The sequence below is a fragment of the Terrapene carolina genome, unplaced genomic scaffold (genome assembly GCF_002925995.2).
Source record: "Terrapene carolina triunguis isolate 2854851 unplaced genomic scaffold, T_m_triunguis-2.0 Scaffold374, whole genome shotgun sequence".
In the NCBI taxonomy this organism is placed as follows: Eukaryota; Metazoa; Chordata; order Testudines; family Emydidae; genus Terrapene; species Terrapene triunguis.
In genome coordinates, this window is record NW_020664725.1 from 17,645,014 (window position 1) to 17,708,692 (window position 63,679).

General features: G+C 50.7%; 5 protein-coding genes across 5 annotated transcripts in view; 1 reads left to right on the forward strand and 4 right to left on the reverse strand.

Annotated features, from left to right (window-relative positions):
* SCN2B (sodium voltage-gated channel beta subunit 2) overlaps positions 1-7,402 on the reverse strand; it is a 21,676-nt gene extending 14,274 nt beyond the window's left edge. Inside the window, exons 1-4 of the mRNA XM_029912906.1 lie at positions 7,184-7,402; positions 2,743-2,909; positions 1,202-1,412; positions 3-64 (exon numbers count right to left, since the gene is read on the reverse strand). Of these exons, the coding sequence (XP_029768766.1) occupies positions 3-64; positions 1,202-1,412; positions 2,743-2,909; positions 7,184-7,253 (510 nt within the window). The 5' untranslated portion in view covers positions 7,254-7,402. The remainder of the gene's footprint in view (positions 1-2; positions 65-1,201; positions 1,413-2,742; positions 2,910-7,183) is intronic.
* A 4,774-nt stretch (positions 7,403-12,176) lies between these two features.
* Positions 12,177-18,879, reverse strand: JAML (junction adhesion molecule like). The gene is made up of 7 exons (XM_024207280.1): positions 18,831-18,879; positions 16,779-16,942; positions 16,054-16,279; positions 15,352-15,490; positions 14,438-14,498; positions 12,792-12,887; positions 12,177-12,419 (listed from the first exon to the last, which is right to left on the reverse strand). The coding sequence occupies exons 1-7, from the start codon at positions 18,877-18,879 to the stop codon at positions 12,177-12,179; spliced, it is 978 nt and encodes a 325-aa protein (XP_024063048.1).
* A 7,496-nt stretch (positions 18,880-26,375) lies between these two features.
* Positions 26,376-35,688, reverse strand: MPZL3 (myelin protein zero like 3). Its single transcript, XM_024207296.2, has 6 exons — positions 35,537-35,688; positions 32,843-33,009; positions 30,930-31,140; positions 29,601-29,766; positions 28,795-28,858; positions 26,376-26,633 (listed from the first exon to the last, which is right to left on the reverse strand). Exons 1-6 carry the CDS (start codon positions 35,589-35,591, stop codon positions 26,607-26,609), a joined length of 690 nt encoding a protein of 229 aa, XP_024063064.1. The 5' UTR covers positions 35,592-35,688; the 3' UTR covers positions 26,376-26,606.
* A 6,362-nt stretch (positions 35,689-42,050) lies between these two features.
* On the reverse strand, positions 42,051-52,892 carry MPZL2 (myelin protein zero like 2). The gene is made up of 6 exons (XM_024207348.3): positions 52,616-52,892; positions 47,146-47,312; positions 45,927-46,137; positions 45,521-45,665; positions 43,598-43,690; positions 42,051-43,039 (listed from the first exon to the last, which is right to left on the reverse strand). The coding sequence occupies exons 1-5, from the start codon at positions 52,686-52,688 to the stop codon at positions 43,630-43,632; spliced, it is 657 nt and encodes a 218-aa protein (XP_024063116.1). The 5' UTR covers positions 52,689-52,892; the 3' UTR covers positions 42,051-43,039; positions 43,598-43,629.
* Positions 52,893-62,790: 9,898 nt separating this feature from the next.
* Positions 62,791-63,679, forward strand: part of CD3E (CD3e molecule) — a 7,113-nt gene continuing 6,224 nt past the window's right edge. The window contains exon 1 of the mRNA XM_029912907.1: positions 62,791-62,839. Coding sequence (XP_029768767.1) covers positions 62,791-62,839 — 49 coding nt within the window. The remainder of the gene's footprint in view (positions 62,840-63,679) is intronic.

A 63,679-nucleotide genomic window follows, 5' to 3' on the forward strand; every position in this document is an offset into this window, starting at 1 on the left:
GCCAGGAAGCCCCCCACTGAGGCCCCCACGATAACAGCCACCGTGGAGTCGCGCTCCGGGGGCACTGCAGAGACAGAGCAGGGCAGGTGAGGAGGGAGGCCGGGGGGACGAGGGAGTCTGAGCAGCAGGGAAACCAGGCAGCTCCGGCCAGCACCAATGGGACTATGTTGGCAAATCCAGGCCCTGCCCTACCTTACGTGGGGTCTGATGGGAGGAAACGCGTGCAAGGCCCCACACACAGACAGGCCATGGGTGGGAGTGGGATGTGCTGACAGGCACGGCCTGGAGATGGGAGGAGCAAGCCCCTACGTAGCCACGTAAATCACACGGGCCACGGCTGGCATTGCCCCTGGGCCTGTGGGGGGAGGGCGCACTGGGACCAGCCCCACAGCCAGCTGATGCTGGGAGGGGGGGTTGGGTAGTTTCCTTGATTGGAGACCCTGAAGTAACTGTCTGAGGAGGGACAGTGCTGCCCAAGCAGGCTGCAGATCCTCAGGCTCCACAGAGCCAGGCGATCCCCATCTTGCCCCTCGCTGCAGGAGTCCGTGTCAGAGCCCAGACCAGGACTTAGGAGCGCCCGGCTCCCAGCCCTTCGCCTGCCCCCATCCCCTGCGAATGCCAGTCGTCCAGCTGCTGCGGAGAGCTCCCTGGGGCTGGGAGGGAACTGGGGCACCGCGGACGCTGATCTGTGCTAACACAGACAGAGAAGGGGAACTACAGGAGGCCTCAGAGTCCCCCTCCTCCTGTCATCGCTCCTGGCCCGGTGAGGAGCCTGGCTCTGGGACCATGGCAGGGCCAATTCCCCAGGGGATGGAAACATGCCCTGACCTGTCGCACGCCCCAGAGACAGGCAGGGAGTGGCAGCTCAGCCCGTGGGCGGGGAAGGCCGGGGGTCACTTCCTGGCCCCCTTGGTGACAGTCACCAGCCAGACGAGCCCGAGTCCCCACTGAACCGTCCCTGCCCACATCGGCCCGGTGAGCTGGAGCGGCCGCGGGATGTGGGCTGGGACGGAGGGGTGGGGCAGCGTGGGTCAGAGCAGCTGCCTACACTGTACCAGCTCTGGCCTCTGCTGTCGCCACCATTGTTCAATATAAAACAGCAGCCCCCCATCCCCGTCTGCCCCCCACCCAGCGCCCCTCCCCCCCCATTTGCCCCCCGCCCAACTCCTGCCGAGCCGGGCCGAGCCTGCTGCGCACCCACCTTCGGTGATAACCTTCAGGAAGATGCGGGCGTGGCCCCGGTGCCTGTCAGGCGGGTTCATCACGTAGCAGTTGTAGGTGCCCTTGTCCTCCAACTGCACCTGGTGGAGGGTGAAGGACACGTCGTTCTTGCTGGGGTTTCCGGTGAACTCCACCCTGTTCCCGAAGCGATCCAGCCGCCAGTGCACGATCTTCATCCGGAACTGCAGGAACTGGGCAGAGACGGGGGGCGGGGCAGTGAGAACGCCGGGGGGGCTACACCCATGCTGGTGCCCACAGGCCAGTCAGAGACCACAGCACCTCGCCTCCTTTCCCTGGGGCACACGCCGCTCAGAGCTCAGCTCCCCTGGCCCCGCTGGGATCACCCTGCCCTCAGACAATCACACAGCTGCCCCGAGAGCTACAGGGCCCTGAGCCTGCCGGCGGGAACGGGAGGGAGCCCTTTGGTATCACGGGCTGAGAGTGGCCACCCTGGGTCAGGACACTGGGAGCTAGGCTGCCAGCCGGGGCCAGGGCATTGGTCACTCATGGCTGTCTCCTGCCTGGGCTTTGCCCCAGCCGTAGCAGGAAAGTTTAAGCAAACCCAAGGGTCCAGCCAGCCGCTCACCACCTGGAGAGAATCCTTCATCTCTGGCCTACAACCTACAACCCTCTTCTGCCTCGTTTCCAGTTAGTCTCACCCGCGGCTGGCCTGAGCAGTGGCCACATCCCAGGAAATGGGACATTCCCTCCGGACACAGAGGCCTTTAATACTCACATGGGAGTGGGATCTGGGTACCTGGATAGACCCAGTGTTGGGTCAGCGATCCCCGTCCTCCCATATCTTCCTCCACTCAGTGTGTCCTTCCTTCCCCTTCACCCCCAGGGAATGCTCTCAGGACCAAAGCCTGGGGCCTTGCTCTCTTTCTATTCAGTCCTTACACAGGCCTGGACTACGCTACGAACTGACATCAGCATAGCTACGTCTCTAAGCAGTGTGAAAATTCCTCCCCCTCCCCCCCGAGAGATGTAGCTACACCGACCTGACCCTGGTGTAGACAGCGCTAGGGCGACAGAAGAATTATTCCATCAACCTGGCTGCTGTCTCTCGGGGAGACCGCCTCCCGTCAGCGCAGACAGTGTCTACACTGCAGCTGGAGCTTCCCCTGAGCACACACTGAGACAACCTCAGAGCGAACCCCAGTCAGCAGCGGGACCCGCAAACAGGGTTGTGGGACTCGAATCTGTGTCGCCAACTCTTGACATTTTATAACAAGCCAAGTGACATTCGGGGTTTTCCTTAAAGCCCAGCTCCCGAGTCGCCGGGGCAGGAGAATCTCAGCTTTCTTTCCCTTTTTTTAAGGCAGGAAGTTCCCAGCCCGCCTGGAGCAGAGAAAAGTTTGAAAACGAGACCCTGCTGGCTCCGAAAGCAGACTAGAGCCCCAAGTTAGTACTTTGGTAAACCTGATGATTTTAAGCCAGTCTCATGATTTTGGGGGGGCCTGGCTCATGATGTTTGATGGTTCAGAGCTGGACCCACAACCCCCTGCAGGAGGTACTTACCAGTTCCTCGCTGCAGTTCTCACATTCCTGGTAGGTCCAGTTCAGGGAGAACAGTTTATTCTCCACTTTGTAGCAGGAGTTGAAGGTGCAGGGGAGGCGCACGGAAGAGCCATTCAAAGCACTGACGGTAGTTTGCGCCGTGATCTCCATGCCCAGCCCACAGGGCGCTGGTGAGAAGACAGGAATGAAACAGGAGGGAGGAGAAGAAAGGAAGAAGTGAACAAATACTGAAAATTGCAAGCGCTAATGTCTGCCCCACCCCTTGGGGGCTGTGGGCCTGGCCTGCTGGTGGAGCTGTCCATGGGGCGGAGAGACTGGCAGGTACACAAACACACACATCATGGCTGCTGTGGCACTCTGGACACGGTCATAGGAAAAGGGGCTTTTCCAAGGGACGCTAATCAGCCTACAGCAGTGCACTGACCTCTCAGCTCCCGCCTCGCCAGTGGCAGGGTGATAATGTACCCGCTGACTCGGACACAAAGGACAGACACAGCTTGATCCCAGATTGGCCCGTCTGCCCCTTAGGGAGAGCTGACCTGAAAGGACCTGCCTTAGTCCCTGGCTAGAGAGAGGGCTGTGTGTATGGGATAGTGGGATAACCCATCTACATGGGATTTGAACGCAAGCCTCTTGCCTGGTTTAAGAACCTGTCACAGCCCCATGCTCCATTGCCCTGCTGCCCGCCTCTCTCAGCCCTTCCCCACTCAGCACTGACTGCAGGTGAACGCTTTTCACGGCCGCTTAAATCAGGTTTGCTATGCAGAGGCCTGGATGAGCTGCAGTGGCCCGGATGCAGCATCAGCTGTGCAGGGCTCAGTGCCACATCCACTGGGGAAATTGATGGCTGCGCTCATCAGATTTCATTCCCGGCAGGACGCACTGGGGGAGTGACCGGCCCCTGCCAGCGCTGGGCTCTGGGGGCTGCAGGGAAAATGCAGATTCACTTTATTTTCCCCCTTAGCTGGTGTTTGAGCAACACTCTCTGGCTGGAAGTCAAGCGGCCAAGCTGCCAGATGCTCCTGCTGGCAGAGAGGGGGCAGAGCTGGTTTCTGCAGTGGAGCCCATGCTGCAGAGCAGAAATGGAGAGATTAACACACACAGCCCTGGGGCAGCATGGCATAACGCTCCCTCTGCCTCCCACTCCCCACACATCCCCCTCTCCCTGCACCCCCCACATCGCCTCGCCAAGCCCCACCCTGGCTCCCACCCACTCTGTTGGCCAAATCCAGAACTGGGGAGAGCAGAGACCACAGTGGCTCATGCTGCTCACAGCAGGGCCAGATCTGCGCGTCTCCCCTCTGCTCGCTCACTCCTCCTTTCTGACTCTCCCCTGCCCTAAGGCTCCCCCTGCCAGGCCTGTAAGGGCAGGATCCCCACTGAATTCCCCGGAGCGCCTGCAGGTCCCGGGTTGTGCTGGGAAACCCGAGGGCTGATGCCATCTGATGGCTCTGGGACCACGTGGGTCCCCCTCTCTCTGTTCTTGTCCCTGCTGTTCTCAGCTCTGGTTGGGGAGTGAGCCCGGCTGTGCTGTGGGGCAGAGCCCAGCTGGCAGCTTCCCCACCGGGACGAGCTACATGAACACTGAGAAGTTAAGCAGAGGGTAAGAGGCTGCAGGAAAGGGGCCAAGGAGCTAAAGTGGGGGGGCACGGGCCTTTCCCCACTGGGCAGCACACCCCAATGCAGTGCGCAATGGGAGGGGTTTGGTGTAATGAGCAGGTGGGTCGTTGTTCAGTATCTGGGTCACAGAAATGCACCCCCAACCCACTCAGCAGAGGCCCAGGGCTGAACCGGCCACCCCCCAAGTTCCCCTTCCCTGCTGCAGCCTGGAGCCTGGCCCGGCACAGCTGATGCTTCATCCAGCCCTGCTCTATGGAGAGTGACACGCATGCCAGTCTCGAGCACGGCCGAGCCAGCACCAGATTCATACACCCCCACCCCCAATTGCAATGCTTGAGGCAGCCAGATCAGCGCCCCATCACAGTCAGGGGGTTGGAGACCCTGTGCGAGAAGAAGTAGGGGCCCCTTCCCCCAGGACACAGCCCCAGCAGGAGGGTCTGACTCACTGCGTTTATGGCTGGTGCAGGACAGGAGCCGCTCAGCACCTGCAGCCGCAGGCTTTTGCCAGGCATTTCTGCCAACGCGCTTTGGCCCTCCTGGGCTGTGCTTGGCGGGGAACTGCACTGCTCAGCCCCACGGAAAGCTGGGTCTGTGCAGCCTCCCCCCCCACATCAGCACCCCTCCACGGGCTGCCATGGCACACAGGCCTGACCTCACACGGGGCCAGGGCAGTGTCGCTAGGAGTCGTCCTTGGAACCCAGAACCAGGCCAGGATTCATGGGAGCGGGCTGCATGTGGGTAGCAGACAGCTGGCTGGCCTAGGCTGAGCAGGGCCGGTCTGACAATGCGGGACCAGCTTGGCTTCCGCTGCTGTTCTAAACGCTGCTCTCGCTGACCTCTCACAATGAAACCGTGTAGCGGGAACCTGCTGAGCGAGACGCTGGTGTAGCTGAGCCAGCTAATTTGCTCCCTGCCCGTTAGTTTCTGGTGCTGGGGGGAGAGGCAGGCGCACAGCTGGGTTTGCAGCAGTGGCAGCTAGGAAACCTTTTGTCTTGTAATCTGAACACATTTGATCACTATGAGATACCCAATCAGCAGCCTTGTAACATCCTTCCAGGTTACTGCTCCGGGGAAGGCTGAGAAGCTCCTTCCAACAGACTTTGGAAAAGTGAGATCCAAACCTGAGCCCTGGCACCGCAATCCCACATGTGAAGAGCAGCCCTAGAGCTGACGGATTGCAGCGAAGGGGAGATCGGAAAGAGCTGAGCGCCATGGGCCGGGGAGTCTCCTGTGTGCCTATGCCTTTGGAAACTGTTCCTGCTGCTGCAGATGGCGCTTTTAAAAGATTTAAAGGTGCCGTACACAAAAAATGAAGCCATAGCAGTTCGGCAGCTAAATACCCTACAGCACACCCCATGTACAAACCCAGCCCGGGCCAGTCCAGGTCAGGGCTGCTGCGACAGGCCATGCTACCAGAGGGATGCTCAGAGAGCACCATGGTGAGTGCTGGGAAAGCCAGCCCGGGCAGGAGGTGTGCCCTGGGGAGTGATTCCTGTGGGCTGAATGCCAGGCTGTGGGAAGAGCCTCAGCCCGGCCTCTTGGAGAGAGGAAGGGAGGAAAGAATCCCTAGCACCAGGCCCGTGGGATCCATGTTGACTGGGAGGGGGAAGCTGGAGATGGCAAAGTACAGCGCCTGAGCACAGAGCATCCTGCACCACTCCAGCTCCTGCAGCAGCCACTACAGCAGTTTTCAGACAGGCTTCCACCCACTCGGCTCTAGGGGGGCGCGGTGAGCTGACCTGGCCAGCACCGGGGCTTGGGCAGTGTTTGCAACGTGGGCTTAGGCTCAATCAGAAAAAACCTTGCCAGGTGCATTCAGTGCTGCAGGCTCTGGCCAGGCCGTGGCTGCAGACTCAGCTCATGTGGGCCCAGCCCGACACTCTGACCAGCCTGTGAACATCGTCACTCAGCGAGGGAGGTGGAGAATCCTCAACTGAGACTGGCTGGTGCCTTTCCCTGTCCGATAACCCTGAGGGCGACCTGCCCTGCTGGGACACGGAGCCCTGCCCCACGCTTTGCTCCACAGGTCTGTGGGCACGTCCGGCCACGGGGTCCCCTTACGCCCCTTTCCCCCAGTCTTGGGGGGTAGCATTACCCGCAGCCTCTCCAAAGCGAACAACAGGCAGGGTTCCTAGTCATTGAAGATGGGGAGTTGCTGTCGTTTTTGTCCTCCATTTCCCAATCTGTCTGAAAGCAAAGCCCCCCCCAGAACACTACTTATGTTTTAGTCTGACAGTCTCCTGCTTGCAGGGAATCAATACAAACAAAAAGCTGCTGACACGCATTCCTGGTTCCATGGCAGGGCAGAAAAGCAAGGACCGGAGCCCAACAGGCCAACACGCCGCACACCCTGCTCCCCACCAGCAGCCAACGAAACGAGGGGCAGCCCCTCGATTGCATTAAAACACACACCACACACGTTCGACACTTTGCTTTTCAACCTGCCGGATCAAAGGAGCAGCACCCCCAGCCATTCCACCTGCGCCAGGCACTACCCCACCTACAGCAGGCACCCTTGGAGAGACTGCAGAGAGCTACGCAGGCTGGCATAGAGATGCAGACACAGCCACGGAGCCGACTTTAAAAAACGGTTACTTTCTCATCTGTAACCTCAATAAAAACTGCACCTTAGCCCCTCTCTGTCCCCAGTTCTCACGTCGGCAGCAGCCAGACCCGCCGTCCCTCACGCTCCCGCCGCATCCCTTCCCCGGGATTCTGTCTGGGGCTGATGAAGCTGCATTAATGAGGATGGTGCTCCCCAGCTGTGGGCTGCTGGGTCCCTGGCGGATGCCTGCATGCAAGATGTGCAATAGACACTTACCCAGAGAGACAAGCAGGCTGAGCCCAGTGAGGCACCAGGTGAGCCGGAGAAACCAAGGCTCCTTGCTCATTTTCAAGGACCTTTGTGTATGGCGAAGATTGTGGTGTTTGCTGTGGCTGCTGTTTGCTGCTGTTGTTTGGCTTTGTTTTTTTCAAGTGCACTGGGTTATTTCCAAGACACACATAATTTTAGAGCTGCTTTATTTCCCAACCTCCAATATGGCCGGCTGGAGGGTTGCTGCTATTAAAAAAAAAAAAAGCAGTAAATTTTATGGTTGGTGGATTCCATCAAAGGACATGGGAGGGCATCAAAATTTCCTCGGAAGCAAAGGAACATGCTCTCAGCGTCTCTCCTGCTCTGCACTCTGGGAGGTGGTTCTGGTGCCTGATCCGGTTTAAAATTGCCACCTTATCAAAGAGCAGAGTGGGTTTCCTCCTGAGCCAGTTAGTGCCTGTGATGAGGGCAGGAAGGGCTGTATTACTGCAAACCGTTAGTCTCTCTTCACCTTCTGGCCTAAGTAATCTGCAGGGTTTATTTCTCCTACAGAGGCTCCCGGCATGCTCTGGTGACTATCACGTTAGCTAAGCACATACCTGAGCGATGCAGCCTGTGTTCTGGCTCAGTTTAACCCCCAGCAGGCTTGCCCACCATGCCTTACATTGTGCGGGCTCTGTTACCTTGGGTGTTATCTCGCAGCTTCCCAAGCCCTGCCTGGCTTCCCTACAGCAGAGAGTTACTTCCCGCTAGACCTTGCGCAGGTGTGTTGAGTTGGAGGCAGGAGATGGGCAAGGGGCTGACTGCCCATCACGCTTTCCAGGGGAACGCCGGAGCTCTGGAATAACAGCTGCTTGGCAGTGGGGTGAGGAGAAGACTCCTGGTAGGGCAAACGCTGCCCTGGGCTCTGACGGGGTTTCCCTTGTTTAACCACAAAAGGAGAAGGAAACGGGCTCTTTGCTGAGCCAGCAGTTCCCCTTCCCCATTATGAGGCTGTGACATCCAGGCCCTAGGCTGCAAACCACCACCCACCCTCCTTAACATCTCCACACCCAGCTGCTAACAACCTGAGCATCGCTATCCCAGGAGCTAATAAACCACCAGACACAGGGCCCTAGCGGCCAGCCAAGGCAATGCAGCATCTCCAGCGCAGAGCTGTGGTATGGGCTCTTACTGGGTGGGCGGAGGCAGGGGCAGCTTTCCTGGAAGAAAGTTCTGGGGCGAATGCAGTTCCCTTTGCTAAGGGCGGGAGAGGAACATGAGCGCTGCGATCGCCACCCACTGGCATGAAGACATACCAGGAAAATCTCTCGCGGCCTAGTGGAGACTGAAACACACGTGGGAACTCAGCTCCCACCCAGCCAGGACCCAGCCTGGGACTCTGAGCCTTGTTCTGCAGAGCATTGGGGAAAACGCAGCCAGGCCAGAGAAACGACGCTGCCATCAGCATGCAAGCTCACCACACACTGCTCTGCCCATGCCACAGTACTGGCTAGCAGCCCCCTTGCTATTACAGCCCTGGGCCTCGCCTGTGTAGGGCTCCTGCTCTAACGGGTCAGTTAGGTGCATGCCACCTGCGTCACGTTTCCTGTGGCCCAAGCCCACATCTGAACTCCCTTCATCACCCATCCCGAGGAGCATCAGCCACACCTGTCTGGGGCTGCCCCACTGACAGGCCATGCAGCAATGAGTCCCTCTCCTAGGCTCTGGGGGCAGAATTCTCCTCCAGCCAGGTGGATGGAGCTTGCCCACCTCTGGCCTTTCTCTCCTGCAGAGCACAGCCCGCTCTGGCTCTCCGCGTGCAGCAGACGCCAGGCGGTGCCGAGACCAGGTTCAGCCCAGACAGAGGTAAATCACAGCTCCATGTGGCCTCTGAGAACAGCTTTGGCTGCAGCAAAGGGTGCGCGCTCACTTCCCCCATCCCAGACAGCATGACACTCACTGCTGTTCTTCCCAGTCGGTGCAGAGGGGGCAGGCAGTGAGGGCTCAGGAGCAGGGCGAGCATCCGACCCGAATGGCTACAAGGTGTTCCCAGCTACTCCCTGGTTCACGCCATGGGCGTGTCCCGGACTGACTCTGCACCTCAACCTCAAACAGGCTGATGGGCTCTCCAGGGCCTGGGTGCTCCACTGGGACATTCGCTCCCTCGGTAGGGAGCAGCATAGGGACATTCATGTAGCACCCGCCCCCACCATACCTGGGACTAGCCCACCCTGCCAGCCCCTCGGTTTTTCACCAGCACTGAATTCACTGATGGGCGGGATGAGGGAATGGGATCTAATCTAACACCCAGGGGTAAATGAGTACGGACGGGGAGGGAACTGATGCTGCAGGACCCACCAGTAACGCCCTGCACTTTGGCTCACCAGCCAGGGAGCGGAGGGAACACTCCCACGGAGCACATTCCCTAACATGCGGGCCCAGCTTGGTGAATCCCAGGCACCCAGTGGATGAGTGAGGCTTGCTGGGCAGCCCCCCGGCAGTGTAGCACTTGTGTATCCCCTGGCTCCTCCCCTCCTGGGCCTCTGAACTGACAGGGGCTCTAGCCTACAGCAGCACGGGAAAGGGCTTTAGTCGGCTGAAGCTGGGGAGAGTTCGTACATCATCCATGGAATGCATGTGCGGGGAGAAGCCAGGGCATGGGAATCTCTACAGACACCATGTCCCAGCTGTGACACGAAAACCAGCATGTGAGATGCAAGCACGTGGCCTTTGCTCCGAGGACAACATTAACCTGTTCCCCTTTCCCACACAGCATAGTTCACGTGGTGGCGTTGATCCGTGTGCAGTAGGGAGCACAAGGGTGCTGGTCCCCAGGATGTGGGAGGGTGAGTCCATATGTTCCCTACTACACAGAAATCAAAGCCGTCCCCTGAACCATGCTGTGTCGAAAGGGGAACAGGTTAAGGCCATCTGAGCAGAGGCCACCTTCACTGAGCAGGGGAGAGGTCAAATCACTTGCAGGGGCAGTCCTTTGCTCACAGGAGCTCAGGGAATAAAAAGGACAGGGAGCACCCGTGTCTGAGGAGCAGGCTCCTCGTCAGGCTAACGAGGTGCTCAGCTCCGTTCCCTCCTGCCAGGCAGGACTCGGCGGACAGCAGCACTCGTGCAGGATCCGACTCCCAGCTGTGCTCAGCACCTCCTTCCTTGCCCTTATGCTGGCAACAGTCCATTGCTCAGCTAGGCAGGCAGGGAAACTGCCATGAACTGACACGCTGGCAACGTCGGCCAGCCCGGGCAGTCAAAAATCACAAATCGGGCCCCCAGAATCATGAGATTGGCTTAAAAGTTGTGAGATTTGGGGTTGGGTTTTGTTTTCTTTGCCTTCAAGTGTCTAAGCCTTTAGGTTGAACTTGGGTCACATTTTCAAGCTTTTCTTTGCAACCATGAGGGCTAGAAGCTCTCGCTTGTTAAACAAACGCTGAGATTCTCATCCAGTGACAGGATCCCAGAGCCGGGCTTCAAGACAAACCCCAAAGAGCACGAGACTCGCCCTGGAGTCACAGTCACAGTCACACAGTCTCTCTCTCTCTCTCGGACTGAGCACTGCCTATAGTTTGTAAAGTGCCTCGTGACCCTGCCAGAGAGAAGGCACCTGAAGTATCAGATTATTCATTAAAGCACAGGATTATTATATACTAAATCACTAAGCAGATCTATTGATTGTGTAGCATGAAGTCTCCCAGCTACAATGAATAGCCCCAGGCATTCCTGTCTGGGGCACTGTTAGCTCTGACATAACAGGCCCTTAGTCATTACTTACAGCCTTATATTTGTTTCAACTTCAATAAAAATTTGTTGGCATATTTTTTAAGCCACTCACTCTGGTTCTTCTGCCTCACCAACAAAAAACGAGTGGGGTGGCAATGTGAAACAAACGACTGCAGCATATAGCAACTTTTGCTGCATTGGCCCATGTGCCAGCGCTCAGGCTAAGAGTAGAGAGTGGTCCCCCATCCTTTCCAGGAATGCAGCGAGCCCATCTCAGATCACTGCACGTGGAGGTGTCAAACATCTATATATAGAGCCTGGAGGGAGAACTGGCCCCAGCAGAGGCTGTGCTCTGGGAGAAGGGTTCTAACCCCGGCGCAAGGGAAGAGACCAGGGCAGGGCAGGGAGCCGACCCGCTCAGAAATAAGGGGCTGAACCAGTCCCGTTGTTTGCTAGCAACTTGGAACCTCAGATGCAGATTTTGTCCAGGTAGAACAGAGTAAAAGCCCCCGCCCCTGGCGTTACGGATCTGGAATATTCCTAGTTATTGCAAGTGTATAAATGGAGACACAAACACATGTAGGGGGTGGTGCTGCACGTCTATTTACACACACAGAGCACTGGCTTTGCTACAGTTCAACTGAACTATTTCCCCAGGACGTCGGGTTGCTTGTTTCCCATGTGGCTCTGGCAGAAGGTGCCAGGCTGGCAGCCTGGAGCCCGCTCGGTGCCCATGCAGCAGGCCAGCCCAGGCAGGTGCAGGGCACCCAACACCTGATCACCCCCTCCTCCCTGTCTGGAGGTGGGACTCTCCCTGGAGTTCTCTCTCGCTGGGTTTTGACGGCACCGGCCAATATCCCAGCCAGAGAGTGGAAGCTCTGCCACAGGGCACTGCCCGCCCGCAGAATGAGGGTGAAACCAGAGCAAAGTCCATTTACCTTCATCGCCCTCCTGTGCCCCACTCCTGGCCCGCCCCAGTTAACAAGGAGTGCCCTCCCACTGCCCTGTCGCAGGCCAGGCCATGCTGGGCTCATGGCGCAGACGCGAAAGCAGCAGCAGCCCCATCAGAGCGTGAAGTGACCCTTTCGAAAATGTCCTCGATGAGCAGCAAGTCTACACAGCGCTGGGCACAGTGAGGCCCGGTCCTGGCTGGGGCTGGCAAGTGCTGTCACAGCACAAATAGATTATAACCCGGACAGCGAGTGTGATACGGCCCATGCCCTGTACAGACTGAGAGGCAGCCCTGTGGCACGCTGACGGAGTGGGTAGAGTTTGTCCCTGGGGGAGGTCAATGTCCCTGGCTGTTGTGCCAGGCTGGGCTCAGAGGTGCTTTCCCCCCATCCAGGGCACAAGGGAATTCCTCCTCTGGGCAGTTGGACTTTTCACAGGTTTTCTTGCTTTCTTGGGCTCCTTCATTGCACAGTCTCCCCTCATCCAGCCATTCCACTGGGATCTTCTTCCTCTGCAGCTGGACGTACACGTTGTTCTCCAGCAGTGCAGTGCCCGCCCCATGGAAAGCAGCAGAGGGGCGCTGCAGGGAACAAAGTGCAAAGCCATTAGCGCTGTCAGAGCCAGAGGGCTGTGTTAGGCCTGAGCCATACTAAAAAGGTGGATCAACCCAACTACGTCGGTCAGGTCCCCCTTTGCGTTGCCTTGCAGAGAGAGCAGATCCTGCCTTACACAGAGAGTTTGCATCCAGAAGTCACCCTTGGTATTACATCCCCAATCACCTCCAAATAAATGGGCTAGAACCCCACAGCTGGCTTGGAGGCAAACTGCCCACACTGTGCCCTGCAGTTGATATCAGTGGGGTCATGCCAGTGCATGGCAGTCCCAGTGTTTTGAGGAGACCCTGGTCTCCTCTCCTGCCCCAGCTGTTTGGACCTCCTGACACAGAGCTCACCATGGTAATGTAGGTCGTGTCCGTTCTGCTCCCCAGCTCTGCCTTCTGCCCAGCCTGGAGCATCTCAGCACAGGGTATGAGGGAGTAAATGCCTTCCTGCCAGGAAGATCAGAAAGAGACTCAGGCCCTGCGTGGCCTGTGACATGCCCGTTCCAGATGGTATTTCCAGAGGCTCATTTCAGCTGGTGAGCTCTCCAGAGCAGAACCGGGCAGCCTCTGTTTTGAGAGTTCCCAGCATTTGGTGGGCAGGATGATAGACAAACGCTGAATAGCTCACCGGAGGGCCCAGCTCTGCTCCAAACTCCTCGGCCTGCTCCCCTCCCCACCCACTCAGACATGCTGGGCAAGGGGTGGGGGGGTCACTTGCCAACACAGCTGTATCAAAGCAGCCACCAGGGTAACCTGCATTACAGTAAATAAAGTGCATGCTGGCCAGCGGAGTCCCCAGCCTGGGCAGACTGATGCCCACTAACTTGTGACAACCACCAACACCAGATGCTGCAGAGGAAGCTGTGTAAAGCCCCCCAATACACATCCAATGGGGCAGTCCTCGCCTCTGGGGGGAACACCTTCCTGACCCCAGTGAGCAGCTCATGCTCTGAAGCATGAGGATTGAGCACATTGATCAGCTTATCCTAGCTAGTGTCACTGCAGAGGCGACTCTTGTGCTGGCTAGGATTCATACTCAACTCCTTGCCTTCATAGTACCTAGTGTCAAAAAAACCTTGCATCCTCTGATGAAAGCTGAACAAATAGATACAATGTTAGACAAAGTAAAGGGCCTGTTTATTCCTAATGGGACAACAGACCCCCACAAACCCTGGGAATGCAAAGCCCTCACCTCCCACTGAAGTCTATTCAGCTGTGGGTGTTCAGGGCCTCTGTACCTTTAAGGCCACAACAACACTTTACCCTTCTCTGGTGCTTGTCATCTGAGGACATCAAAGCACTTCACAGACATTCATTAATGAAGCCCCATGCATGTTAAGGCAGGATCATGATCCCCATTTTGAAGACAGGGAAACTGAGGCACAAAAGTGACATGACTTGCCAAGGTGGCTAAAGTGGAACTAGAATCCCAGAGTCCTGGTTCCCATTGCCCCGGCCTAACCACTAGCTTACACTCCCTGCACTGCCCTTCCATTAGTTATATCACACACAGTCGTCTGTTCTAGAACGTAGCAGCTCTTCTCCCACGATAAATCCTACACCAGTCCTGGGCTGCAACAGCAACAAAGTGGCTGGGACAGAACATTGTCACAGGCCCCACACCTTCTGCTTTGAAAATAAAGCTCTCCCCTCTGCCTGGGCATTTAGGGAGCAGCAGGAGCCCATTAGCTCACTTTGCTCCATGGACATTATCTCCTAATTAGGAGTCACGGCAGGATGGAATTATCTGGGGTTAATTCCAATCACCTCCTAACTAACGCCAATGATACAGCAAAACAAATGCCAGGCTTTCCTTACTGGCCATAGGCGTGTGTGAACAGGCGCATTCAGTGCCTGGGGCAGGCTGGATAGCAGCTCGGCTGTCCCGAATCCTCCTTTTATTCCAGGAACTACCCTCTGGATTCTGGCTTTTCCCTGTTACAGGGTCCGGCAACATTAGCCCCACTCAGCTTGGCAAGCAGAGACTGAGCTCTCACCTCTGCTTTATCCCGGCTGCCGTCATCCCGACTCCTCGACAGGGGCCCGCTCTCCGTAGGTCTGGAAGGAACGTCAATTGCATGCAGGTGAAGAGCTGTGCGGGCTCCCCCAGGAGCCGTCATCTCCACCCATCCCCTCCATACCTGAGGGTGTTAATTCCAGAGCTAATGCCTGGCTCTGTCTGCATTTCCCCTGACACTCTGGCCTTCCCGTTGGTCAGGAACCCTTGGTGACAGAAAGGAGCAAGGAAAGGCCAAGTCCACTGCTCAGCCATTCCATACCGGTGAGTCTGGGCCTCTGCCCATGCTCAGGTGTGGAGGGACTCTCACTCTGAGTGACTGGCCTTGCATCTACCCCAGACACCTTGGCCTCGCTGCAGCCTGTGGTGCACAGAAGTGCCCCAGTCCCATATGCAATTGCTACAGCCAGGGATGCAGCTCCCCCCCCATCCACCGGGGCCATGCAGGGGCACATGGGCCAGGCTATTTGGGACCCCAGCACTCTGCCTCCCGTCCCTACCAGACAGGAGATCTGTCTGTGGAACCAGGACAATGTGGGATCAGGCATGTCAAGAAGAGGACACCCCCTACCCTCCCTGCCAGTGCTCCTAGAATAGGCGGGTTCGGCAGGGACCGGGAAAGGAGCACGGTGTGGAACCCCGGGAGCAGCCCTGCACTGGTGAGAGAGGAGAGGGCAGGGCAAGCCCATCAGACACAACTGAGCCACCAGGGGGCAGCAGAGGATAGTGTGTGTGGTCACCCCAAGCTGTCACAGGCCAGGATTCCCCAGGTGCTGAAATTCACCCGCATCCCGCCAGCGTCCCCCTCTCCCATCCTGGCCAGTGGCAGGAGATAACCACCAGGCAGGATGATGCCACACCCGCCCTGCAGCTGTGGGAGCCAGGGCCTGTTACCTCTGCTTCTGGAGAAACTTCTTCAGCCCCAATCCCAACAAGAGGGCCAGGAAGGTGGTCGCACAGACGTAGCCCAGGATGGCCCCCCAGCCACTGCTACCGGTGCTCTCAGAGTACTGGGCCCCTGCAAATCCGGACCCTTGTGGGGGGTGAGAGACACATGCAGCAGGGTTAGCGATGTCTCTGCCCCAGCACACTAGCCATCAGGAGTCAGTCTCTGCCCAGACCATGCTGACGGATGCCCAATACTGGGGAGGGGCACATCACCCCCAAGGGCATCCAGGGGAGGTGGCTGTCTCCTCCCCTTTGTAACAGCTCGGTGAGTTCCCACAGGACTGGGGCAGAGATCCGTTCCCAGGGAGCATAGCACGGAGCCTGGGGGCTACACAAACCCGGGGATTTCTGCCCCAGTTCTCACACTTTGTGGCAAACCTGCCCTGGTGAGCCAGCACCACACTCCTGCTTGCACATCACTGTGACTGCATAGGGCTGCAGATGGCATGACCCACAGGGGCCCTCCCAGCAGAGACCCATCCTGGGCCAGGCCAGACAGGCGTAGCTGGCACTAGAGACGGAAGGGCAGGGAGGCACTTGGCTCGGGGAAGGGGAGGCTGCCCCAAGCGAAGGGGTGAACCGGTGAGGCTGCTGTGAAATTGACTGATAGCCAAGGGGAGGCATAAGCTAGCAATGGAGGGCGCACACCTCTCCGTCCAGCAGAGGCCACATGCAGCACAGTGTAGTTTTTGAAGACGCTGCTCCGCCCAAACACCCGGATCTCGCAGGTGTACGTCCCACTGTCATCCGCCTGTACATCCTGCAGCCTCACAGAGCCATTCTTGCGGGCCACATCCCCCAGCCACTGCACTCGGGGCTGGAAGCGTCCCACAGGAACGCTGCGGTTACTGTAGTAGTAGAAGACCATCTCCTCCTGCAAGAGGATATGGCTCGTCATGTGACCAAGATAAGGGTGACATGTGACTGTATGCCAAGACACTCCCAAGTGTGAACTTAGTTCCTCTGAATATCCTCCCCGTCTGCTGCTCTGCCTGGCACCCCCACCCATACGCCTCGTCCTGCCCTGGCGGGACGCTCTTCCGGGGTGAGCGGTATCATAGCCTAGGTCCCACTGGCTCTCTGTTGAAAGGCCCAACAAGGGGTCAGTCAGTCCCAGTTGATATGGTGGATTCTGTAACTTGAGCACCTAGGAACTGGGCTGAGGTGCATCAAAATCGCCTCACCCAGCGACCTCGGCACAGCTGTCAGCTGGGAACAGCCTCTCCCCGCCGGGCTGAGTTGGATTTCCAGCTCCCTTAGAAATTGCTGCTCTCTCTGAGCTGGATGTGCTGAACACTATCTCTGCCCCCAGGCGTCCCATTTGCCCTGGACCTGTGGTGCTACCCTGGGCCCTTCCCGGCGATTGGACTCACCGCCTGAGTACTGTTTTTCGGCATATGTATCCAGTCCACTTTGGTCACATTCCAGTCCCCTGGCACCAGGCTTTGGAAGAAACATTCCAGCAGGACAGAGTCCCCGAGGCGAGCCTTCAGCTCGGGGCGAGTGATGACCAGGCCAGCCAACACGCCACCGTTCTCTGCAGGCACCAAGGAAGGAAGAGGGATGAGCCCAGAACTGAAGAATCCAGCACAGTGCAGAGAACAGCAGTGCTGCCTAGATCAGCCTGGGCCTGCTCATCCTCGAGACATCCCTTCCAACCCAAAGAGACCAACCCCCTCCCCGCATCCAGCCTGGCAGACCCTGCTCCCTTCACACAGGCAGGGCCCTTCCCCACCCTCGGACTGCACAAAATGCTGCACCCCTGAACCAGCTCCTTCACAAAACATCACCAAGACATGGGGAGCCAGGGCAGTTCCTTCCCGCCAGAGGGAGGGTCCATGCAGCTGTTCCACTGCCAGAGCCAGCCCTGGGGCCAAGTCTCCCCAGGTTGCTGGTAGAGTCATAGAGCCTCCCGACCGTGACATCAGAGCCAGCAGAGCGGGCTTTCCTTCTCTGCCCTCCCAGCAGCGCCAGAGAGGGAGCCCTGGGACCGGGTCGGTGGAGGTGAGGGGCATTTCAAAGGACTGGAAGCAGCGTCACATGCAGGTCCACTGCTTTGCACATGTCACAGCTTGTTACGCCCAGACTGGGGCCTTGTCCCTCCACACCCTGAAGCCAGGGTGATGCCATGATGGGCTGCTGCTAACCTGGCCTCTGGGAAGTGGGCAGAGCTGAGGATGAAGTGCTAGGTCTGCTATTGCCCCCCTAATGGGCATGGCCTCCCCTAGGGCCATGCTTCCGATTCACGCCTCGTACCCTCCATGGCAGGGGCCCGTGGTGCAGCCAAGACACAAACTAAATGCTTCTGGCCCAGCCATTCCTCAGGACAGGGTCATTGCCGCGAGCCCCCAGCACTGCTGCCCTGGCACCTCACCCTGGGAAGATCTCTTTTACCAAGTCTTGGGGTGGAGGGGTGTCAAAAACTGCACCCCAGGATTCATACTGGGCTTGCGCCAGCTGGGACAGGACGAGGCCGCTTCGCTCTGCTCCACAGCGGCAGCCTTAGCACTGCCAGTCCAGACATTCCAGCTAAGCCGGGCAGTGCAGCCCCACAGGGCCGGTTCTCCCAGCAGGGGAATCCCGGCCTCACTTCCTGTCGGCGGAGGCACGTCTGCAGGGAACAAGCAGTAGGAAAGCGCTCCTCGCACGAGCCCCAGCCATGTTGCTCTTTTGAAGCAGAGGGCTCTGGTTCCTCATGAATGGCTTTCGTGTACCGCTGCCTATCACCAGAGTATCTGAGCACTCACACTCTAATGCAGTTCCCTTCCCAGCCCCCCGGTGAGGCAGGGCAGGGCTATTATCTCCATTGTGCAGAGGGAAACTGACACAGAGACTAAGTGACTGGCCCAAGGTCACATAGGAAGTCTGTGGCAGAGCAGGGATTTGAACCCAGGTCCCTAGGTCTTAAACTAGTGCTCTGACCACTGGACTGGCCTTGCATCCTTGTGGCGAGGGGCATTCCAGCACCCTCAGCCTGGCATAGCACCGGGGCATCGGCTGCATTTAGTGTGTGAATGTCATTTCTCACAGCCCTTCCCTGTTTGCTTCCCCACCCCCGGCCCTGAAGCTCTCAGACCCAGCTGGCTGTTTGCACAAGCAGTGACACAGCTATTGCTCAGGAGGCTGCTGGAGAACCCTGGCAGAGGAAACGAATGGAGCCGCGTCAGAGTGTCCTGGCCTACGCTGGCACAAAGCGCACGCTGGAGACCTGAGGCACAGGAGGGGTACGTGACTTGCCCCAGGCCACACTGACTCAGCAACAGGCCTAGAAGAGTTCCAGGCTCCCAGACCCATGAGCTCCCTCACAGTGGATGGCCTGGGCTCTGAAATTCACTGTCATGGGGATCTCTAAGCAAAGGGAGGGGAAAGCAGGCAGTGTTTCCAGGGGTGCAGGCGAGGGGGGCAACAGCAGGATCTCCGCTTACCCAGTGACATCAGTATCCGCATGAGCGTCAGGGCAGGTACCATTCTCATTTCACTCTAAGAAGGGGAGAGACAAGTTAACACCGGCTGCATGGGCCCCTGCTCTCTCCAGGGGATGCACAGCACCTTAGGCACAGCCTTGGCCCAAGCTTTAACAAGACACACACCCGAACCATGGCAAAGCAGGGCCCAGGTGGCAGGGGACTTTCTGGTGACTGTGCTATTGCATTGGTACAAACTCCCTTCAGGTGACAAGCAGGGCTGGAAACAACCCCAGTGAAACCCCAGAGAGTAGAGCTCCCACCTTCGGGAGCAGTTCCCTCCATCACTCAGTCTAGTAATTGTATCACAGCCACATCCCAGCCTATCGCCCACAAGAAGGTGATTCAGAGATGGACTGGGTTGCTGGACTAACACTTCCTTTGCTTTCACTGAGATGGATTTGACCTATACTCCCTCAGCCTCAGGGATTTAGTTTAATGAATCCACCAAGTCCCAGCCATTACAACACTCTTTGAAAACCAAGAGGCAGCTGTCAGATACGTTTCTGGTTTGAGACAACTCTGAGCTACGTGAAGGGGAAGTTGACGAGAGCTCATGCTCTGGTTTTAAAATTTCCTTTTGCATAATGAACTTTGAGCTTGGTTTGAGGCCTAAGGTTTCTGTAGAAATAGGAGGTGGTTAGGTTGGGTTCCTTCACAGATGCTGAGGCAGGTGATAGGAAGTAAGTGTTTGTCTGAAGATTAAGGCGTCTGGATTGTTAATATCAGCATAATCTCCCTGTTAAAGAGTGCTCCGGAAAAGTCTGAGCCCCCCTCAATGCGGTCAGATCACACAGTAACACATTTAGTCACTAGCAACAAGGACTGGATTTCAAACAGTGGAAACCTCTATAAGGAGAACTTCTTTTGGGACACCTGAAATGTCCCATTTTTTACTAAATGAATAAAAAATTGTAATAATGACTGCAAGTTTGTTCCAGCTGCATTTCTGCATCAGACAGAATTAGCTCTGTGTTTACAGGAACAAATCAGTGGAAGAAGCATTCAGTGTGACACTTTGTGTTCCAAGCGAAGAGAAAAGCTGAATGAATGCAGGTACACTCAGAGCTGTGCTTTTGCTCAGCATCTGATGATGAACTCTTTAAGAACAAGAAGTTCTTGGGAAAAAATCCTCCAGTCTGTGAAATACACACAAGTGTCACTGTTGAATCCAAAGCTGGCAATAGCAAGAGTAGCAAACTATACACAGACAACACATGCACAGTCTCTTGTGTGAGAATTTTGTTACTCTAAAAACTGTCACCACTAAATCATCCTGTTTTTTATTTTGAAAATCTTCTCCTTTTCTGTCTGTCTCTCATTCCTGCGGCCCTGGACAAGCCAGTGCCCCTAAAACAAATTTCAATATGATTTTGAGATGGGGTTTATCAATCCCCAAGAAACAGGGATGCTAATGAAAAGGAGCTAGAGTAAACCTGCCTCGTGTAGTTGGTTTAAATTAAAGTCGTGTTTATTCCTGACTGCTCTCAGAGAATAAAAATCACTGCTTTCAGCACTGGCGCAGTAGGAAGCAACGAGTGACCAGCCCGGGGTATTTAGATGGCAAGCTCCAAGAGGCAGAGACTGTCTCCTTTGTGCTCTGCAGAGCTGAACACCCAAACAACAGTAGCCAGTGAAAATGGATGGTACACACCTGGGGATGTAAGAGAGAGTGTGTTGGCTGTATGCATGTGCTATGGAATGGTCTGAAATGACAAAATGCTGGGATAGTACAAAACCAATCGGGAGAGGAAAATTCCACAGCAAGTCTGCGGATCCTCACTACAAAGGATTTCACCTCTTCTCACAGACAGACATCGCTGCAGATTTCTTTTCCTCATGCAACTGTAGTTGCACAGCTCCGTGAAAACTGATAAAGCCCCTGCGGCTCCCGGAATGGAATCCAGAGCCACCACCAGTTGCCACAGATGCAAAATTGCTTTTGAGATTGAGAAATGAAGACTTTCCAAGCTGCTCGAGTGCTTGGCTAAATACAATGGTACAAAATGGACCCTGCCTTCCATTGTCCTCTGTGTGTTTGTAGAATCAAAGTCCAGCTAGCAGTAGCAAGGACCTCTGTAATTCTCCTTGCTTGTGCTTCTCAGTAAAGAAATGTTTGTAAAAAGAATTAAGTATTTAGAATCTGCCTATTACAGTTCTGCCTGAGAGGTCTAGCCTGCACTCAGGGCTTGCTTGGAGCATGTGTTGTACGTACATATGATAAACAAAGCAAAGCTTCATGCACACAACTCCAAAATCCCTGGCTGCAGCATTCCCAGTGCAGGTTGGTCACGCTCCTCCTAATTCTCATGTGGGGCTAGATTGTCATAACAGCATCTCCAGTTAGGCACTTAAATAGGGGACAAGTTTCCAGAAGTGCTCACTATCCAGCAGCTCCTATCGTGACACTTATGGCCAGAGATTCAAAACATCTCAGCACCTAACAGGCCCCCAACCACTGAGCTCATTGGAGAACCTGACTCTTAGCATCACCAAATCCTCCATGTATTTATTACCTTATTACTCAGAATCCCATCACTGACTCAGTTTAAGTATTTCCGCACAGCAAATCTGGCAGCAGGTGGTGTGTGTTGCAACTGACAATGAAGTTAGCTCATTGGGGTTCTGTCAAGTACATTATGACACTAAGATATCACAATCCTTCCATGGTATAATTGTCCCTCGCGAGAACCTTCACTCAATGGATTTGGAACCAACAGTGCCCTTCTGTTCTCCTGCTATTGAGCATTGGGAGCTTTCAGCTGCTAGGTAGCTGAGCTCAGAGCATTTAAACATTCCCGAGCTCTGCTCTCAGAAAGAAAATGAATAAAAATTATTCAGACACTCACCAGAGAGTTTGTAGCAGACCTCCAGCTTCTCACGCAAAGTGTTCTCCGCTGACTAATTCAGAGACCTACAGAGCTTCTACGATGGCCTAAGCGAATCAGATGCTTGAGGTTGCACGTGCAGGATTTACAACGTAGTCTGTTTCAGATCTATTTGTCCCATTCGCAGGGAGATGGTCGCTTTAAAGTTAAAAGGGGAAGGTGCTAACAATCAGAAGGCAGACAGGGTTTTGGTGAACAAAGGGGAAGAGGATTGTAGACAGATACTTGTAGATACACACAGCACTCACATTACCAGGGGAAAAGCTGCTAATCACTACTTAGAACGTGCCTGAAACCCAAACTTTTAATCACAGCAGACGGCTCCAATCAAATTTACTATACGTGTCCTCTTAATGGGGCCACAGATCCTCAAAATTCAGCTCCCTGGCCTCCCCTCACTCTTAGCCTGAGCTCCTGGGACAAAGTAAGTTATAAAATAACCAGCTCAAGGAGGGATGAGGCTCAGAACCCCAACGCATACAGTCACTGTATGAATAGTATAGCCCAGCTTATGTCTTTGTGCCAAGAAGCCGCTATTTAAATGCTAACTTTTATGAAGTCATGTGTTTGATGTCATGCCACTAGCTTTACTGTTTAGATTCTGAATGGAAAGGCAGGATACTTGGCATACACAGTTATCTGCTCTGTTGACAATTACCTTCCCCACCCTAACTCCCAATTTCAACAGCATTGTAATCGGGGTCCTAGTGGGGACCCAACTATGGTCACTCAATTAGGGTGAACTGCAAAGAATGGGGCAGATAATCCTCATAAAACTGGTGGATATTCCAATACTTAGATTTACCAAGCCAGCACAAAACAGCTTCTTTATTACCTTACTGGTTACTCAGAAGTTCAAACACCACAGTTCCCTCAGGCCTCCATCTAGGTACACACGTCAAGTATGGTGAACATTTCTGTAAAACTTATTTCCTCATATAAAAAAAGGGTTCTACCAATCCCAAAGGATCGGACACATTACCTCCCAGGTTAATGAATATTCCAGATTTTACCCAAATACACGCTACAGCCCATTCTTATTAATTAAACTAAACTTTATTAAAAAACAAGAGAGAGTCTGGTTAAAAGTTCAATACGCATACAGACATGAGTTCAATTCATTGAGGTTCAGATTCATAGCAGAGATGGTGAGCTTTGTAGTTGCAAAGAGTTCTTTCAGAAATAGTTCATAGGCCCAATGTCCAAAATCATATTCAGGGCGTACCAGCATAATTGGGATCTCAATCTTGTGTCTCAAACTTCCCCTGATGAAGCCTAAGCAGATCTGTGATGACAGAATCAGGACCCAATGATCTTTTGTACAATTTCATGTCTTTTGACAAGTTGGAGTTCAAAAGGTAATTAGCATGACTTTGACGGAGGTCCATCACCAGTACTTAGCTGTAGAATTAACATAAGGCCATTTGCTTGTTCCTCCACCATTCAGATTATTTTCTATACATTTCAAAGAGAGATGACTACAGAGATATCCTGTGTTTAAAATTTATTTAAATGATAGGATGTTCTTTTGACTTGAACTATCAGAATACAGCACAGACGGACTGTTGATTACATCTTGACCCTACTCATACATATGTAAATACACAAAAACACAAACATTATCTCCCCATGTCTTTTGAGTTTTTGCAGGATATTTAACCCTTTCTGGCCATGCGTCACAAACATATATCCTGCTTCACTTCTTTCCCTACATGGGTGTTGTTACACTGCTGGTGTGATCCATCCAGAGCTGGATTTCCATATAGCTGACAAAGTAAGAGCCAAATTTTACTCTGACACACATTCTAAATTCAGAGCAAAGCCACGAGCTTCAGGAAGTTAGTATCACTTTGTACCAGTGTAATCGAGCGCAGGATTTGGCCATTGTTTGTAAATGCTTTGGTCTCCCTTGCAGTGAAAAGTTCTGTAAAAACGTGAGGTTATTTCTGCAAAGCACTGAGCAGTTAGCTACTGCCCAGACCGTAAAACCAGTTCCCTCTAGCTTGCCAGTAACTTTTGGTTTGGACAGTCACTGCGTCACCAGTAAGTGCAAACTTATAAAAACCCTTTAGCTACGGAAGGGGAAAATTCTTATCATTGTGCGATGTGGTCAAGGCAGCTACCAGGAGCCGGCCCTGAATACCATGTTGCTATGCTACTTAAAGACACAGCCTCTGGACTAGACAGTCAGATTCATATGGCACTACAGCTTACACCCCATTGATGGGCTACATAGCACCATGCTGACAATGAGACACCCGTGCCAGAGTTTGTGGATGGGGATTGGAGTATGTGGTCTCTCTTCTATTTAAATCTGCTCCTAAGCATATTTCCCATCATCACCATGATTCTTTCTTAAGCTCACAGCGATCAGTCAAGCCAGATATCTTCACAAGCTCCTCTTCAAACTCAGCCACGTGTCTGCCTATTTCTAGCCAAATAAAGAAAAATGTGGCCTGGAATGAAACAAAATGATATATTGGCCATGACACAGCAGCGCATCTACAGCGAAAGGAATCATCCAGCTAATGCCATACAGAGAAAGCAAGTGGGATAGCGGAGATGAATGTCACTACTTCCCCCCTCCTCTCTCTTTCTTATTGGGCAGGGTTGGTGAAAGAAGATACTCCCCTTGCAGACCATGGGGCAGCAGTGAGGTGGCCAGCCTGCCGGTAGCTTTGTAATTCCCCATTCAGCACTTGCACATATAAAAGTTCAAACTCACTCCTGAAGTTACAGCAAGTTTTGAGCTGCAGAGTATTATGGCAACTCCGCCAGGCCCCAACCCAATGGGTATAGCAGGTGGGACAAGGCTCTTTACAATACTCTCATTTAACGAGAGACTGGGATCTTTAAACCTGCCTGCTGTTGTGTAAATGCAGGCACCAAATCCTTAGGCTTACAGGCAATCAGAGGCACAGGCGGACTGCTGGAATGAGGCAAGCCACTTCTCAGTTGAACAGCAAAGGAAGGGCTAGGACAAGATACAACTCTGTTCCCATCTAATTCAATGGTAACACGCCCAGACTTGCACAGAAGCAGGAGGGGCACCCAGAAACCCAAGAGTTCCACAGGCAACATCAGAGTTGTGTGCCGAGGTGCAGTCCCTGCAGAGGGGGACGCACACAGGAAGACGCCTGCCTCTGTTGGTCAGTCTGGGAGCTGTACTGGGTATCCCATGCAGCCCTCAATGGATGGAAGCTATAAAATGGACTTCCTGAGATGGCAATAAGTGGTAAGTATTGCTCAGCCTGTCCTGGAAACATAAGAATACAGAGCCTCGTATGTTATCCACACTGCTCCTTGTCCCACAGGACTCTGCTGCTCACTACAGAGACAGGTCAGAACTAAAACAGGAGACAATACTATGAGCATAGCACCTCTGTCCTCACAATACTTATTGTTGGAGCTGCGGGTGGAGGAAAAGTCAGGAGAATTTTCTCCCCCTGAAACGCTCAGTGATTACCCAGCCAAGCAATGCACTGAGCCCTCCCTCTGTAATGTGCATTAGTATTTGCTAATATACTGATGCACTGTTCACCTCATTCTGCAACTTCAGAGCCTCTCGGTAGTTTCCTCTATCCACCCATGAATTTCACAAGACTCACTAGACACCTCCCGGCCTGTCTATGATGAAGGCAGCTACATATGGAGGCATTTCACTTTATGGACCAGGGAAGCTCTCTGCACCATTCTCCTCCACTCACAGCTCCATAACACTTGTAGAAGAGAAAATAAAATGTGACAAGTGCGACGGCTAACAATGTCCATCAATGTTCAGTGCAGGCAGATGCTGTCTGCCCTGCTCAGCACAAGAGAGACTGCCACTGCAGCATTAATGGTCACTTTTGCCATTTTGAAGCCCACTGAGCAGAAGTTTGTTCAGCTGTTTTCTCAATGTCTGAGCCTATGAAAAGGGGAGGAATTTGGTGGTTTTTAAAATAGAGCCCAAAGGGTTCTTCCCTTAGACATTGCCCTGAGATAATGGTCCAGGCAGACGGAGCTGGGGGCACCCTAGCCACTATTTGCCATTATTAGAGGGGAAATAGCCGCAAATTAGTCACACTTCATTTTTTACAAAGAACTTCATTCTAGGCACAGAATTACCTGGTGCTGCAGATTGCTGGGTAATGAAGATTCAAAGCAAATAATACCAGGGTTTCATTACAATGCAGCTGGCAGCTTTTTAAAACCTTAGCTGAAAGGAGGGGAGGCACAAGATAAGGCAGATGACACCAGGAAGCAATGAAAAAGCAGCAAGCTCCTTTCAGCCCACACTCAGATATGTCCTTTGCCCAGTGGGCCAAATCCAGCCCTCAGTTATGCTGGTGTAACACTTCAGCAAGGCTGCACCAGTGTAATACAAGACACTTTTGCTAGATGTGTCTCAAGACCACCTGCTTAAGGCGCTACCTCTCACTCCTAAGCAGCCTGTGCTTTAGGCAATTTCAACTTAAGGAAACTGGAAGACAGTCATGTGATCTAGGGAACAATCCGATAGACACAAACTCTACACCGGAGAATGTGCTGAGTCAGATTGTTAGGAGAGAATGAGCTTGTTTAATTGGAAGCACTGTGGTTTCTTTAAATTGAAAACTATATTTCAGGTTTAAATATTGCCTCAAGATATTGCCAAGTGGGTTTTGAATACAAAAGACTTACTTTTTTTCAATAAATAACAAGATTTTAAAATCATCATTCCTATGGCTGAATAAAAGTTGATTCTCCCATCTCAGAATTCTTCTCCCAATGCGCCAAGAGCCACTGGGTATCCAAAGGTCCTAGTGGCCTTCTGGAAGGGATTTTCAATACTGCACATTCTCCCTTCATCTGCAGCTTTGGCCTTCCATCAGTACGGTTCCTCCTCATCCGTGTCCTGGACAGAAAGTATTGGGAGAGCGAGATTAGGCACGAAGACATGAAACAATTCAGATGTTCAGCACAGACATGAGTTGGGCCAGTTCAGACAAGAGATTAAGTGTTTCCCAGAAGCTGCTCATTTTGAAAAAGCCAGCACTCCTGCAAAGGCCTTAGGCCTAGTGTCTCTATACGAGTCTGCAGTCAAATCCTTCTGGCATGTCACTGAGGAGCCCAGTTAAACTGGCACTGCAAGAAATTCGCGTGGAGCAGGTTTAAGAGAAGTAACAGCCAAACCTCAAGCACAAGGCACCTGCCACACCAACCCCCAAGCACTAGCTTCCTTTGAAAGCACCACTCCCTACAGAGAACTGATCCAGAACAGCTCAAGCAGCCATTTCCTTCCTGCAAAATCTCCACACGAGACTGGAGAGCCCCCAGCCTGGTGCGTTTAAAAGAAAAGCACATGCACTCAGAGTGCCTGTAAAGAGGCTTGTGGGCAGCCACACAGCACTGTTAATGCATCTAAATCCTACTGCTGAAGTCTGCCTCTGCTCCTAGCAACCCCATGCCTTCAGATCCCCAATATCTTACGTTAGTGACCATGATAATCTGGCACTTTCTCGCCTTATGGTGACCTCAGGTCATTGTTCTGACACAATAGGAGGCGCAAACGTACCTGCCTTATCAGCAAACACCTCCACTGGTTTCTCACCCCTTTCATGATCCAAGTGCAAGCAGCTTCCTTGGTTTTGCTGTGTGCGACTGATTTTACAATTGAAAACATTTTTATAATGTATTTAAAGATGAACAGAAAAACACGTCACAGCAGCACCATGTGCTGCTACATCAGCATCACTGAGATAAGGCGCCTCCTAGAGTGCTAAATATTCTGTTGTCAGCTAAGAACAACTTCTCAAATGACTGATGAAACAGTCAACATGAAATTAACAGGATTAAATCAAACTAAACTAAACTTTACTGAGCAATCAGAGGAAACTATCAGATTAATCCCTCCTTGTTTTAAAACTCTACACATTTGATCAAGCCTCTCTCATTGATCCCATCTGTCTCCATTCCTTTGCCTGCTGCCTCCAGCAAATACCACCTGCTTCAGTCCTGTCCCTGTACACAATCTCACCACTGTGTGCGAGGAAACCTTCTCCACTACTTCACCCGTCATCTGCAATAGCCTCCATCTCCCACATCAACACCAACTTTTTTCAAAAAACAAAAACTTTCTGCTTTCTCCCCATGTGCCCCTGGTTTGACCCATGGTAAGTGGAGCAGATTAGGCGACTACATGAGACAGAGACATGGCAGTGAGGGTTGTAGGCTTATTCCCCAGCCCTGTAGCACACTGGGAAGGACACGATGAGAATGCTCCCTCTAATCACGCACATCAGGGCGCGTGTACTGGGATGTAACGTGCCTTTGGCTGTGCTTGTTCAATGCAGCACGGGGAAGCTTGGATATGCTTTCCAACAAGGCAAGTGCAGAGGGTGGAAGGAGAGTTTAGAAGTTCCAGTACAATAAATTTAAAACCAAAGCCACTGCAGGTGCTAGAAGAGGTTGGTGATGAGGTGATAGCAGGTGAACAGAAATAGAAGCAATAGAAGGCACAGAAATCAGAGAGTTTAAAAAGGGTTCTGTTGTGACCAGAACAGCATGAGTGTGGAGATTTCTAGTCAAAAATACCCAAGCTAACCCAAGTCTGCATGCTACCACCTTTGGAAGAAAGTAAAATGGAGGTATGCGTTTCTGCCTCCAGCCTCTCCATCTCTGCACTGCTTACCCAGCAGAAACAGCCTACTAGCCCTACTCCACCTTTGGAGTAAAGAGACTCACCACAGTCTCTGCAGGAAAAGGGCAGCTGAGTGAGTTAAGAGGTTAAAGCACTGGCTTTTCACCACTGGAAACTTAGGGTCTGATCTGGATTAAGTCTCACGTGAAATGAATTTGGTGGGTCTCAAGCCAATCACACGCACCCAATAATGCAGCACTTTCTACCGAAAAAAGACCAGACATGGAAAGCACTGAAAGGCATCAGCTGAGCTGTGTGAGGAGCTCACACCAAGCTCTTGGGCACTATCCCTGGTTCTAGCTACTGCTCTCAGCCCTCACTCTTATGAGAGCTAACAATGATACAAACACTTACAAGAATGCTTATTTGCACTTACCACACACTGCAAACACCATGTGCCCATCCTCCCCAGGCAGGTGCCCTGCTCCGTGCGCTCAGGCCTGCAGAAAGAGCACAGTGTTAGGTCAACATGTCTCCTGCTCACGCCCCAGTACAGCCCCGAGACTGGGATTGTTTTCTAACACACCGGTCACTTTCCCAGTCCCTTTGACTAATTCATCAGAAATGCCTTCTCTGTAATTATGTTTTAACTAGCAAAGCAGAAGACCAGAATGGTAGGCTCTTTATTTCAAAGGTTTGGCCATTTGATTTAGGTTTGCCATGCAAACTCCTCCAGCTGTCTTTTCATCACACTATTAACCACAGAAATTGCTGTTTGGTTGGAAAGTTTCAGCTGCCATTAACCAAAATATTTTAGTTAAAGAGACTGTGAATTTAATTCTGACTTGACATCCCAGAAGAACAAAGTGGTGCATTTACAAGGGAGCCAGTTAGCATTAGAATAGTGGGTTTGTGATACAGACATTCGGACTGAGATCCTCCACACAGCTTACTGATCTGGACTGGGTTAAATCTGGCGATGGAGGTGAAAGGCTCTCTATCTCAACAACAGTTTAGCTCAGCTGCCCCACAAAGAGGATGTACAGCACACATTTCACTCAGTTACTTTCCCACAAGGTGTTTTCAGAGACTGACTACCAGCTGACTTGTGCCCATTGACAATGAAGTCTCACTGACAGAACCCCAGATGTTGTGGGTTATGAGATGTGGGAGGACAGAAAAAACCCAACCACGACCCCAGGCCAGAGGGGAAATGGGGATTAGGTTCAATGTAAAACTTACTCATCAGAGACTTCAATGGATGATTTCTTATAGCCAGATTTTTTTCTATGCTTTAGGACTCCAAATTTCCTTCCCATCCTCACCAGCAGCAGAATGACCACAATAGCAGAGGGGAGGAACACTAAGATGGATAGCAACACTGCTGAAGTTAGCTGGAAAGAAAAGCCTGCAGGAGAGAGAGAGAGAGAATAGCAGTAGAATATGGCTTTGTTTTATCTCTATGGCAAATATTAATCCAGCACACGGTATCCTGGCCTTTTTTATAAAAAGCACAGGGCTTGCTGGGGTTAAAGGAACTTGTGACAAAGTCCTGTCAGGGAACTCAAATTCACAACTAGACTCCTCCCTGGAGGGGAGGACAAAGATTACATCTATCTGGCTGCAGTGAAGGAGCACAAGTTAGGCTATGTCTACACTGGCAACTGAACGACAAAACTTTTGTCTTTCAGAGGTGTTAAAAAAAAAAACACCCCCGAAAGACAAAAAAGTTTTGCCAACGACAAGCACCGGTGTGAACAGCACTTTGTCAGCAGGAGCACTCTCCTGCCAACAAAGCTAACCCCGTTCGTTGGGGTTAGAAGGTTTTGTCGGCAGGAGAGCCAACAAACAGCAGGTACACGGTGTGACTTTTAGCAGCACGGCTGTAGCAACACAGCTGTGTCGCTCAAAGCTGTGTAGTGTAGACACAGCCTGAGAGCAGCACATTCAAAGCCAAGTGAGAGGGGAGTCGCATCAAACTGATGGGCACACCCAATCCGCAAGCCCAGGGACCGCTCTCTCATACAGGGTAGATGAGGCATTTGCCTAAGGCAGCTATTCGCTAATGTTTGTGAAATGTCACGTCATTGTTAAGATATCAGCTCCCAGCAATGCTACCTGATTAATGCTGTACCCTCTTAGGTGGGAATCCGGGACTGCCAATCTTGTGTACTGAGCCTCTGCTGAGGGATGCCCATCACCTCCACTACCACCTCCTGTTCCACTGTACATGCGCTGACCCCCAATGAAGTTTGGGATGATCTGAACTCCTAAGACAGACACCAGGGTAGATGCCTGCTCTTAGGAAAATGCTGTTGGCATCTTCTGTCTCCATGCAGGACAGACACAACCTTAAGTTTTCACCAAAAGAACACACACCAAACTGCATGGATCTCAATTTATCTAGCTGGAAAGGAGAGGGGCTGAGCTGATGCCCTGGTTGCATTTAAATCTGTAGTTCCAGGAAAGCTAGACACCAGATCTGGTGCTTAGACTCCAAAGATTTCTGGCAAAACAGGAATGCACTCATGATAAATAAATAGGGAGAATATTGCCATGCTAGAGACTTACCCCTGTGTGTGACTGTCAGCTTGGTCTGGGGGATGTTGTGGTGCACATCCGGGGGATTCTTCACAGCACAGGTGAACGTCCCATTGTCATTCATCGTCAAGTTTTGGATAGCAATGGAGGCATCACCCTGGGCAACGTTCCCAACCCATGAAATTCTGTCTCTGAATGTTCCCACTACAGCTGGGTATGCAACAGACTGATAATGAAAAATCTGAAGGGGGAAGACAATAATTGTTCTAATAAGTCATTTTCCAAAAAGGAGAGAGAAAAAAAACCTCCTTTCGGAGAGTAACGGAATCAAAATGAACTACCCTTTCACAGACATCCCACCTCAGATACACCAGGGGCTCACAAACCCACTATGCTAGGCACCATTGCACCAGCTTTTCAGATCTTTTTTATATTTTTACCCAGGGGGAAAAGAGGGTGGAAATGCATGTCAGGGTCTTCCATATCCATGATACAGCCCCGAGGATCTCCCTTCTTGCCCACCAGTCTCCAGGGCTCGCATCAGAGTCACCATCATCTTTCTGACTATGGAGGCTCTAAGACAGAAGAGGATGCTCTGGTGCAGTGGTTCTCAACCTGCGGCCCGCTTACAGCCCAATCAGCACACAGCTGTGGCCCATGTGACATCCTCAGGGCCATACAAGTAATATATATTTTGTGTGGATGTGGCCCACATAACACATAGAAAGCTGCATATGCGGCCCACAATGGTAAACAGGTTGAGAACCACTGCTCTGGAGGTTAGGGTACTATCCTGCGACTATGTGACCGTGGGCAAGTCACTTAGTTATTCTCTGCCTCGGTTTCCCATCTGTCAAGTAGGGATAATAGCACATCACTACCTCCCAGGGGTGTTGTGGGGATAAATACATTAAGATTGTGAGACACGATGGTAATACCTTAGACAGACAGCTTTTCAAGATAATCAGTTAAAGCAACAAGGTGGGTGAGGTAATCTTTTACTGAACCAACTGTCGTTGGTGAGAGACACAAGCTTTCAAGCCACACAGAGCTCTTCTGCAGGTCACGGCTACAAATACACCGCATGCAATCAGTTCCTTGGTCATCTGGCAGTGCCAGTCCGGAATTGTAGTGCTCCCTCCCCAGCTCCTTGTAAAGCACTGGAACCTTGTCACAGGCATGGCATGACTGAATGCTGCAGCTCTGCAGATCTGACTTTAGTTCACAAAATAGTGCTAACTTCCCTTCAGTTCACTCCTGCTGGCTGGCCACAGGGGACTTACCAGAGCCTATTTCACACAGACACCACCACATCCTTCCAGCTGCAACCTACCATTCCCAGGAGCTCAACCTCAGCTGAGCAGAGGAACTCACTGATGATTTACACAGAGAATGAGACATTTATGAATGATTTTACATCTATGCACCTGTAACTGGATTTCATACCACTGCCAACAATAACTGGTAAGAGCCCATAAATCCTTTAGGACCATCTGTCATCATCAGTGCCTGCAGACTGGCTCTCCACACACACCACTGCCACTCCAAGATAAGTTATACCTGCATTCTGCCACATGGCAAAGCTGCCACGGTATGTTCTGCACGGGAAGCTTTCCAAACCACATGATCCCAAGTGCATTTATATGGATGCCTAGTTTGCAATGGGACAGTCATCTCTTAGGGTTCTAATACTTTGTATTTACATGGTACCATTCGGCCCAAAGGATTTTAAAGAAATTCAACCTATGTATATACAGCAGCACTGAAATGCAGCCACCTCTGGAGTGGAAGGTGACAACCAAAGAGCCCACCACACAGCAGAGAAGCACACTGAGACGAACACTGACTTTTTACACAAAATGCCACGGGATCTTCAACCTTCCCACAGAGTTCTGCCCAGCTGCAAGAAAGATTCTTTGGGACACTCATCTGCAAGCACTTACTGTCTCCATACGACCACCTGTGAGGGGCTGGTAACTCCAGTCTACAGTCAGCTTCTGAGTTATGGGAGAGACGGATCTGAATGAGCATTTCAGGGTCACCTGTTCATCAACAAAAGCTTGTACTTCAGGATCCACTTTAATTTCCAATGAAAGAGCATTGCAGACACCTGGTGAAATGAGCCCCAAAGAGAAAGATTAGATGGGAATTTTTGTAAGGGACACAAGTGAGATAGCAAAGCCGCCCCAGTGAAGAACTGATGGCTGTCTGAATCTGCACATACATCTATCCCATCTCCTTGCACCCACCCAACCCCTATTGTTCGGAGGTCACTGCCAAAGCCCTCCATTACCCAGTCATGGGGATAAACAAGCCCATGGGATAAACAAGTTGGTAATCGAAAACAACTGGACCAGAGAGAAGGTCCAAAGTGCCAACTTCAGGGCTCTTCTTCTCATTAATAAATCACCACACAGTCCCTCTCCTGAAGTTCTGTTCTGCATTTGCTCATGCCTGTCTTCTTTATTTTGTAAGCTGTTTGGTGCTAAAAACATGCTTCTTTTTAAGTTTGTAAAGCGCTATATAAGTTTATGGCATTACAGAAGTGTTGTGCAGTAATAAATACAAAATAGGGAGACTTGAAAACAAATTACGGTATTTTTTCCAGAAATGTAAACAAGTCTTAGTCCAACTGCCTGGACTGTAGAGCGAAGGAAGCAAAGGGAGGTGGGAAAAAGTCACAACTGTCAAGAATTGTAGCCAGGGTCTCAGAAAGTCTGATGGGGAAAAACCATTGGCAAGTGAGTTTATCAAAGGACTTCAAAAAGGGATTTGTTCCATCATCATAAAAACATAGTAAGAAGATAAGAATGGCCATACTGGCTCAGAATGATGGTCCATGCAGCCCAGTATCCTGTCTTCTGACAGTGGCCAATGCCAGGTACTTCAGAGGGAATGAACAGAACAGGCAATGATCAAGTGATCCATCCCCTGTCGTCCACTCCTAGCTTCTGGCACTCAGAGGCTAGGGACACTCAGAGCATGGGGTTGCATCCCTGACCATCCGGGCTAATAGCCATTGATGGACCTATCCTCCATGAATTTATCTAGTTCTTTTTTGAACCCTCTTATACTTTTGGCCTTCACAGCATTCTCAGTGATGAGTTCCACAGGTTAACTGTTGTGTGAAGAAGTAACGAGTCATTCAGAAGACACTAAAAATTAACACTTAGACCATGTAGCACTTTTCACTCAAACATCTCTAAGAGCTTTACAAAGGTGAATGAGAATCACTCAGCACAGTTTACAGATGAGGAAACTGAGGCCCAGACAGGTGAAGTGATTTGCCCAAACAAGTCATTGACAGAGCCAAGGATCGAACCCAGATGGCCTGACCCCCATTCTAGTGCTCCCCGTCCCCATATCCATTTCTATTGCTACAAATATCTCTAAATGATGGAGTGTCTAGAGCCAGGGCCCAAACACAGGCATCAGGGGAGGCTCTGCTCCCTAGACAAAGCCTGGACATTTCAACGGCACTTATGCACCATTTCAAATGCTAAGGCTGCACCTAATGCAAGGCCCTCACTCGCCCCCACCTACTGCTGATGGATCCAAGCTGGGAACTGGTGTGTCCGGGTGACTCAGAAAGCTTGCCGGGGTGCAGCTGGGTTACTGTTACTCAATCACTTCTGGGACACCCCATCTGAAGCTACTTACGCTCCCCACCCCAAATGTCTTCCTCTTCTCTTTAACTGCCCCAAAACCCTCTCTGCCCCTAAAACACTGGGGGGGGGGGGGGGAGACTAGTCACACCCTCCACCAAAACAGAACCCCCTAAAACAGTGCCCCTAAATGTACAAACCACAGACGTACCCTCCATCAGGCTGCCCCTAAACACGCTGCCAACCCCACAAGTAATCTTCTTTCGATTAATCCCACAGACACACCCCTCCCAAACAGGGCCGGCTTTAAGAAGTGCGGGGCCCAATTCGAACAGTTTGGACGGGGCCCCGGCAGGGATAACTAAAAAAAAAACCACGTAAAAAAAATACGTGGGGCTTATACTCACCGGGCGGCGCTCCTAGTCTTCGGCGGTGGGTCCTTCACTCGCTCCGGGTCTTCGGCGGCACTGAAGGACCTGCCGCCGAAGTGCTGCCCAAGACCCGGAGCACCGCCAGGTGAGTAAAAATTAAAAAGGAGCCTCTAGCCAGGGAAGGGATTCTCGGCCACTTCTCTCCCTGCCACTGGGCGCGGGGCCCTCTTAGGCGTGGGGCCCGATTCGGGGGAATTGGCGGAATTGGCCTAAAGCCGGCCCTGCTCCCAAATTCCTGCATCCCTCAGCCAAACCCCCTTCTTCATCTGTCCCACAAGTCCAGCTCCTGCCCCCATGTCTGGTCTTTCCACCTCCAACCTGGACCACCAGACACACCCCCAACCCCACAGGTCGCCATGGCCCTCCATCCACAACCCCCAGTCCTACAGCCCTCCCCAGTTCCACCCCATCATCCCCAATCTCACAGACCCACCTCTGGCCCCGACTCCTCCTCCCCCCCCCCACCCCTCGGCCCCCCATCCCCCCAGACCCACCCCCAGTTCCCCACCGCCCCATCACCCCCGCCCCGCAGACCCGCCCCGGGCCCCCCGCCCATCACCCCAGCCGGAAGCGGAGGGCCCCGACCCCGGCCCGCGCTCACCGTACAGAAGCAGGAGCCCCAGCCGGAGGAGGCCGCCGGCCGCCCAGGCCCGCATCCCGGCAGCCGCTCGCTGTGTTTACGGCGCAGCCAGCACGGGCCTACCTGGCGGAAGGCAGGGCAAGGCCGAGGTGAGGCCAGACCGGAAGTTAGGCTCCCCGAAGGGCCGGGCGTGCAGGCCCAAGATGGCCGCCCTGGATGTTTCCATGGCAACGGGCCTGGCCCCAGCTCTGCCGCCTCCTTACCCAGCAGTGGCTCTTTGCGGAGGGGGCAGCAGCACCACCCACGTACAAGCCGCCGATAGTGCTGGCCAGGGGCTCCTCCACCCCAGCATGAGCACCAGGCATGTGCCCTGGGCACCCAGGGCTCTGGGCTGGTCTCTGGTAGGGACTGGGGCCAGCTGCCCCCAGCCAATAGCCTGAAGTTCGGGGGGGTGGACCTTGCGTTCTGGTTCAGGACCCATCTCCAGATGTAACACAACATTGCCTCCGAATATCATTGTCCAGCGAGACGATGTTAAATCACCAGCACACAGCACCACGCCATGATGTCATTGTGCTGTACACAATCATTATGTTGCAACAAAAGCTTATCATTCACTGACTTAGCCCTGGTCTACACTACAGGGTTAGGTCGAATTTACCCGCGTTAGGTCAATTTTATAATGAATGCGTCTACACAAGCAACCCCCGTTCCGTCGACCTAAAGGGCTCTTAAAATCGACTGCTGTACTCCTCCCCGGCGAGGGGAATAGCGCTAAAATCGACCTTGCTGGGTCGAATTCGGGGTAGTGCGGACGCAAATCAACGGTATTGGCCTCCAGGAGCTATCCCAGAGTGCTCCATTGTGACCGCTCTGGACAGCACTTTGAACTCCAATGCACTAGCCAGGTACAGAGGAAAAGCCCCGGGAACTTTTTAATTTCGTTTCCTGTTTGGTCAGCGTGGCGAACTCAGCAGCACAGGTGACCATGCAGTCCCCCCAGAATCTTAGAGCGCAGAATGTTTCTACACTCCCCCTATCATCTCCGTCCCTGAGGTTATCGCAGATTAGAAGGCGGAAAAAACGCACTCGCGATGACATGTTTTCCAAGCTCATGCAGTCCTCCCGCACTGATAGGGCACAGCTTAATGCATGGAGGCATTCAGTGGCAGACGCCAGGAAAGAATTAAGTGAGTGTGAAGAGCGGAGGCAGGATGCGATGCTGAGGCTAATGGGGGAGCAAATGGACATGATGAAGTGTCTGTTGGAGCTGCAGGAAAGCCCAGACAGGAAAGCACAGACCCCCACTGTATAACCACCTACCCTCCTCCCCATGTTCCATAGCCTCCTCAGCCAGACACCCAAGAACGCAGGGCAGGGAGGCTCCGGGCACCCAGCCACTCCACTCCAGAGGATGGCCCAAGCAACAGAAGGCTGTCATTCAAACAGTTTGATTTTTAGTGTGGCTACAATAATCAATGTGACATTGGCCTTCCCTCCTCTCCTACCTCATCCAGGCTAGCTTGTCCGTTATCTCATTTTTTTTTTAATTAATAAAGAAAGAATGCATGGTTTCAAAACAATAGTTACTTTATTTCGAAGGGGGGAGGGTGGTTGGCTTACAGGGAATTAAAATCAACAAAGGGGGCAGGTTTGCATCAAGAAGAAACACACACAACTGTCACACCGAAGCCTGGCCAGTCTGAAACTGGTTTTCAAAGCCTTTCTGATGCGCAGCGCGCCTTGCTGTGCTCTTCTAATCACCCTGGTGTCTGGCTGCTGAACATCGGACGCCAGGCGATTTGCTACAACCTCCCACCCCACCATAAACGTCTCCCCTTTACTCTCACAGATATTATGGAGCACACAGCAAGCAGCAATAACAATGGGAATGTTGGTTGCGCTGAGGTCTGACCAACAGCACCAGCGAGCTTTTAAACGTCCAAAGGCACATTCTACCACCATTCTGCACTTGCTCATGCTTGCTGTGGTATGGCGTCTGCACGGGTAACCCAGGAAAAAAGGCGCAAAACCATTATCTGCCGTTGCTTTCATGGAGGGAGGAGCGACTGACGACATGTACCCAAAACCACCCACGACAGTGTTTTTGCCCCATCAGGCATTGGGAGCTTAACCCAGAATTCCAATGGGCGGCGGAGACTGCGGGAACTGTGGGATAGCTACCCACAGTGCACTGCTCTGTAAGTTGATGCTATCCACGGTAGCGAGGACGCACTCTGCCGACTTAATGCACTTAGTGTGGACATAGCAATTGACCGTATAAAATCGATTTCTAAAAATTGACTTCTATAAAATCGACCTAATTTCGTAGTGTAGACATACCCTTAGGTTAGTGTGTTAATACTCTTCTTTTATCCAAACGCTTTCTCACCGTCATGAGGTAGGGGCATTGTGTCAAAAACCTCATTGCATAGTTTCATTAAGTGACATCACTGCATCAAAATGTCATCATCTGGCAATGTAGTGTCACAATATGATGTGTTTTCATAGGCCTCCAAAGCTGATTTTTGAGCCTCTCACAAGCACAAAACAAGTGGCAATCGTGTACAATAAACAGTGTGCAGAAATATATTCTGAGATGCAGCTGGTGTTCTCAAAACTAGGAACATAAAGTTATAAATTAGTTTGGGTCCTCAGCAGAGGAAATTATTATATGCTGGACAGCATGTAGCTATGATTCAAATGAGAAAGCATCTAGGATAAATCAGTTTGTAGTGCAACTGGTAAGGTGGGTAGGACAGTAAAGGAATGTTGGATTGAAATGGATACAGTGAGATGAAAGGCAAACAGTATTTCTTTAAAGATGACTCTGGATTTACTTACTTCCATGAGATGGCAGTCACTGACAGCAAAATGAATGTGCTCAGGTATCCCTCACAAGTAACAAAGGCTAGGTCTACACTACCCGCCTGAATCGGCGGGTAGAAATCGATCTCTCGGGGATCGAATTATCACGTCTCGTCGGGACGTGACAATCGATCCCCGAATCGACGCTCTTACTCCACCAGCGGAGGTGGGAGTAAGCGCCGTTGACTGGGAGCCGTGGAGGTCGATTTTGCCGCCGTCCTCACAGCGGGGTAAGTCGGCTCCGATACGTCGAATTCAGCTACGCTATTCGCGTAGCTGAATTTGCGTATCTTAAATCGACACACCCTCCCCCCTCCCGTAGTGAAGACCTGCACCTAGTCTTTGCAAACATTGGAGCTTGATTGATAGATTCTAGAGGAAGAGTTGCCAGGAGGCAGGGCATATGAGTAGGGAGGGAAGATAAGGAGAAATGTATCTGTAGCATCTACCTTCCCCACTCATCAAATAAAATAGCACTAGATGGATTCTGAGATTAAGCAAGGTAGGTAGATAGATTCTACTTAATTTGCCTAGGCCTTACAATACTATTTTGAAGACCTGTTTGCCCTAAACCTGCACCACCTTCCCTTGGGAGTTCAATTTATTTAAATATTTGTGGGTCAGTAGCTTTCTAATCTCATGCCTCAAGCCACCCTTCCTTCAGAACCACACTTGTTCTAGAGCCCGGTCCAAGAGTCTTAGTTTGTGCCTTTTTCAGCCCAACAGTTGCAGGAAGACCTAATGAGTGCACTCTGGCAGGACTGGATATCAGCAGGAAGGCCCTGCAAAATAAGTGTATTATACAAAGGGATCTGAGGAAGGTTACTTAGTGGATAAAAAGCTGGTCCTGATATAAGAGGCACTGTGCAAGTCAGCACATGGGAACAGACACAGGAAGTAGTTGAGAGATGTTCAAAGACCCTTGGCCATCAACCTTCAACTGAGCTCTGGAAAATTACTATACAGGAACAGCCCAGTCTGGTACGGTGGCCCCAGGTGCCTATCACAATCACCACTTACGAAAGGGATCATTATTGAGCAAAGCAAAGTGCTCCCTTCCAAAGGAAATTAAGGCATTTCTGCCTCCCACAAGCAAGCAGCCCAGGGACTCCTGCATGTCAGTGCTCTGCACAGTTAACTAGTCCAGTCTTCCAAAGAAAATAATTCATTTTAAGTTATATTTATGGTAGGGTCTTGTGGAAAAAAAAAAAAAAAAAAAAAAAAACCACTTTCTTCTGGCATTGTGGAAAGTTCATACTAAACATACACACTATGCAGTGTAGTTGTAGCATGTTGGTCCCAAGATATTAGAGAGACAAGGTGGGTGAGGTAATATCTTTTATTGGACTCTTGTCTCTCTCACCAACAGAAGTTGGTCCAATAAAATATATTTATCTGACCCACCTTGTCTCTCTACTATGTACTGTGGCATCCATTGTTTTCTTACCATAATGAACTTGTGCAGTCAACCGTCTAGTTTTTCAATTAAAAACAGGCAAGTAGGACATGCTTTAATACTAAAAATGGTTTATTTACATACAATGACTTGAAAAGCTCATTTAAAATAAGTTACAGTACAAAAGAATATCTGTCTGCACAGATGGGACACAGCCCCTTACTTAATGTAGTTTCTCTGTGCTGAAACAAGTTTTACAGCAAAAAAAAATGAAAATATCAAACGTGTCGATAACTAAGCAGCTGTTTGATTAGTATAAAAATGCTCATGCACATCATCTAGATACTGCCCATGAGTCTTGATCCTACAAGTTGTTCCATGTGAGCAGGCCCCTGCACCCAACCAGAGCCCTGTTGAAGTAAATGGGTCTCCTCTCTATTGAAGGGATCTGCCCAAGCAGAACTGCAGGCAGGATCAGGGCCTTGAAATTGACAAGCAGAATTAGACAATTATGTTTGCAGAAGAGGAAGTAGAGAAACTATGAAACACAGAATGAAGGTAATACTGCTCTAAAAATTGCTATGAAAATGGGTAGCTGAATACAGATGGTATGTTAAACTATAGGATGTGGGTTTCCACAGCTGTGTCTGATAATTCAATTTAATCTGCAGTCAGTTCATTTGAAGATCCAAAATAGTAACAGTACAGACTCCATAGCTGTGACTTGCACTAGACCCTCTATATGATTTTGGGACTTGGAGGACAGAAACAAATTTTGGGTCAAATGAAATTTGGAGAGTTTGGATAAGCTGGGTTTACCTATATTAATGTCTTGTGTCCAATGTTTTGTTTTTAGTTTGAAGTGAGATTGAACACTGTACAAATATGCTCCTTCCCCAACTAACTGCTCCAATCCTTCTTTCATTGAAGTCAATGGGAGCTTTGCAGGACCGGAACCTTTTTAGCCAATGGTTTGAAATGTTCCTCCTTGGAATCCTGCTGTAATTGTATGTGGATCCCAGTTCCAAAGTTAGAGTTGTTCAATGAGGGCACAGAAAGGGTTTACGATCTGAGAGGAGAACAGTAGCTACAGCAGGAAGAAGCTATTGGCAATTCATTTCTGCATTGGTTGCTGCTTCTTATATGCATTCCAGTGCCACAGCGTTGTGCTGCATACAAGCCTACTTATATTGCAACAAAATGTTATCCTTTAGTCACTTAGGGCTTGGCTACACTTACGCGGTAGTTCGGCGGCTGGCAATCGAACTTCCGGGTTCGATTTATCGCGTCTTGTCTGGCCGCGATAAATCGAACCCAGAAGTGCTCGCCGTCGACTCCGGTAATCCTGCTCGGCGAGAGCAGTACACGGAGTCGACGGGGGAGCCTGCCTGCCACGTCTGGACCGCGGTAAGTTCGAACTAAAGTACGTCGACTTCAGCTACGTTATTCACGTAGCTGAAGTTGCGTACCTTAGTTCGAATTGGGGGGTTAGTGTAGACCAGGCCTTAGGGGTGTATGTTAAAACTCCTCTTTTATCCAAATAATCACTCATTGTCATGATATGGGGGCATCTATGCCATTGTGTCAAAAAACAGAACAACTGTGTGTTGAGGACAGGCTAGTTTGCAGTTTCCCTAGGCTTACATTGTGGTAGTTATATGGTCATAGCTTCTGACTGTCCACAAAACAAATTTATTCATGATACCCATGATAGGAAAAGAAAACAAATGAACTGAGATAATATAACAAGCATTTCACAGGCAGGGCCATAAAAACAAAACAACTTGTTAAACAAACAAGCTCATATTTTGATTTAATGCCAATTAAATACAGAAACAGCTCTGAGGTGTTGATTATTTGTGTTTTTTATTTTAAACTGAGATTTGCAGCAGCACTGAATCTGATGTGCTCACCACATATTTAGTAATAACACGTGCTACTAGTAACCTGGAGCAGTAATTAGCATTGAGACAAATTCCTTGTGCAGCAATTTGCATATCTAAAAAGGGAGCTACTTGCATTACTGAGAGGTATCAGTGCTGCTTTGGACCTCCCAGAATCTTGATACAATGGAACCAAGCCATCGAACTTTGATATGAAATAAAACTTTACTGTGATTAGGCACAGCTGGTAGTGTTTATTTAGGAGAGACTCTAGGCTGGAACAGAAGTGGCTGTTGCAAGCCAAAGTTGAAGGGCATCTGCAAACTGTGCATAGGTCCTGGGAAACAACAAGGGGTGCTGAAGGTCAGGACTGAGGTGAGTGGAAATGAGTGGGGGGGAACCAGGTCTGGAACAGCAAAGGGAAGTCCGGATTTTGGTGCATCAGTAGAATAGGAATGGGCAGAGACTGCCATAGAATCTGCCCTCACTGCAGCTGATAATAGGCAAGGTTCTCAGTCTGTCACTTTCAGACACACTAAGTCACCTACAAAGTCAAACAAAAGTCAAACTGAAAAATGCATCCACTTCTAAATACCATTCCAGCCAAAGAAACGGCACACGGTCCAAAACTGTAACACTTTCCACTTCGCGTAACAACAGGATCAAAACCCCATTCTTGCAATAAGCTGTCCCTGTGATCAAACTGTCTCATCATTCTTCTTTTTAGAAACATTTAAAGAGCTTTTGAGAAAGGAAAAATAGTGCAAACCAAATTTAAGAATTAAAGCGAGAACGAATAAGAGTGTGGCAAGCACAGACAGTTTGCAATGGGAATGGGTTAACCATTGCACATTTTCATTCAGAGTGACTATCATTCTCCCCCCCCCCATTTTCTTTTCTACAAATATGGTGGGGGACGAGGGGGTTGTTTTGTGGGGAGGGAGGGGAAAACATTTTAAAAAGTTCAAAAAAATTAAAGGCATTTTTCCAAAATTCTTCCACAGACCAAAATGAGAATTTTGAAAATTCTGTTCCTGAATCTTTGAATTTCTTATAGTTCTCTTGGGATTTTTCCTCTTCAACAGAGTGAATCAAATGAAATTCTGCGAAGGACGTACATTTCTCCAAATGGCTACAACGGGATTGAAGACCAAAGACAACTTCACTGTTGATAGGACAAGTTTCCCTGCGTTGTTTCAATGGAAGGAAATAAGATCTCACACTGTATTTTAATCCCACCGTCTTGCCGTGGCACAGATTTTAAGGTGAACAGGGATACCACAGTTGCGGCATCAGACATCTGTAATTCAGCTTTGTTCTAACATCTGAAATCACAAGGATTAGCCATCTGCTTCTGAAACTTCCGCAGGGGAGAAGCTACGGGAAGGAAAAAAAGACAACATATTACTACAACATTCTTGGGACTTAAAATAGTGAAGGCAGATGATGATATCAAAAAGTGGGAAGGTAAAATGATGTATAAATGCACCAGCAGAGCCTATTAGTAGCATCAGGAATGTTCTTCCTGTAATGCCCTTAAAACAAGGAAGGCAAAGGGGAATCTAAAAAGCACAGATGAAAATGGCACTCTTATTTATCCACAAAACAGCTACATACTGGGTAGCAACTGTTCGAGCTTCCTTACCAATGAGCATCAACCCTGACCTGGAGAAACCTCCTGTAGGGTTGAGAGGGAAGTTCTGTCTCCATTGCCTATTCAGGCCTTGTTCGGTCTCTGAGGCTGCCAACGAGGAAGCCAGTCAGTACTAACGGTGACTATGGCAGTAGCAGTTTTTGTAATGTGGATACCATGACCCGTCCGCTAGGAACTTACCTGAGACTTACCCACTCATTTCACACAGGTCATGGAACAGCCACGTAAAAAAACCTCTTCAAAACCTGCAGCAGGTCAGAAAGCTGTTGGAAAGCACTTACCTGCACTGTATGTAGTCTTTAGTCAGAGAACCTTAGTCTTCTAATGGGACAGCTACCTTCTCTTCTGTACTCTTCAGCTTCTCCTTTTCTGTTCTAGAAAAGCCGAAAGCAGCCATCAGACCCCCTGCCCAACTGCCCCGGGTTCTGAGTCACAAGGAGGTAATAAGCAGGGATTCTAGAAATCCGTTTGCCTTGGAAAAACATGAAATTTGGTTGGTTTGTTTTTTTAAAACAATCTTTAGTTTTTACTTTTTTGAAAAAAATAAAAACCATTAATTACATTTTAGTGAAGTGACAGCAGGAGCCCCGCTGCCCAGGGCGTTTCATTTTACGCACAGAAAAACACGGATTTTTATATTTTTTTAAATAGGAGAATTCTGGGTTTTTTTATCACTGAAAACTAGACTCCCTGGCAATAAGCCTGTTAAGTGGCAGGTCCACAGACAGCTCCTGGGGTCTACGCTAGGGCGGAAGGGAGAATCTATCATTCGGATTTTAATTGGCTGTGACCCCTTCCCCAGAGGTATCCCTGCATAGGTGACACATCCCTCAGTCCCACTGTCAGCACAGCAGCCCCCTTGATGTATCCTTGACCCATTCGCACTCTGCTAAATACCAGCTTGTGTTTGGCTGGAAAAGAAAATACCGGTTGTAGCACTACATGACCCACCCAAAGGTCCAGAGGGATGGAGGTGAATAGCGGGGATGGAGTCAACAACCCCTGGAGATCCAGAACAGCACTAATCTCCACTGGTGCCCCAAATTTGTTCCCAACGCATTTCCCCAGGTGCCCCAGCTGGCTAGCCAGCCGGGGAGTGCACAGGGTACAGTAACTCTATACACTAGAAGACATGGTTTCCTGTAGGTTCCTTTATTTGCATGGCAAGTTCATTACATTAGTTGGTTACATGTGTTTAGGCCACAGCATAGCTGTATGTTCCTGTAAATTGCACAGTAACTCAATCACAGCTGGTTAGACATGATCCCAATCACTGCCCCACTTTCACCACCTAAACCTTTCGGACAATGGTTCCATTGTGATCAAGTCTTTTAATGCCACTACCCATAACCCTGTTCTGCATTCAGCCTTCACTCTGGTCCCCCTGCAAACCGCTCACTAAACCCCAACACATCACCCAGCTGCAATGCCTTTAATTACAGAAGCAACGAGGAATCCTTGTGGCACCTTAGAGACTAACAGATGTATTTCGGCATAAGCTTTCATGGGCTAAAACCCACTTCTTCAGATGCATGGAGTGAAAAATACAGTAAGCAGAATATATATTATAGTACAGGAAAAGGACTCCTCATTGTTTTTGCTGATCCAGACTAACACGACTCCCACTCTGAAACCTTTAACTACAGAGTATCTTGAGAGCCATGAGACAAGCAAATGCTGTGGCCACCAGCTCCTTTTTACAGCGTTCTGATACTGACCCTTCCTACCAACCTGTAGCTGTTCAGTTTTAAGTGGCTGTAAAGCTTTCCTGCTCCCTTCTAGCAAAGAAGCTAGTTAAATTCCTTCGGCGCTGTAGTTACACTTGATCAGAAAGTAATGAGTATCTGATGTACCCCTTGGTTTAGCAAACAGAAGCTAGGGTTGCTCCTAATCACACAGGACATATCCTCTGTATCAGCCACTACTCCATGGTGCTGTGCTTATCCTTAGAACAGGCAGAGCAAGCTTCCCCCACACAGACATCTCCACAGTTGGCTTCTATCCTGACTTGATGGACCCCCTCCAGGGATAAGAGGAGGAGCTCATTTACTCTGTGAGCTCCCTGGTGTGACTACCAACAAAGGGGCCAATTACTGCCAGTTGATGGTAGGTTTTGCACTACAGACTCTTGGCTGCCCCGTGCTAGGCACTGGCCAAACCCCTATGAAGATATTTTGAGGTTTCCCAGAAGCCCCTGTCCTTACAGTTCTGTCTCCACCATCTCAGTGCTCTTCTCTTGCCGTCTGTTCCGATAGTGTCGCCAGACAACTACCATTATCACCACAATGATCATCAGAGCACAGGCAGACCCTATGACCAGAGCCAGGATGTGGATTTCCGAGAAATGCACTGCACAGAAGAGAAACAGGTGAAAGAGAGGGGGGCTTGGTTGGGAGGGGACTTAGCAGAGGGCTGGGAGTCAAGAACTCCCGAGTTCAGTCCTTCCTCACCCACATCCCTTATTGCATTAATTTACTTTCCTGATACCTCCCCTTGGTAATCCCTTTCCCTTCGTGCACTCCCCCACACATGGTAGGAGATCATCCACTTGTGCCAGTTCCCTGTACAGCTAACTTCATATTGACCACGACAGTGCCCCGGGCCACGTACCTTGCTGCACAATACGGAGTTGGATTTCACCAATCGTGCCATCAACATCTGGCGGGTTCTTCACCTGGCAAGTGAACGTCCCATTGTCAGTGGGATTCAAGTTCCAGACAACGATGGAAGCATCGTTCCGGTCAATGTTCCCATCCCAAGTAACTCGCTCTTTAAACCGCCCACTGGTCGGGGGATAGGGCTCCTCATAGTAGTAGAGCACCTGGATGGTGAGAGAGGAAGCTTCATCATTACTGTGCAGTGTGAGACTGCATCCTGCTCTGTGGAGGAGCAACCTGCCTGTCGGGAATAGTGCTCAAGCCCATTCTGCAAATGCTCAGAGCATTTATAAAACAGGCAGGACAGGGATCCCGGTGTCTCCGTCTCAGTTTGGGGGCAAGAGAGGCAGCATGGATGGAAAGCAGCCATGCAAAGAAGCCTAGACAAGCATGGTGGGATGGGACTGAGGGGACACGTCCCCCTCAAATTCTCTCTCCCCTGTTGATGTCTCCTTCACAGTGGCTGCAGGTGTCCTGCACCCTGACCCCATTTTCTCACCTCTGAAAGCAGCTGCAACTTCACATTCACCAGGGGCCGGTAGCGAGCCAGCAGGGCCCCCAGGTAGCACAGGCTGGAGAAGGTGCGTGGCTCAGGCAGGCAGGCAGCTGTGCTGCGTCAGACTCTCACAGCAGAGCTCAGAGACCATCTGACCCCTCAGGGGGGATCCCTCCTGGGGCACACCAGGTTCAGGCTGGCCCTCTCCTGACACCAGTGCTGAAGCTGTGTTACATGCATCGAACCATGGCCCTTGCTGACGTACTTCCCCTCCCACTGTGGGCCAGGCAAAGTCACAAGCAAGACCTGTGGCTTCAGCAGGGACACAGGACCAAATCAGGCTGTGATGTAAGCAGGTGCAGCTGCACTTGCCCCCCAGCATTTAACCCTACATGCAGGAACTACCTAAAAATGGTTCCTCTAGCCAGGTTCGATGGCCAGCAAAGATAGGACCTGAAACCAAAACTCACTGCAGAGGGGGATTCGTCAGCAGAATCTTTTAATCAGTTAAAGTCAGAGTCACCTACCCCACATGCCTCTGCTAATCTGTATTCCCCACCCATGTCCACACCCTCTATTGTTAGTTACACTCCCATTGCAGCAAATTCTATGCAGCGGGAGAGGCTTGTATGAGCAATACCTTATCGCTCAACTGGAGCAGAATGGTCCCACTTACAGACTCATGAGAGTTCATTCCCTGGGGCTGGAAGTTCCAGGTCACCGTCACACGCTGGCTAACTGGGCTGGAGCTGGAAAAGGTGCATTTTAAGCGTACATTGGTCCCATTCAGAGCCTCTACTTCCCTGGAAGTGTGAACTTCCACAGCTGCCACAGGCCAGAGTGCTGCAGGGAAAACGGGATGGAAATTTAAAAAACAAAAAAAACCCCGCTACATTCTAAAAGAAAGCACCTCACCCTTCCTTGTCCACATTTAGGGTTCCTGTTTTGGGGTTTATTAATTTAATTGGGGGGGGGGGGTATTTTTAGCAATTGGAGTTTTAGGTAGATGTCCAAAAATTGCGGGGGAGGAGTTTCAGGGCTCTCTATATATAGTGTGTGGATATACTGTAATGAGCAATCTTGGTAATGTTCCCTAGTGCACTTTAATTTAATACAGTTACAAACAGCACTAGATTAAAGCACACTAGGAAACCTTTAGTGTTCCCTGGCAGGGTCTACACAGACCAACACAGACCAACAACGATGTGCAACACATTAATGTTCTTTAGAAAGCACACCTGTGTAGAATGCACTACCCTATTGTGTAGATGAGCCCTTAGATACAAGGAACCATTTCCAGTGTATTTCCATGTTTGTGAATAAACACCAATTTCAGTCTGTGTGTGTCAGGGGTCTTTTATCAAAATGTATCAGTTAAAACCAAAAACCAGAAGCCCTATCCACTCAGTCTGGGCTGGTGCCTGCCCTATCAGCTCCTGTTAATAAATTACACCAAGAATCGCAAGGAATAGATTTAATTGATAATGATCTTGCATGTATAGAATCTGAAGGAGCCCAAAGTGCTTCACAGACTTAATCAGCTGATACACAAACACAGCACAAGGATGACATCAGGGTGGAGTTGTTCCTTCCGTCCTTGGGTAGGGCTTGGCAGCACTTCTCTATGGGAATGGAGGAGAGCTTGATCCAAACATGGCTTTTGGTCCACAGTGCTTTGTACTGAAGAGGCATGGGCTGCTGTAGTTGAGAGCACTGGAAATGGTCCTTTTTTCCACATTTATAGACAACGATGCTTGCCCAGCAGTGCCTAAAGTCAGAGGGACTTCTGTGTGTGCATAGCATCTGTTTGCAGAGCAGCAATATACAGCACTGCAATTCCATGACAGACATTTTAGAAGGTCTACAGAAGAATTCTTCCATTGACCTAGCTACTGCATCTCAAAGTAATTTTCCCTCTGTTGATACTCACCCCTTCTTGTCAGCTGTTGGGAATAGGCCACTTCCACCTTGATTGAATTGGCCTTGTTAGCACTGACCCCCCCCCCCCACTTACTAAGGCAACTCCCATCTTTTCATGTGCTGTAATATATATACCTGCCTACCATGCATCCGATGAAGTGGGTTTTAGCCCATGAAAGCTTATGCCCAAATAAATTTGTTAGTCTCTAAGGTGCCACAAGGATTCCTCGTTGTTTTAGTACCATGACAGAATACCCCTTCTGTTGCTGTAGCAAGTGTCTACACTACAGCAGCTGTGCCACTGTAATGTTTGTGGTGTAGACACAGCCTCAGTATCCGGGACACATTCCAGCTGGGGTGATTACATTCTGCTTCTCTCAGTTCCCCAGGCAGTCCCAACTGGAAAGAATATTCCTTATCGCCTCTTGTGTAGCACTGCTAAGTGCTGTTAAGCAGCTACTACGTCCTACTCCAGACAGGGTGGGTGACGTCACTTCTTTACACAGTTTGTATTTATTACATTAAGCATTTCATGCACCGCAGGATGAATGGTGCTCAATGAATGCAAGGTGTCCCTGCTTGGGAGCATGCACAACCCCTGCTAATATTGTTCCACAGTTACTGCCACCACAGCTGCTTGGTGGTGGTTTGGGGGGTGGGTTTCTGTATCTCATTCAGGACGAAAGGTAACCTTTGTAAGGATCTCAAAGAACCATCCGTAGTGTTTTTATTTTCCTCTTGGGACAACTAATGAAAAAACGGAGTGGAGTGACGGTCAAAGGTTCAGAATCAGGGTGCCTGATGGGGACACCGAGCAGAGAGCCCCGGACAGCGCCCACTGCTCCTCAAAGGTGTCAAGGGAGCCAGCGGACGCTGCCCAGTGGAACTCTGCCCGGAGACGTGAGACCAGGGAGGTACGGAAATTTTATGAAAACAGGTTAACTCTACTAGGGCTACTAGGAAAGAGAAAAGGGGACTGGAAAGAGAGCAGAGAGAGAAGATGAAAAGGCTAACTCCTAGGGAGGCCTTTCAGCTTTGGAGTTCTGATTCTGCTCTTGCTCACACTACCGTAACTGCAATGATAGAGGCCATGTCTACACTACATGAACTACAGCCCCACAGCTACAGCACTGCAGCGACGTTGTAGGAGGCACCTCCTACAATGACAGGAGGGTTTTCCATCATTCTAGGATATCCACCTCTCCAAGCAGCGGTAGCTAAGTCAACAGAAGAATTCTTCCGCTTACTTAAGAACATAAGAATGGCCATATTGGAACCGACCAATGGTCCATTTAACCTAATATCTGGTCTTATAACAGTGGCCAGTGTCAGATGCTTCAAAGGGAATGAACAGAACAGGGCAATTATTGAGTGATCCATCCCGTTGTCCGGTCCCAGCTTCTGGCAGTCAGAGGCTTAGGGACACCTGGAGTGTGGGGCTGTGACCCTGATCATCTTGGCTAACAGCCATCAATAAAACTATCCTCCATGATATTATGTAATTCTTTTTTGAACCCAGTTATATTTTTGGCCTTCACAACATCCCACAGCAAGGAGTTCCACAGGTTGACTGTGCATTGTTTGAAGTAGCACTTCCTTATGTTTGTTTTCAGCCTGCTGCCTATTAATTTCATAGCATGACTGCTGGTTCTTGTGTTATGTGAAGGGGTAAAGAACACTTTCCTATTCACTTTCTCCACCCCATTCATGACCTAGCCACATCTACACCGGGGTTAGATGTAGCACAGTGCTCAGGTAGGTGACTTTTTCCCGTAGCCTGGAGCACTGGAGCTATGCTGACCTAACCTTTAAGCGTAGAGGAGGCCTAAGTGACATTACTTCTAATTTACACCAGTGTGAGATCAGAATCTAATCAAGTTAGTTGCTAGAATCAAGCTAAAAGGGTTAAGCTACGTCAATAGAGGTGTTAAGGGAGATTTCACTTGAGTTAAGCTAAACCAATTGAGCTAACAATTGAAAAAGCAAAAAAACACCTTTTTTGGCCTGCGGAGAGAGGACTTTAGTGACTGGTCACTAGGACACCTCCTGCATATTGCAGGCTGTGAACCTCGCCCATACTCCTGTAATAGACCCCTTCCCTAAATACACCTCCCTGACAGCAGGATGACACCAATGAAACCAATCAGGAAACTCCGAGATAAGGCTGAAATCAACCCCCCCCCCCCCCAGCACATCACTTGGGCACGCAGCACACACAGCGTTGGGGGAAATGTGAGAGAACTGTGGGGCCAATGTTACTCCCTTCTTAATTCATGTAGTGCCAACACTATGCTCTGCCCTGCACAGGGCACAAAGAAAGCCAGTCCCTGCCCCAGAGAACACAAAGGACAGACCCTGAGCAGACAAGACACAGTGCTGCCAACTCTTGAAATCAAGTATCAGGGGGTAGCCGTGTTAGTCTGTATCTACAAAAACAACAAGGAGTCTGGTGGCACCTTAAAGACTAACAGATTTATTTGGGCATAAGCTTTCGTGGGTAAAAACCTCACTTCTTCGGATGCATTTCTACTCTTGAAATGTTATTTCAAGGCTCATTATAAGTGTTTTTTTTCTGGAAAAGGCCCAACTGTCTGCTGGAATCAGGTTATTACCTGAAAATCTCGGCTTTCATTGACAAGAGAAAAGTTTCCAGCCCTTGTGGTTTCAGAGAGAAGCCTGACAAACACGACCCCTTCTGCCCCAGCACCAGATGGCAGGTAAAAGCGCCCCAAACTTCTGATCTTTACATCTCACCGTTCTCCCTGAGGCCTGACATGCATGGGGTTGGCAATGCTGTGACATACTGGGGAATCCAGAAGTCAGTGGGGTGGGGGTGAGGGGGGGGTTGATTTTACTTTTCATAACAATTATAAACTCTTGTTGTGGGCACCTCGGAAGAAGAGGGTTTGAGTGGGGGCAGACAGTGGCTTGTGAGGAGGGACAGAGAGACTCTTCCCCCCAAAGTGGGCAGCAGGGGAAAATGCCCAGAGATGGGAGATAGCTCAAGGAGGGCTGTAGTCTCACCTGAGGGAAAGAGGTGTTACTCATCCGGAATGCCCACACAGGACAACACAGCGGCTTCACACAACAACTGCCTTTGCCTTCGCTAGCTGCAAAACCCACGGAGCCTCCAGCTCATCAGCCAGACTCACAACAGGGAGACCTCCCACTTTAGACCTAAATTCACCTCTTCCCAGCCTATTGTCCAGTAAGCTTTTTCCTGCAGAAAAGCACAACCATTCACCTGGGGTTGCAGAACATGGTTTTTATGCTAAGGAATGCAGCCCACCTTGCATTATGAGTTTTATTTCCTATTGCCCTCTACGCTACTGTATTCGGCAGTATCTGGTGGGGCTCTGAAATGTCCACAATGTAATTCAAAACCCTGGAATCTGGGCTCTTGGCATCCTCCTCACTCAATTTCCAAAAAAATAAATTAAAAAAAACAAACAAACAAAAAACACCACAACAAACCATGCCATTTCCCAGCTATGTTCATCTTCTTGAAACCAGGACCTCATTCAAAAGAGGAAACACCTCAAATATTTTTTCATAGTTTTGCATTTGAAAATCTCTTTTTGGCGAAGATCAGCTTTGCAGCTAAGTGAAAACCACCATTTTGAAAAAACACCTTAGTGCAAACTTGGGCTGTAAGTGTAAATGTTTTTCACAACAGATCACAGAAAAGCCCGTGTGCATGCACACGTGCTGGAAGTGAAGTGACAGAAGCAATGTAAAACCACAGGGGGTCTATGGACCAAATTCTGGGTCTCTTATGCGAATGTAAACCCTGTAAAATTCCACTGAAGTCGGGGTATTTATTCCAGATTTACATAGCTGCAATGGATCTGAAACCTGACCTGTCTCTAGTTTAATCATCTCTTTTTAACAAAAGTGGCGAAAGCAGGGCAGTTCAAAGAGTAAAGTCCTCCTCCTGGCTGGAGCAGGGACTGAAAGGAAAGAGCGTGTAACCCGATCTCAGACTGCTCAGGCCTCAGTCTCTAGCTGGAACACATCTGAACCTGTTTGTCCAGGACCTGAGTCCATACGCACAGTCACCCCATGTAGCTCTCAGCCAAATCAGCCCCAAAAGACACTCAGCCACGGAAAGAAATGCCAGAATTCTCCCGGCCCTGACTTTAGGAGGGAGGGAACTGGAAGAATAGGAGGGTAAAGCAAAGGAGGCAGCTGAGGCCAAGGGGGAAAACGCCCGAATAATTCCTTACCTAGGAGCTGTCCCCCAAGGAAGAGCACAGCCCCCATCCAGCTGGGGCCATGCACGGGGAGTGGCAGGTCCATACTCCAGAGACTGAGCAGGGAGATAAGGGAATTTCTCCGAACTGGGGGAGAAGGGAGCTCCCAGGAGTCCTACTGCCAGACACGCCACTAGCGAGAACTCCTTGCCTTGCCCTTCCCTCCCTGCCAGGGCAGCTCTCAACAGGCGGTGCTGCTCCTGCCTGAGTCACTCCCAGAGCGGCCCCAGCCTGGGAACTAAAAGTGGATCCACCACAGCTCTGTGCACAAAGCAGGCGGATTTTCCTTTCCCCTCTGTGTAGCAATCATCACTCCGCCCAGCTTCCCTCCTCCTCCCACTGGGAACCAGCCCTCTGGTTTTGGGTTGTTTTTGTTTGTTTGTTTTGGGTTTTTTTAGGCAGATTTGCTCCTAGAAGAAAGTCGGTCCCAGGGTATTTACATACAGCATAGAGCAGGATAGTGTCCTTGGCAAAGCGGAGTCAATACACAGGGTGCAGTCTCCATGGCAGCATACAGAGCCCAGCAAGACCTGCCACGGTTCCCTTTGCTCAGAGGGATCGTGTCCCTCTGCGTGTACCCATCCCGCTAGGGCCGTGGTTCTCAAACTTTTGTACTAGGGGCTGCGAAGCTGAGTTCATTAATGTTTGTAGAGAGCTTTGAGATCCTTAGCCCAAAGTGTTCTCGTTAAACCAGAGATTACACCATTTTCCAAACCACCCCAGCCCAGGGCTTGCATGGACAGGGCTCTGGCATCCTTCCCTGGCACTCAAACACCACAAGGTAACAGGAAAAGATGTTTTTCCCAGCAACATCTCAATGAAGCGTGATAGACACAAACACTAATTCCCCCCTTGTCAGTATTAGAGGAATGTAAATCACTTTCCAACTCACAGTGGTTGGGACCAGAAGTAGTTACTGTCTGATGTTCTATGGCCTGTGTGAAGTCAATTGGATGTCTCAGTCCAGTTCCTAGTGCCCAATCCTCCACACGGCAGGCGGAAATCTGAGTCACGACTGGCAATGACTTGCTGACAGGCACAGGACTGAATGGACCTTCAGACCAAACTCCCCTCTCGCTCCAAGGGGGAGCCCCTTTAGCTCAGTGCTCAGGCATGTTGCCAGAGGCAGTGTGAGGGAAACCTGCCCGCCTGGCACCTGTGCCATAACGTACTCATTCCCCGAAAGGACAGAACTAGAGGCAAGAGCCAGGAGACTAGGCAGGCTGACTGGAGCAGGGGCTCTCAGATTTTTCCATAGTAGGAACCACATCCTCATCAAGAGGTTCTCTTGGGGACACCTCCCCATCACCATCCCCGAGCATCCCTGCTGGAAATGACTGAACCTTTTATGCAACTGAACATCTGGAAACAAAGGGAGAATCCCAGCACCATGTGCCCAGCCCGCTCTCTGCAGACCAACAGCATAGCTGGTCTAGAGGGCCTCAGTCCTAAAGCACGGTACATTTCTAGTTCAAAGAGTAACCGGTCCCTGTCCAGTCCACTCTGCACAGCATGTCACCAGACTTTCCCTCAGTTGCTATTCTGAGAATATTCTCTCCATTTCTTTCACTTCTACAAACCACATTTATTGGTGGTTTTTTGTTTGTTTGCATGATGGGACATTTGTTTCCTGCCACCATCCTTGCTGCAGTGCAAACACTCAGTTTAGGTCACTGTCAGAAAATGTGCTGAAGGTGGTGTGTGGCTGAATAGGTGCATCACACACACAACAGCTACGAGTTACGTCCTGGGACAGAGCCCACAGGAGTGTTTTGGACAGAAGCAAGCTGGAAGGCAAATGGTACATGAAAACGGCTTGGCTCCTGTTTGCCATAGGAAGTGGAAAGGGAGTACTTTTCAAGGGAGCTCAAGTGAAGTACAGAGTAGTGATTTTATAATGAGCTGCAAAGCTTGGGGAAAGTTTCTGCAAGGCCTTGGAGGAGGTGAAATGAAAATGAGCATGAGCGGAAACAGAGCAGGAAAGATGACAACCAGCAGCGGGGAAACCCTTTCCCTAGCTCCAATGTACGATGGAGAGCACATCTACCGGGGAGAGCAAGGGACTGGGCACTAAAACTCCTGGGTCCTATTCCCTGTACTGCAGCTGAGGGTATGACCTTGGGAAGTCACGCCCCTCCTCTGTGCCTCAATTTCCCCTCTAAAATGGGAGATCATGTTGACTTGCCTCTGGGGATTGTGGGAGTTGATTACTATTTGTGAAATGCTTGGAGATCCCTGAAGGAAAGATGCTATATTAGTGCCAAGGGTTATTTATGATCCTAAACATGCTCCGCTCACTACTGGGTCAGGGAGGGCAGGCTGTGCCCCACCTGCTGTTTGAGGTGCAGTCCCAAAGAGCCCTTCCAGGCCTGTGTCTGTCTCAGGTACATATATGGCTCTCCTCAGCAGCCCCCATGCAGGGCCTCACAGGTGTGCCCAGGGTGTTGTGCCAAAGGAGGGAATTTGATAGGTGTTGCATAGCCCTCCCTGGTGTGAAGAAGTGTGTGCCAGGACATAGGAAGAGGCCCAGCTTTACCCATGTGCATGCAAGTTTGTTCTTGCAGACCCAAGTCATCAATTCACAGCTAAGCAGCAGCAGGGGAAACTGAACACAGCTGCTGCCCTGCCCCAACCTGGAGCGACCAGTCTAGTGGGTGAGCTGATTACTGCAGGGACACCTCGTGGGATAGGACGTGCCAGAGGGGGCCAGTCGTTATCATTTATGTTCGTTCTGCAGAACCCACAGCACCTAGGCTCCTGGTACCACTGCAGGTTGGTCTAGAATTACTGTGCAGAGGAATGTGGCTTGAAGTCAGGCCTGAACTTGCAGCAGTTTGGCAACAGGCATCTGTTTTTAACCCTTCACTTTTGCCAGGCAGAGGCAGCTAGTCTGCTCCCATTCCACAGACGCTCTGGCTTCCCGTTTTCAGGGGGTGCTGACCCATGGGGATCGCAGGGGAGTGGTTTCACTGTAGATGTTTGGGCTCACGTAGGCAGGGAGAAGCACTGGGCAGGGCATGAACAGAACCACGGTGTGGACAGCATGAGATAATCTGTGACAACGCCTCTTAGAGACCACACTCCCTGTGGGAATTGATGCTTTTGCACCATGTCCCTGGAAATGTAGCTTTTTCTAGTTGTTCCTAGAGAAAGAAAAACATACTAGTGCCTTGATTATCAGCGGGGGGGTCATATTTCTATAGCACCTTACATCCAAGCACCTTACAAACCCCAGAAAGACAGCACCACAGAAATGCAGCCACCTCTGGGGTGTAGTGTAGCAGCTAGGAACATAGCAGTGGGAAGGATGGGATGTTTGGACCTAGGATCCTGGAGCAAGACCCCTTCTCTTCTTATGAAAACTGCCCAGGGGGATCTTTAATGTCCATGCAGACAACCCATCAGCTCCTGCTCAAACAAGTCAGCCTCACTGCCCTCCCACGGCTGGGAACAGAGCCCAGGAATCCTCGTTCCTGGTTCCCTGCTCCTTCAAGCAGCTGGACTCCACTGCCTTTGACTGAGATATTAAAAGTCGTTTAAAACAGAGTCGGGAAATCCTGGCCGTGTGTCCAGGCAGGTCTCCAGCAGGCTGGGCATGTCCCACAGATACAGAGTGCAAGGCAGATTAGGAGACAATGACTAGTCAAGAGATTGAATTTCAAACCCAACAAAGAGCCTTCAGAGAAGGCTGGACAATGGCAGATGATTCACCCACTCCTCACCCCCTCTCAGCTCCTGTTCCTGGGCAGCAGCCCTCATTGGCCAGCCCCTGTCTTTCAGTCACACTTTGATGGGAGAAGCACAAAAGCCCCAACATTAATTAACCTTTTCTGCAGACCATGAAAGCCAAGGCCCTGCTCTTCCTGTATTTCCTGAGAGGTGGGTGGGACTCCAGTGCTGGAGTCTATCTCTTTGCTTACTTAGCAAGCGCAGATCCCAGGAACTCCACATGGGATCAGCCACATGAATCATTTTCAAATGGGAGTAGGGTCTTGTGATGAAAGCGGGGAATTGTAAAGCAGGACTCTGGGGTTCTCTTCCTCATTTTACGGAGTCCAACAGGGTTCATTATTCCTTAATAGATAGCATCCATATAGCTCTTTCCATAGTCCAAAGCAGACCCTGGCTTGGGGGGCCACCGGTCAGAGGTGCTGAGCACCCACAGCTCCAGCTGAGATTAATGGGAGCTGTGGGTGCTCAGCACCGCTGACCATCAAGCCCAAGGAGGTCTCAAGCTGGGATCCCAAGAATCAGTCAATCTGGGCCTAATGACTGACAGTAGCGTGTCCTCTCACTGCCAGCCTTTGACCCCATCAGCTGACACCCCCCGTCTGTCAGAGACCATCAGTACAAGAACCGGAAAGGGGACAAGGGCAGTGGGCTGTGCTGAAAGGTGAACGATCAGACTGGAGGGGGATTACTGGGGCAGTTCCCCAAGGAACAGTGTTGAGATTGAGCTGATTCAATCAATATTTGTATCAATGGCCTCGGCACAAGAAGTGGGCCCGTGCTAACGAAGTTTGCTGATCATCCCACGGTGGGAGGATCAGAATATTGCAGTGGGAAGTCTGGAGGGTCGGAGGGGGAGGGGGAAGGCAGAAATGGGACGCAATTCAATAGTACAAAGCGCAAGGTCAGGCACTTAGGGCCTAACTGTAAGAATTGCTGCTACAAGCTGGGGGCTCGTCAGCGGGAAGTGACAGTGGAGGGGTGTGGGTGTAAAGGGGCTCACTCACCACCAGAGCGGCTCCTTGGGGCCAGGTGTGGCATAGCAGCTGCCTCGCTGTACGGCACCCCCGCTGACCATCACTCCGGTGGTCTCTCTTCCCACAACTTGGCCCTTTGTAGATCACACTTCAGTCTAACAAAGAATCCAAGCAAGCTCTAGTCCAATGACCTTACAGCACGTCCTGCCTCTGTCTCATGGGTCTCACACCCCATACCACCATGGGTTTCACCCCACGTTCCTCAGAGGCTGGCAGGGGAACTCAGGCCCTCCCTCTACGCTGGTGTCCAGCCCAGGGACCCTGTAGCTGGCAGTTAAAGTCTCCTCCCTCTGACTCCTTGGTGCCTCCCTAGGCTGCTTCCCATCTCTTCTGTTCCCCACAGAGTGACTGTAACCCCTGTCTTTGTCTTTGGCTGATTTTTGATGCAGCAGCCTCATCATACAGCTCCTTCTTATTGCAAACTTCCTGGCTTTATAATGACTATGACCCAGCCCCTCCCCAGCTGGGCTTCACCATCAATTAACTGCTCTCTCCAACCAGGTATGTTAATTGGCCTCTCAGGCCCCCATTAGCCCCTTCAGGGTACACACCCCATCACAGGGTCAATCCCAGGATGACTGAGCCACCAGTGTGAGGGGCTGTGAAAAAGGCAAATGTGATGTGAGGCTGTATCAGGTGAGGCATTTCCAGTAGAGCTAGAAAAGTATTAATACCATTGCACAAGGACTGGTGAGACCTCATCTGGAGTCCTGCACACAGTTCTGATCACCCATGCTCAAGAAAGAAGAATTTAAACTAGAACAGGTGTGAAGAAGAGCTTCACGGATGATGAGGGGAATGGAGGGCCTGTCTTATGAGAGGAGCCTTCTTCTGCAGAGTGTGGATGTGGGTCATTGCCAGGATTATCTGTGTGTATCCCATTTCCCTGCCATTGCAGAGGCCTTGGGCACTGCTGCACTTCAGTCCCTCCTGTTCTCTGCCTGTGGCATGTAATAGTCTATTTTCCTGAGGGCTGTAATACCTTGGTCTCATTTCAGTTGTTGGGTTCATTGTGCAGGTGCTGGATGGTGCTGGTGGCCTGTCACGTACAGGAGGTCAGAGTAGATGATCTGGTGGTTCCTTCTGGCCTTAAACTCTGACTCTTGCAGTACTTTTATTAACCTCCAACAGCCTGCGCAGTGTCCAGGGGGGCTGAAAGCCAGGAGTTTAGCTCACCTGTCTGTACTCACGAACACTGTGAATTGCCTTTATTGCATCACAGACAGCCACCCTGGGCCAATGGGGGCGGCTGGGCCTGGCTGGAAGCTTATGGGAAGAGTCAGTTCTTAATCTGCAATGTCTCCTGTCTAACCTTTCGCTGGCTCAGCATGTCTGATCAGGATCACGCCCCAGGCACTGCTGGTTAAAGAGAAGCCCTGAGTGCTCTTTTGAAAGAAGATGACATAAATAAAATTTCCACTAGCTACAACTAGCATCTCATTACATGTAGTGCAAGCCCAATATAGTCATAGTTACCTGGAGCCTTTCAATAATGAATTTCCAGAAAACCAGAAGAACCTGAGCTGGATTTCCCAAGCCAGCTGGGGCTGGAGTCTGGGCATATCTGCTGGGAGGAGAAGCAGAGCCAGATACAGGAATGGGCTGTGAGAGGAGATTATGAACTGGTCTCTGTGCCCCTGACGATATGATACATCCCCTGGTCTGGCTTCTGTGGCCATTAGAGGTGTGTCTACACTAGCCTTTTTCCTTACAATCTCCTTGCACTCTCACAGCACCCATGCAGCGCCACCAGGGGCAGCCAGAGAGAGCGCTAATGTTTGAAGCCCTGTACTAGGTAACTCTGTTTGGAGCAGGTCCAGGCGACACATGAAGATGTCGGCACCTTGCCCTCAGTAACGCCCCCAAAGGTGTAGCTGCACCAGTGTTAGCAAGGAGGGGAAATGTCAGGGTGACAAGGTCAGCGTAGAAGGCCTGGGCTTCACCTACAACTTAGGTCAGGCTAGCTACATCGCTCAGAGTTGTGAACAATTTCAACCTCCCCCCCAGTGTAGTCGCAGCTTGGTCAAGGAAAGAATTCTTCAGTTGACCTAGCTACAGTGGATTTACTAGAGTGAGGGAGAAACCCTTCCTTCGCTGTAGTGTCTACACTGTAGTGCTACAGTGGCGCAGCTGCAGCCCTGCGGCTCTTTGCTGTTGTAGTGTCGCATACCCTGAGGATTGGCCTCTCCCCAGCCCTTGGAGGAGGAGAACTGTGCTCCCGTTGGCTCCCCTGGGATGTCCAGATTTGGAAAGAAAGAGAGTTCCCCGGGCCCTAGCAGGCTACACGGGAGAGGAGAGGATGTTGAAGAGGTAGGCGCCCCCCCTGGTGGAATTGTGTGGCTCTTACACTGATGATAAAACCCAGTATATCCGTTTAAATGCAGCTTCCACCTATGGGGATTTTTTTCAAAAGACAATTCAAGCCCTCCACCCACCTGCACAGCAGCATGGTGGAGGGGATGACACAGACATCTCAACTTCCCCAAAACCACAGCTTCCAATGCTGCCTTTGTTCGCTTGGCACTATCCCTCCCAGGCAGATCCTAAACTAGCTTCCAGGCTCTTTAACGTGTGGGGGTCTTTGGGACAAGATTTTACAAACTGAAGTCCCAGCTGCCTTTGGCAGCTTTTACAGGAGAAGGGATTTATCCCAACACCCCCTTCCATCTGCATTGTGCTGGGTGCTGTTTGGCCCTGTATACATGAAAAATGAATGTTACTGGAAATAGGCAAATATAAATTCAGGTTTGCAACAGAAGTATAAATACCAAATGAAAATACGGGCTTGCTTTGAAATCCCACACCGAGCTGCTTGCATGAAAGTGAGACAATGAGCAAAACAGTCAAACAAGTTCCTGTTTGGAGTAGATTGGCAATTCCAGCCTTGACACTCCTGAGTCCTAGACTGTCCCAGGGACCAAAGCCAGAGCTGTCGCATAGGGAAGAGGAGCCTCTTTACAGTTAATAAAACAACTGATGCATGTTAAATAACCCAGTGGAATTCTTTCCTGAGGCTGAGCCCCTGAATCCTGCACTAGGGTCAATGTCTACTGGATGCAGCGCTCTCCTCCGCCTTGTGTGCTCGTTCATCAATGATCATTTTATCAGCACCGGATAAATGGATGCACTTTGGGGAAGCTTCATTTAAAGCATCAGCCAGGACATTTCACTCCTCAACGCTGTTCTCCAGGCTCACTTCTTTGGGTGGGGGGGGACACCCTGCTTCCATGGACAGGGTTATTGGCAGCTGGAGCGAGGAGTCACCGAGGGTCTGATCTGATTAGGGTTGCCAAGTTTGGTTGGACGTATTCCTGGAGGTTTCATCACCTGACATGATCTTTAATCAAAGATTCATCTCTAATTCCTGGAGACTCTCCTGGACAATCCTGGAGGGTTGGCAACCCTAGATCGGATGCTTATCCCCTTCCCCTGCCCTGCCCCAGGCGCCACAGGGCTGTCACTAGGGGATCCAGCTGAATCATGTGCATAGACAACAGGGACTTGAGGGGGCTAAAAACCAAAACCGATTTTGGGATTGCATTAGTAACTAAAGGAAACACTGTGTGTGGAACAGAAGTTCCTTTATCTCACTTCGTTAAAAATGAACAAATTTAATCTGGTACAAAGCTGCTCATTGGAGCGCTATTTAAGAGCTATTAGTATATTAATTTTTTAACTCTAGCCCCCAAATAAAAAAGTTAGCTACACCTAGGGTGACCAGATGTCCCCATTTTATAGGGACAGTACAGATTTTTGGGTCTTTTTCTTATATAGGCTCCTATTACCCCCCACCTCCTATCCTGGTTTTTCACATTTGCTGCCAGGTCACCTTATCTACACCCCTGTGCATGATCAGGGCCTAAGTTTGTTGCTTTTCTGCTCTCGGCAAGGAGCTGCCGCTCTGTTAGTCACAAATTCTACCACTAGAGGGAGAAGAGCCGCCATCTCCAGCTCATAATGAACTTTCCAGCGTGACGAACAGGGTGTGTTTTCTCATTCTGTAATCAGCCAGCGGGCCAGGAGATTGGGAAATTGACACAGAGCCCTGCCCCACCACATCACAGCTCAGCAGTATAACTAGCTATTTATTTACTTCTGGCACGGGCCACCATACACTGGATTCTTTAAAGGCAGAACCCTTGCTCCAAAGAGCGTGCTGTCTAAAGACAGACCGGCCGATGGACAGGCCTTGGGAAGGCATATATATGGTTATGGTAACAAATATGTCTGTGTATTTTCGAGCAGGTGCATAAGCTGGGGTTGGACTAGATACCTCCTGAGGTCCCTTCCAACCCTGATATTCTATGATAAGCTCTTCTCAGGTCATTCCTCCAGCTTGTCATTCCTAGCAGCAAATTGGGTGGAGGGAAGTAGTGGCCTCTCCCGTGCGCACAGGGAGAACGTTCTACTCACAGAGGCAGCATGGTAGGAAGCCCAGAGATGTCGGGGTGAGAAGCTGACCTGGGCTGTGAGGCAAAAATGGTTCCAAACCAGGCCTGCAGTGACTGAAAACCACGACACGGCTCCTTGGTGTCTGGTGAGAAATAAAATTGGTAGGTGCAATCAGGGCCGGCTCCAGCATTTCTGCCGCCCCAAGCAATCGCGATCGGCGGCAGCAATTGGAAAAAAAAAAAAAAAGCCGCGATCGGCGGCGGCAGTTCGGCGGCAGGTCCCTCGCTCCTAGAGGGAGTGAGGGACCTGCCACCCCTGAATTGCCGCAGGTGCCGCCCCTCTCTCTTGGCCGCCCCAAGCACCTGCTTGTTAAGCTGGTGCCTGGAGCCGGCCCTGGGTGCAATCCAGTCCCTAGTGGCTTCCCTAACACAAAAGCACCATCGCAGCTGGCACCCAGCCGCTGGCTGTTGCGTTTCTTGCAGCCTGTCTAGTGGTTATGTTTGTTGCTGTCACTTTGCTAAATTAACTGAAACATTTTGAACTTAACTCAGAAAATATTGTTTAAAAACGATGGGAGACTCTGAAAGCAAATCTGCTGGGGCCAGGTTGTGTGTGCTCCTCTCTCCAGGACACGCTCTGGGCTGGCCTGAGAGTCACCGAGGTCCTTGCAGCACAGCAGCCCCCTCGCGTTCTCAGTGACGCTCGGAAATGTAGCCATCTCGAGCCTCCGCACTTCCTGGCAGGGGGTTGTTTTATCATAGACATTTGCTGTCTCTCTGAGCCGCTTGCATGTTATGCTGGAAACAGTGAGTCTCCTCCGTGCGCCGCTGAACCGATTGTTAGATGCAATTCTGGGAAACAATCCCAGGCCTCTTTCTCATAAACAGAAACTTGAAAGCGCCTGGGTTCTTTCTTTTTGCAGAGCCAGACTGGGTGATGCCAATCTGATTGGAAAGGACAGAAAAGAGAGCGAGTTGGGGGAACGCCAGGATGAAGCTAGAGCTTGCCCTGCCTGTTTTGGGGCTCCTGCTCTGTGCGGGTGAGTACAGCTGGCTAGAGACCACCAGGTATCAGAAGAGTGACCCCCAAGGGCTCAGGCAAGGAGGGTATTGGCGTGTGCCGGTGGACATTGCGGAGCACCGGCAGCCAGGTGTTCTTACACAGCCACAAAGACTTACAGTAAAACTGAAGTTGCCGTTTGCTGATGAGAAATGTACCCCACTAGCAGTGACGTGAGGGGCAGCGGAGCAGGACTCACCCCCTGCAGAATCAGAGCAGTCGAGGGAGAGGGAATTGAGGCACTTCCGTCTATATTCTCTTTTAAAAGAGAAGTCAGTTGCTGAAAAGATCCTTGTTATTTATCAGCAAATCCAGTAAACTCCAAAGCCCTCACCAATGGTCTGAACAGGCTGGTGAAGGGTACGGGAGGGGCAGTGCTTTGGGCAGCAGAGTGCTCTGGAACCTGGACTCCCCCGTCCTACTTGCTGTTATATTAAATCGCCATGTGCTCTTGGGTCCGTCGCTCAGCTTCACAATGGGTAAAGCAGGGATAATAGCATCCCCTGAACTGATTAGTGTTTGCAAAGGCAACCAGATGAAAGGCAAAAGTATGTGGCAACCTAGATCGATATGCCCATAGGGAAATGGGCAAAAGAAATTTAAAAATAAACTCTGCAGCCACTCTGCCCGTGAGCGGCAAATGCCAGTTGCTGGCTTTGATGTGATCTGAAAGAGTTCAGGTTCTCTCTGGCCCTGATCGGTTTGTGTTACTGCACCTGTATTTATTCCCTCTGTCTAAAACAAAGTTCTGTGCCGGGATAAAACAGCTGATCACCTTGGGGACTGTTATAGGACTGGAAATATCCCCTATCAATTCACT

Excerpts from the sequence above, each read along its gene's own strand:
- MPZL3 (XM_024207296.2), bottom strand. The coding sequence starts at position 35,591 with ATGCGGGCCTGGGCGGCCGGCGGCCTCCTCCGGCTGGGGCTCCTGCTT. Across the intron at positions 33,010-35,536 it reads GGGGCTCCTGCTTCTGTACG|GTGTCTGCAATGCTCTTTCA; the intron begins GTGAGCGCGGGC and ends TCATTTCACCAG. Across the intron at positions 29,767-30,929 it reads GCTGACAGTCACACACAGGG|GCTTTTCTTTCCAGCTAACT; the intron begins GTAAGTCTCTAG and ends TCTCTCCTGCAG.
- MPZL2 (XM_024207348.3), bottom strand. The coding sequence starts at position 52,688 with ATGGACCTGCCACTCCCCGTGCATGGCCCCAGCTGGATGGGGGCTGTG. Across the intron at positions 47,313-52,615 it reads CCTTGGGGGACAGCTCCTAG|CACTCTGGCCTGTGGCAGCT; the intron begins GTAAGGAATTAT and ends TTTTCCCTGCAG. Across the intron at positions 43,691-45,520 it reads GAGATGGTGGAGACAGAACT|AACAGAAAAGGAGAAGCTGA; the intron begins GTAAGGACAGGG and ends CGGCTTTTCTAG.
- JAML (XM_024207280.1), bottom strand. The coding sequence starts at position 18,879 with ATGAGAATGGTACCTGCCCTGACGCTCATGCGGATACTGATGTCACTG. Across the intron at positions 16,943-18,830 it reads GCGGATACTGATGTCACTGG|AGAACGGTGGCGTGTTGGCT; the intron begins GTAAGCGGAGAT and ends TGGTGCCTGCAG. Across the intron at positions 12,888-14,437 it reads GCAGCCGGGATAAAGCAGAG|GAAGGCATTTACTCCCTCAT; the intron begins GTGAGAGCTCAG and ends TCTTCCTGGCAG.